The 72,089-nt window shown below is 33.7% G+C and overlaps 3 protein-coding genes and 4 pseudogenes across 3 annotated transcripts; 3 read left to right on the forward strand and 4 right to left on the reverse strand.

Annotated features, from left to right (window-relative positions):
- Positions 1-4,784: 4,784 nt before the first annotated feature.
- LOC120211801 lies at positions 4,785-13,302 on the forward strand (annotated as a pseudogene).
- A 12,806-nt stretch (positions 13,303-26,108) lies between these two features.
- On the forward strand, positions 26,109-31,759 carry LOC120211813 (annotated as a pseudogene).
- Positions 31,760-38,218: 6,459 nt separating this feature from the next.
- Positions 38,219-45,157, forward strand: LOC120211823 (NDR1/HIN1-like protein 12). The gene is made up of 2 exons (XM_039210289.1): positions 38,219-38,912; positions 45,147-45,157. Coding segments are annotated over exons 1-2 (633 nt in total). The 5' UTR covers positions 38,219-38,280; the 3' UTR covers positions 45,148-45,157.
- An 11-nt stretch (positions 45,158-45,168) lies between these two features.
- LOC120210539 lies at positions 45,169-47,175 on the reverse strand (annotated as a pseudogene).
- A 451-nt stretch (positions 47,176-47,626) lies between these two features.
- Positions 47,627-49,831, reverse strand: LOC120211834 (uncharacterized protein At5g41620-like). Its single transcript, XM_039210299.1, has 3 exons — positions 49,350-49,831; positions 49,152-49,274; positions 47,627-48,925 (listed from the first exon to the last, which is right to left on the reverse strand). Exons 1-3 carry the CDS (start codon positions 49,746-49,748, stop codon positions 48,467-48,469), a joined length of 981 nt encoding a protein of 326 aa, XP_039066230.1. The 5' UTR covers positions 49,749-49,831; the 3' UTR covers positions 47,627-48,466.
- Positions 49,832-54,695: 4,864 nt separating this feature from the next.
- LOC120211844 (photosystem I subunit O-like) lies at positions 54,696-55,519 on the reverse strand. The gene is made up of 4 exons (XM_039210310.1): positions 55,359-55,519; positions 55,202-55,274; positions 54,946-55,125; positions 54,696-54,848 (listed from the first exon to the last, which is right to left on the reverse strand). The coding sequence occupies exons 1-4, from the start codon at positions 55,477-55,479 to the stop codon at positions 54,752-54,754; spliced, it is 471 nt and encodes a 156-aa protein (XP_039066241.1). The 5' UTR covers positions 55,480-55,519; the 3' UTR covers positions 54,696-54,751.
- A 3,897-nt stretch (positions 55,520-59,416) lies between these two features.
- Positions 59,417-60,627, reverse strand: LOC120211851 (annotated as a pseudogene).
- Between the last annotated feature and the right edge of the window lie 11,462 nt (positions 60,628-72,089).

Below are 72,089 nucleotides of genomic sequence, written 5' to 3' on the forward strand. Positions count from 1 at the left end.
GTGACCAAATAGAAAGTATTTTAAAAGTTCAGCGAGTTGATTATCCTAATTTGATTGTCACAAGTATATATATATTTCAAAAAATATAGAAGCACGATTAAAAGAGAAACCGAAACTTAGGAAAGGTTATTTTCTAAGCTCTTCCACTTTTGTTGATGCATGTTCTCGAGTCTAGACTTTGATCAGGCCACAAAATCAGGCAACAAGGGCGCCGCAAAACGTTTCCTGTTTTGTACATCAATGTCGCTGGGATGAGAAGCTCACTGTTATTTATTGATCTAATGCCTAATATCTTCAACAGCCTTCACATTATGCAAGATTAGAACCTACACACACTTTCGGCACATTAATAGAATAATAATATAAGGTTTTATTTTATTTTTGGATAAATAAAAGAATATTATTATCCAAAAGGAGCAAATACTGCTACAGAACAATCATCAAAGAAACCAGTAGAGACCTGTATGGAGCATGAACAACCAACTTACAAATATAGGTTATTCAATACCTCAATGATTACAAAGAGAAATATTAACTCTATCTAGTCTATTAATTTTCCTGTCTCTTAGTTGAATACTAACAAACTCCTTGATAGTTTTAAGAATCTCATCAACTTTTCTTGAGCTTCCTTGGAATAACATTTTTTTGTCTTTCCTCCCAAAGTGAATAAATAAATGCAGTTCATGCAAGTTTCAAAATAGTTACTAGCAGGGACTTACCTTTCCAAGCAGCACAAGCTCAGGACAACAAATTATCCCAAGACAATGAAGGTCTCTGCAAGCCGATGAGAAGCATGATGTCCTTCCAAAGAGAACTTACCAGCTGGCATTCTATGAACAAGTGATCTCTTGTTTCCCGGGTCTTGTTACACAAGACACATAATCCATCGTTAACAATTTTCATGTGTTGGAGTCTGTCTTTAGTTGGAAGTCTGTCAAAAATAGCCATCCAAGCAATCATGTTATGTTTGGGGATGTGGAGAGGAAACCATATCAGGTTATGCCAAAGAACTTTGTCTCTCTTTACTCTAATCTCTTCCCAAATTATTCGAATTATTGTTGCTTCCGTTGAAAAAACAACGTTGGCCTCTCTCCTAAGTTTAAGTAATTTTCTGAAGCTCCAGCTGACATTAGTTCCATATTCAATGTGCCATGTAATATAAAGGTTTTATTTTCACACTGTTGAAGTGATTTTTTTTAAGAAGATGAGTAAATCATACTCTTCCCTCTGTTAAAAAAAATGAAAGCAATTCCACGCCAACCATGGTATGTTCCATGAAAGAAAGGAATTGTCTGAGTAAAAAAAATAGGCACTGCCATCAAGGAGCACTTACGCATTCATATGCTTTCTGAATAAGAATCTCTCTTAATCCACTCCCCCCACAAATATCTTTATTATTAATTAAGTTTAATTAATATTTTAATTAACTGTTCATTTACTAAAAGCAAAAGTATAGAATATAAGCTTTACAAGTGCACAACCATGGAGTGATTTTCCCAAGTTTCCCTAGGGGTGTTCATTTTTTTCGAATTAACCGACCGAACCGAATTAGTTCTGTTAATTCGGTCGGCCACCGAACTAGTTCACCGAACTAGTTCGGTCAGTTAACGGTTAATTCGGTTCGAAATCAGTTAATTAATCAAATTAACCCTTAAATATTTTTTAATATTTTTTCACCCCATAATATACTGCCCCCGCTTCCTTTATGTGATCCTCGGTTATCAATTCTTTTCTACCTTGATTTGTGTAAGGTATGGGCACGAGATGGACAGGTGGAGCATGGACAAAAGTGTAGAGTGGAGCATGAGTGAGGCAGTAGCATGGGGCTACGCATTTGCTGGCTTCCTGCTATTTTATGTTTTTTCCCCCTTTCCAGAAACTATATGATGCAGGCGCAAGGAATTTCTGGGTTCACAACATAGGCCTCCTCGGATGCTTGCCCAGAATCATCGCTACATTCGGAAAAGACCCGTCCAACATCGATGAACATGGCTGCATTGTCTCGCACAACAGAGCTCCCACCATTTTCAACCAGAAACTCAGATATCTGCCTACAGTTCTTGGCACAATCGCCCGAAGCCAACATCACATACTTCGACATATACTCGATAAAGCTAAACCTTATTTCAAACTCTTCCCTATACGGTAAGCAAGCCTAATACTTAAAAATCATTCCTCTTCATGTTCATCGTCTCGTTTATTCGAATCGAATCGGATTTCACTTTCAGGATTCCAGAAACCAATAGCAGCATGCTGTGGCTATGGCGGACCGTCATTGAATTTTGACAACCGGGTACCCTGCGGTGTGACTAAGGATCTGAACGGGACCATTGTGACGGCAAATCCATGTAACAATACAGCTGAGTACATAAACTGGGATGGTACTCATTACACTGAAGCGGCGAATAGATTTGTTGCAGATCAAATACTAATAGGAAACTACACTGATTCAAATTAAAATAATTAGATATTATTTAAATTAATTAAATATTTGAATCAAATTAATTAAAATATTAAATGTAAATGTTTGAATCAAATTAATTAGATATTATTTAAATTAATTGTAAATTATTTTTTTAATTAAAAAATATTAAATTCTAAAATTCTAAAAAAAATTCGGTTAATTAGAAAATTAACCGAATTAACCAAAATTTATTCGGTTCGGTTAAAGGTTAAAGAAAAAAAAAGTTTGATTAATTCGGAATTAACCAAAAAAATTTATTAATATTTACTGACTGCACATAAAATAGAAATTATTGATGTATTAAACATTTATACAAAGCATATATTTGTATAATGATTTAACTTTAAAATAAGTTAATATATATATTTTTATATCTTCGGATGTATGTCCTTGTTTTATTAGTTCATGGTGGAATATGATGGTTTCCGTTAATCTCATCCTAATTTTGTTGAAATTAATTAATTAGTGGGTTAAAATGCCAGGGCTTGGAGGTATATGCACGAGGAACACACCTTGAGTGTAGCATGAAAGGGTAATAATAACCACGTGTTATATTTTCAAGAGAATGTGAGGGCCATTGAAGCCAATGGAGCCAAGGGTTTTGGTTTCCCAAGTAAATTTGTAGGATGAATAAAATAATAATTAAATTAAATGCCTACTTCCGTTGAGTGGTTATGGACTTAAGCGCTCAACACAATGCTTGATTATAGCTTAGAATCATGGATAATATTTCGTTTTAATATCTAAATTTTATTTTATTTTTTAAATTATACCTGATGATTAATTTAGGTTTTATTTTGATATATAAAGTTAATAATTTAACAAAATTGTTGACTTGATATTTTTATTTTTTTTAAACGATGACATGTCATTATCTTATGGTGACACGTCAATATTACAATTAAATTTTTAACGTCATGATATCAAAATAAAATATAAACTAAATTTAATTATGCTTTTAAAAAAAAAGTTTAGGTACCAATACAAAACAAAGTAATAATTTAAGTTTTAAACGTATAATTCACCTTAAAATCATTTACCCTCAACAAGATAATCCTCATCATTCTCCGTATTTAGCTCAGTGTGACAACTCCTTGAAGCCCTTTACCCTTTTAAAAAACATAAACCCTCCCATATTAACGACAAAGCGTCTTTGATTTTGATATCCACAATTTACAAGTGTCAGTTCATCGGTTATCTTTCCTCGAAAACAAAACATACGTCTTCACATGTAAAAATTAATGGATGGATCCCGCGTGGACTACATTCAAAACTAAGGAGTCAAGAAAAATTTCATACCAGTGTCCTAGCAGAAAAAAGGATTCCAGGTGTCGTCATGTGAAGCTTTAATGGACGATTTTAATATAGAGGTATATATTATATATGATACTTTTAATAGTCAATGTGTGTTTCATCCTTTAGAAAAAACTAATTATTTTATTAATTATAAAATATTATTATGCATATACTTTTTTTCTTTCGATGTTTAAGGTATTAGATCCTTTGAGAAATGTTGAGGATTTGAATTTCAACATTTATGAATAGAATAAATTAAATTGAGAGAATTATTCTCATATTAGGTCTTTGCAATAATCGATCGATAACTGAATACCAATAGTTATAGTAAAAAATATCTTTATATATATTTTATAAAAGGATGATTATTTCATTAACTGTTAATTAACTTTTATGTATTTTTCATCAATATTCAAATATATAAACGATAAACTAAAACCTTTATTGTTGACTTAAAATCCTTCAAACACCATTACTCCGCATAATAATCACTAAAAAGATTAACCTCTTAAAAAACCTGCCTCCGCATAGGATTTTATTTTTATTTTAATAATAAACGAAAGGCAATGTGATCGCGATGATTTAAAAATTTATAATTTACTTAATTAAATTAAATATTAACTTTTTCATTACTATGTCACACATAATTGTTTTTCTTTATTAAAAATAATTAATTGATAACTTACTGTAATATTATAAATTGATAAAAAAAATTAATGGATGAATAATTATAATGCGATAAATTAACAACATTAATGATTATAACATAATTTTTTAAATATTAATGATCAAAATACAAACTTAATTAAATATAAGTGATTTTATGTATTTTTTATTTATTTTAATAAGTTAAAGTTATTTAAAGTCATTTTGGGCGCCAACGAACCACCTCAATTATTGTGAAAAGATGATTGTCATTATTAAAGATTCTAATTTCAAACACGACATTTTAAAATATTATTATAAAGATTGTATTTTCAGTTATTTTTGTTAGTTGCATTGCCTGTAATATATGCATTCCAAAAAGAAAAAGAAGTGGTAGGGTGAGAACGAAGCACGCTGGTCGAGGCTCTTACAAAGGAAGTTAGCTTTATTTCTTATGAATGTGGGATATTATTATGGAGATTGTATTTTTAGTTATTTTTGTTAGTTGCATTGCCTGTAATATCTGCATATTTTGAGGAGGGGAAAAGAAAATAGCCATGGGTGGTTTGTTGAAAGAAGCTTTGAAGTCAATTTGTGGGGCGACTCGATGGTCTTATGTTTTTTTGGAAGATCGGCTGCCACAATACCAAGTAAGTTTTTCTTCTTGTTTACCTTTGTTTTTTTCCCGATGGGTTGGTTTGATTGTTGAGAGAAAAATGAAGTTAAAAAGAAGAGAAAGTTGTGTTATATTTGGCTTGCAAATTGTCAAATTTGGCAAGTTGGAAAATTCATCTTGGTTGGTGGCCAACTTATTGGAAATTTCATCTTAGTTGGTGGTCAACTTATTGGAAAATTCATCTTTGGTAGGTGGCCAACTTTGCACATGGGAATTTCATATTTGGTCCCAAAAATAGTAGGTTATTTATAAGTTTAGTCCTTAAAACTTGACTATAAATAGGCACAAGTATTTCCATTAGAAATCATCCCAAAACAAGTTCTCTTCCTCTTGTTTTCTTTATTCTCTCACTTTGGGAATTCTAAAGAATTCCATTTGTTGTAATATTTGTTGATAGTGGAGTTATCATCCGGTGTAGTGTCTGAGGAATAGACGATATTCTCGTCGAACTTCGTAAATTTGATGTGTTCTCTCCTTTATTATTTTTTATTCGGTTTTTCCATTGTGTTTCAATATTCAATAGTTTGACGGGTTTATCCGCTGTGCAACCTTTGGTGGGTTTGATCTTGACATTTTAGGTCAATTTTGAAACTACGTTCGTGTGAAAAATAACTCGGTTCCCCAACAATTGGTATCAGAGTTTTGATTGAGGTTATCCTATTGCTGAAAAGATACAGTTCATGCTATTGAATATTATTCATTAGAATTAAAATGTCAAAATACGGATCAGTTGAGACATCAAGCTCTTCATCTGGATCGGTGAGGAGGATGATGTCAAATGCAAATTTATCGGTGGAGTTGTTCGATAGATCCGGTCATTTTGGCATGTGGCAAGGCGAGGTGTTAGACGCTTTATTCCAACAAGGTCTAGACATCGACATTGAGGAAGAAAAACCTGTAGATATTGAGGAGAAATAATGGGGAACAATCAATCGTTTGACGTCAACACGATTCGATCTTGTCTTTCCAGGGAGCAGAAGTATGGCTACAAGAACGAGACTTCTGCAAGTAAGATGTGGAAAGCATTGAAAGAAAAATTTCTAAAGAAAAGCTCTCAGAATCGTCTCCACATGAAGAAAAGACTGTTCAAATTTGATTATGAACCAGACACCAATATGAATGAACACATCATTGCGTTCAACGAGATAGTGGCAGACTTATTGGGCATGGATGAAACCTTCAAAAATGAAGATTTGGCTTTGATGTTTTTGTCATCTCTTCCAGATGAATTTGAGCACCTTGAGACAATGTTACTTCATGGTAAGGATAGTGTTACCCTTAAAGATGTAACTGATGCTTTGTATAGTTATGAGCTCATGAAGAAAACTATTGGAAAAAGTTCAATGTATGTTGTCTAATGCTGGGTTAGGCAAGGTATTTTGGGCTGAGGCTGTGACATATGCTAGTCATCTCATCAATCATCTGCCATCATCAATGATAGGAGGAAAAACACCATTGGATGTATGGTCTGGAAAACCTGCTACTGATTATGATTCCTTACATATATTTGGATCCACTGCTTATTATCATGTGAATGAATCCAAGCTTGATCCGAGAGCAAAGAATGCTCTCTTTATGGGAATCACCCATAGAGTGAAGGGATTCCCTTTGGTGTTAGACACCAAGAAGATAATTTGTAGCAGAGTTGTTACCTTTGATGAATCTGCCCTAGTAAAGAAGGTAACAAATGAATTTATCCAGATAAGTAGTACACCGCAACAGGTGGAGCATACTCCAAAACAGGTGGAGTTTCAGCAGATGATGATCCCAGAAGTTGATGCAGTTGATTCTTCAAATCCAATAGAAGAATCAGAAGATGAAGATGTTCAAACCCAAGAACCATTGGAGACACCAGAACCACTTACAGTTACAATGTCAATGAGAGAAATTCGTAGACCTGCTCGATTTGTTGATATGGTGGCCTATGCTCTTCCAGTTATTGATGATGATATCCCTATCACTTACCAATAAGCAGTACAAAGCTTGGAAAGTGATAAGTGGAAATGAGTCATGGATAAAGAAATGCAATCTCTCTAAAAGAACAACACTTGGAAACTGGCACAATTACCGAAAGGTAAAAAAGCAATTGGATGCAAGTGGGTATTTGCAAAGAAAGATGGATCTCATAGCAAGAAAGATGTTCGCTAAAAGGCAAGGTTGGTAGCTAAAGGTTACGCTCAAAAGGAGAGAATTAACTACAATGAAGTATTTTTCCCCTGTTGTGAAGCATTCCTCCATTAGAATATTGTTGGTCTTGGTAGCACAGTTGAATTTGGAGCTAGCTCAACTTGATGTAAAGACGGCTTTCTTGCATGGTGATTTAGAAGAGGAGATGTATATGACTCAGCCAGAAGGATACAAAGATGGTGGTTGTGAGAAATGGGTTTATAAGTTGAACAAATCGCTATATGGATTGAAGCAATCTCCGAGGCAGTGGTACAAGCGATTTGATAGCTTTAAGAGGAGGAAAAAGTACACTAGAAGCAAATATGATCATTGTGTGTATTTTCAAAAGCTTAAAGATGGATATTTAATTTATCTTCTCTTGTACGTTGATGATATGTTGATCGCTTTGAAGATTCAAGAGGAGATAGACAAATTAAAGGCTCAATTGAATCAAGAGTTTGAGATGAAAGATCTAGGTGAGGCCAATAAAATTCTTGGTATGGAGATAAGCAGAGATAGACAGAGAGGGTAGCTTTGTTTAACTCAGAAGCAGTATCTGAGAAAGGTATTATAATGTTTTGGCATGAATGAAAATACCAAACATGTAAGTATCTCATTAGCTTCTCATTTTAAACTTAGTTCTCAGTTATCTCCTAAAACTAACAAACAACGAGAGTATATGGCAAAAGTTCCATATGCTAATGCAGTTGGGAGCTTGATGTATACAATGGTGTGTACGCGTCCTGACATTTCACAAGCAGTTGGAGTTGTGAGCAAGTACATGTATGATCCTGGAGAAGGACATTGACAAGATGTGAAATGGATTCTACGGTATCTCCAACAAACCGTGGATGTTGGTTTAGTTTTTGAACAGGATGAAACACTTAGTCAGTGTGTGGTTGGATATGTTGATTCTGACTATGCTGGTGATTTGGATAAGCGTCGATCAACTATTGGGTATTTGTTTACTCTTGCTAAAGCCCCAGTAAGTTGGAAGTCTACTTTACAATTTATGGTGGCTTTGTCTACTACAGAGGCAGAATACATAGTAGTTTCAGAGGCTGTAAAGGAGACAATTTGGCTTAACGGGTTGATGTAAGACTTGAGAGTTGTTCAAAGTCACATTAATCTCTATTGTGACAGTTAGAGCGCTATTCACTTAGTGAAAAATCAAGTCTACCATTCAAAGACTAAGCATATCGATGTGGGGTATCACTTTGTGTGGGAGATCTTTTAAGAATAGAAGATTATGCTTCAGAAAATTGCGACAGCAGAAAATCCTGCAGATATGATGACCAAGGTAGTAACAGTAATTAAGTTCAATCACTGTTTGAACTTGATTAACATCCTGAAAGTTTGAGCACCTTCGGGTATATGGTGCTTGTGAGGGCAATTAGAGGCACAACATCAAATTTGGGGAGTTGAAGAAGTTGAGTGGACTTAGTAATTTAAAGCCAAGGTGGAGATTTGTTATATTTGGCTTGTAAATTGTCAAATTTGGCAAGTTGGAAAATTCATCTTGGTTGGTGGCCAACTTATTGAAAATTTCATCTTAGTTGGTGGCCAACTTATTGGAAAATTCATCTTTGGTAGGTGGCCAACTTTGTACATGTGAATTTCATATTTGGTCTCTAAAATATTAGGTTATTTATAAGTTTAGTCATTAAAATTCAACTATAAATAGACCTAAGTATTTCCATTAGAAATCATCCCAAAACAAGTTCTATCTTCCTTTTGTTTTCTTCATTCTCTCACTTTGAGAATTCTAAAGAATTTCATTTGTTGTAATATTTGTTGATAGTGAAGTTATCATCCGGTGTGGTGTCCGAGGAGTAGACGATATTCTCGTTGAATCTCGTAAATTTGGTGTGTTCTCTCTTTTATTGTTTTTTATTTGGTTTTTTTATTGTATTTCAATATTCAATAGTTTGACGGGTTTATCCGCTGTGCAACCTTTGGTGGTTTTGATCTTGATATTTTAGATTAATTTTAAAACTACGTTTGTGTGGGAAATAACCCGGTTTCCCCAACAAACTGTGCATGTTTTTGCTTTGGTCTGTTACTCAAGTGACCTGAAGTTTTACTAAATCTTATTTATGCTTGTATCTTTAATTTGAGCTCTTTAACGTTTAAACCGACTGTATGACATTTTTATTTCTCTCACGATGGGTTAAAAGACAGAACTTTTTAATGATTTTCTCGTCAACCAAACAGATAAAAATCGACATGGACGAAAATCTTGTCTTGGGTAGTATAGTCTTGCTCTTTGGTCTTTTGGTGCTGAACATGTTAAGGTTTGATTGGTTCCTGTCATCTTGTAATACACATATATGTGTATAATCTGACGATGCTTTTCTTTTCTGTTTTTGGAACTTCATGTTTTGGTTTATTTCTATTTTGTCTTAAAGAATCTTAATGAAAAGTATATTTGTATTTAAGTTTGACAAGGAACCCCTTGTGTTTTGGAACTGCCCACTGCTGAAAATCCCATTGATTCAGAATTTTGCTTTCATTTGTTTGATTCTGTGGTCATACAAAGCTTCTATTTCTTTCAGTACTTGTGTAGAATCTTCATTAGTTGCTTTTTTGTCACTGTCTGTTTGGCTGCTGGAGAAAATTTAGAGAGAAAAAGAAACAATGCTAGGAACTTAGAATATTCTGTCCCGATGAGAACATCATTTGGCAATGGAGTGTTTGTATTTAGAGTAAAATGATGTATTTTATGCTTTTCAGGTTACTAATTTGGGAGGAATGTTACTATGAATCTGCACTGTCTGGACTCTAGAACCCGGAATTGCCATTTGTAGCGGCAGAGGGCGGTTGTGGTTCGAGCAATCCCTCTCAGCACGGTTGCCAACCATGGGACAAAGTTAGATTGCTGATTAACAAAATGATGAATAATCGCATCGTTATAGTCGGCCAAGGGTATACTTATCTCCAGTTTGCGGATTAATATTATATTCCTCGAATGTCTAAGACACTTGTGAATGTTTTTTTTCATGTTGGTTGGCCGAGCTGCATTTACTGGAAATCATCAGTGGATTAATGCAAACAATTATGTCATAGATGCCCAACCCCCAGAGGTATATTACAAATTTAGCATCTAAAAATGCAGTACAACATAGAGTTCTGTCTCAATTAATAAGAAATGCGGACTGTCATAGTATGTAACGAGTTCATGATTCTACATGTTCTAAATGTTAAACCTGACAAGCTTAACATAACTTTTAGTTTGGTGTTTTTAGGTTCTGAATGAGGTTCATCTCCAATATTCGGCCGGGATTCAGGTTCGATAACTTCTACTCTTGATCGTTATCTGTTTATTATCTCTTTGCTTCGTTTTTATCAGTTGCAGACCATTGCAGTTATTCCTGTTTTTCCTCGTGGTGTTGTTCAGCTAGGGTCTTCCACAACTGTAAGTAACCTTTGTTTGATTAACCCGAAATATGTAAGCTGGTTTCAAGCTTAAGTTTACATGTTCCTTGTCCAGATTGTGGAGAACATGGGATTTCTGAACGATGTAAAGAGCTTAATTCTGTGTTTGGGATCCATCCCTGGAGCTCTACTCTCCAACAGTTATGGAACAAATGAATGTGTTGAGAATATTGGGATTCCTATTTCTTTAGAAAACTCTGTTTCAATGGACTCAGATGGAATTTATAGGTCTACGAATTCCGTAATTTCAGTTGCTGAAGGCTGCAACCAACAAAGAAATTCATCTCGGGCTTCGGGGGTTATCGATCAATCATCTTCCCTGACAAAACAGATTCAAGAAAACCCAACTTCATGGCTGAACTCTCAAGTTTCTTTTTGTAACTCGCAGTCCGAGTTCAATTGTCTGCCTATAATTGGTCAATTAGATGCCATTCACAGTGGCATAAAATCAACGGCACAACTGCTTGTGCCACATGCTGGTATGCAGAATCATGTTATCAACAGCTCTAGTACATCAATTGGTCAAAGGAATCCAAAACCGATGCCGGACATTGTCCCAAGCTTGCAGGAAGTAGAAGATGCCACATTATCCATCCCAGCAAATCAAATATGTAGTACTTGCATGGTTTCAGAAGTTTATAATGGGGGGCATGATTTTGAGGATTCTAAGTGTAGTCGAGCTGATGTGGTTCTGAAGAAAGAAAGTAAGAATAATGATTTGTTTCAAGCACCTAATATTCCATTGCTCCATGCTGGTGGTGCCTTGTCTTTTAGTGGACAATTCCATAGTGCCGTTCATGATCGCCTGAAGAATGGAAGTAAAAGTTTTAGTACTTGATCATTGAATTCTATTTACGAAGATGCACGTACTGGGTCACCGTCAGGGGATGGCTTGTTTGATGTGTTGGGAGCAGATTTGAAGAGTAAACTACTAGATGGAAAATGGAATAATGTGCTTGCTGAGGGGCCAGTTTCAAAGATGCAAAACCTAGATAAGGATACTTTGGTGTTTAGGGATCTGCAGAATGCATTTGCCGATAATATTTCAGTGAGCGAAGGGATAAATGACCAGGGAATTAGTTCTCAGGTGGTTACAGATCATCTTTTAGATGCTGTGGTTTCTAGTGAACAACCTGCTGCGAAGCTGATATCAGATGATGATATGTCATGTAGGACAACATTGACGAAGTTCAGTAACTCCTCTGTTCCGAGTAGTTATCCCACATTTGGCCAGGATAATATTTCGAGTTGAATTCAAGGGGAGTTACTTGGTGGCAGCGTTCGTAGGTCTTTCTTGAGAGGAGGAACACTTCCATTCGGTTCTTTTCAATCCGGCTGTAGTGAGGATGATGCTGGGATTTCCCCTCAAACTACTACTTCTGTTTATGGGTCCCAAATCAGTTCATTTGGTTGATCCGAGCCATAATTCAAAGCACTATAAGCAGTCTCTCGACTGCATATTCAAAGAGGAATGATGAAATGACCAAACCGAATCGTAAAAGGGTAAAACCTGGAAAGAACCCCAGACCGAGGCCAAAAGACCAGCAGATGATCCAAGATCGAGTGAAGGAGTTGAGGGAAATTGTACCAAATGGAGTGAAAGTAATTCATCTTTAAACTCTTTGATGTACCTACATAATTCTTTGATATGCTTTACTGTATTGAATATTGTCGTTAATATCCGTCAAGCATATGCTTTTCCTGCAAAGCGTAACAAAACATGCAGACAACCTAAAACAGACGGGTGAGTCTAAGGTATGGTTTTTATCTTTGCATGTAACGAAATTATTCTTTTATACAACTCTGTTAGTAGCAGATAGATCAAGTTTCAATTGCTTATGGGAAAACAAATCGAAATATGAGCAAAAACAACATGTTCGAGCAGTTATCCAAAGCAAGAATCTCTCTAATGCTAAGATGTTTCTTGTGTTTTGAGTTTCCAGATAAAGGAAAACTGGAGGAAGGAGCAACATGGGCATTTGAGGTTGGTAAACTACTTGCGATTTGCCCTATTATTGTGGAGGATCTGGATCAACCTCGGCAGATAATTGTGGAGGTAGTCACAGATGCTTTGTGAAGAACGGGGTTTCTTTCTCGAAATAGCCGACTTAATCCGGGGAATGGGATTGACCATCTTGAAGGGAGTTATGGAAACTAAGAATGACAAGATATGGGCACAATTTGCGGTGGACGTAAGATTCAGATCCTTAAACATTCCTAATAGATGTAAAATGGAGGTATGAGTGATGAAATTACAGTAAGATGTTTCTTTAAAATCACTAGTCCCCCGTACAGGCAAACAGGGATGTCATGAGGGTGGAGATATTCTTGTCACTTGTTCATCTTTTGGAGCAAACTATGAAGGGCGTTCGATTACAACAATTTTATGGTTGTTAAGCAACCAGTTCACCAAGCTGCCTCTATACCAGCAACTGGCAGTGGCAGTAGATTTCAGTGAAGCAGCTTGCTGCCTGTTTTTTATATGCTAAGAGCGAGCCCCTAGCTTTGCTTGCCATGACTAACATACAGTTTGCGGAGTTTGGTGGTTCGGATCTAACCCTTTAGGGTGCGTTTGGTTTACGGAATGTAAGATTACCAGTGGGAATAAAAGATTACCAGGGAATAGGATTACTGGGAATGTTACATTACTGTGTTTGGTTAGTTTGACAGGAATGTAAGATTACAGTGTTTGGTTGAAGGAATAAAAGATTACTTGAATGTATATTTTACCAAATTGTCTTTGTTCTATATTTGTTTTTTTAGCAAGTGAAATTCTAAATATTTAAATAAAAATTATTTATATAAAAATTCTATTTTTTGATAATATATTACTTGAGTATTTAAATATATCATGTATTATTTTAATTTTAATTAATATTAAATTTTACATAATTTATGTAAAAAATATATTAAAATGAGTTTTTGTTATGTAACAAATGAGATAATACTTGAGTAAGAATACAAATGTAAATTAAAATTCAAACTATGTATCTTTATTTTGTGGAATTATGATTATCAGTTTTTTTATTATAACGAGAACCACATTACAAAATGTAGCTAGCTAATTCATTAAAATTTTCTTGGATGACTGTGTAATCCATAAAAGTGTTCACATGAATTTATTCGGTTGAACAAGATGACAAATACAATGTAATGGAAGTTCATAATCCTAATCCCACATGAAGATATGAGTTTTTGTTCACTTGATTCTTGGTTTGTTAAAATAAATTTATTTAACTTCCTAAAAGAAGGGAATTACTTTTGTTTTGTTTTGTTTTCGAATAATGAATCAGCTATCAAATAAGTTAAATAATTTCACGCTCACTTCAAACTTATCAATTAATTCAACAATTAGAAATACAAAGAAGCAGTTGCAGTTCATGTTTACTTTTTCTCATACCAATAAACATTTGTCAATGAAAACATGTGTGACCACGTTTATGGCATACAGTTGAATGTATTCAACAGGAGATGGACTATTGCTGCTGGTAGGAACAACAGTTAATCAACTTAAGCTACAAACTTTCTGATTCAATTTTGCTGTCGTTTCTGAACTGTAAAGTTAATTCAACAATCATGAACATAATTTTAAAGAAACATCTGCACATCATGTTTATTTACTAAGACCAAAAAATGGAGCAACCAGAATATCAAATCACTCGGATTAAGAGTTAAATTACAATCCAATTCAAAAACGATGCCTCCACTTCTTATAAAAAAAATCCAATCCAATTCACGTGGGTAGGTGTTACCCAGAGTTTGACATGCCTTTTTATTTTAAACCATAAAACCTACTAATAAGCATGATAAGAAGGGTTATACTTTTTCCTTGAAAATTTTAAAGCACGTACTGATAATTACAATTCTCATGAGTTGCCTCACTTGTCACCTCTAATGTTGTCCAAACACATGAAAACACTAAATGAGCATGCTTAATGAACAAAGCATTAGTAATAAGCTAAGAGAAAGCTTACACTATAAGCATTCCAGCCTGGAACAGATACCGTCCCTTGGGGTAAAATCAAGGGTGCATAACTTGATGGACCTTGCCAACGGGGGCTAGGAATGAAAGATGCTCTTGACCAATTTGTAATTCCTCTTGGATATGACTGCTGACCAGGAGTGGCTGGAGAAGGAATAGTTTGATAAATAGGAGAGCCACTCAACGAAACCATCATATTAGTTGGTTCAAGATGGTGAAATTTACAAGTGCTCCCGAACTTGCATTGTCCAGTTCTTAGATAATAAGCACAGTCGGTCTCATCCTGTATGAAGGAAAAGGAAAGTAAGTTACACTAAGACTATGAATCACCAATTACCACACAAAAAACTAAATGTATCATTGAAGAAATACAGCTTGCCAACAAGGTCCAAACTTACATAACAACCAAACAATTTTTTTAGGCTAAAATGGTCCAAACTTACATAACAATCCATATTTAAAGTTGAAACCAATTTCGTAACTCAAAACTGAAAAGAGGAAAGCCTCTCTTTGAGTAATAGTAAGTGATAAAGATTTTAATTTATCATCCTTGTCTATATATGTGCATTTTTCATATTGGTTATAATCTGGATGCCATTAATTTCCGGGTTTTTTCAATTAATCCAATTAGAAAATTGTATTTTTTTCGTTTAAAATGAAAAAGAGACAAAACTGAAACCAGAAGGACATGGATATTGACATAATCTTGCTTCATTGTAAAATTGTATTTTAAGGAGTAAAAGGAAAAAATAAAATCCAAATCGGGCGAAGAGGGTAGCCCAAAATATTTAAGGAAACTCTCCCAGTTATCGCTGCTTTGTCTCTAGGATGGTGAAACTTCCATGTAGCTCCAAATTTGCAAGTTCTTGTTTTCAGGTAGTACTGCAGAGCAGTTAAGAGGAAAACGTCAGTTGTTGGATCCGAACATATATGAAAAATGAGAACCAGAGAGTCCTATAATTGGACACGATGCAGTAAAACCAAAAGATTAGCTTCTATCGAGATCGCAGTTTAGCTTCCAATGCAGTAAAAGTAGGAGTCAGAGTTATCCAGCCTTTGCAGAATGGAAAAGAAGAAAGCAAATACTAGAAGAAGTCAGTCTCCTAGTCAAGTTGACAGTTCAGACTAAAGTTTGACTGCTAAGTCAAACCACTAGAAGAGAAGTAAATCTTTTCTCAACCCAATTTATTAGCATATTTCTTTCTTCTTAGTTTCTTTATTTGTTTATTTCCTTATACTAGGATCAAGTCAATATTCCATCTGTCTTTATGAATCGCTTTTGACAACAAGAACCTTCGAGGCAAAAGCAGAGACAAAGGAGGAAGAAACCACATACAATCTTTATCATCAACAATCTATGTCGGTTATACTATTATTTTCAATAAATTTTTCTTTAACCTAAAATTAGTCTCACTCTATTCAACATTCAGCAGGATTTGTCCCTAAATCTGAAGTAATCCTTGTTTCATTATGAACAAAATTAAAAGTAGCAGGATTACTCATTTAATTCTAGTGAATTATCTATATAGATGTGAACAAATTATGCACTGCAAAACTAATGGATCCAAAAGTGAAATCCATAAAAATTGTGTACTTTGTGGATAGGAAAATGAATAAAGCAATGTAACATTATGAAGCAAAGTAAGAGAAAGTAAGAGTTTCATGTGATTTATGGATGCTCACGATAGAACTAGTACTCACAGTAAGCTCAAATCAAAAGCATGGAGGTCGAATTAAGGAGAAGTTGTTGAAACTAGACTACCAGGAAAAGAATCAAAAGCAAAGGAAAAATAAAAAGCAAAGGAAAATAATCAAAAGCAAAAGCAAAGTAACATTACTGGGAAATTAAAAGAAACTGAGTGGAGGAGAAATCTTACCAGTAAAAATTCTTAACAAAGGAAATTGGACAGAACGAGGTCACGGGGAGAAGATGAGAAGAAAGGGTATTTTAGCCCAAATGTCCGGAAATAAATAAAAACATATGTAATATGTGGGAATGACATTCCCAGTAAAAAGGTAAAAAAAATTACGCAATGAGATAATACCCTCAAGTAGGAATCTTTCCCATCCAAACGTGGGTATAACAGCCCGGTAAAAGAAAATTTCTACCAGTAAACAAGATTTCCACGATCCAAACGCCCCCTTATATGTTTGGATTTTATTCTATTTTTAATGTTCTATAACTTGCGACAGTACTGAAACCTTTACGTTCTGCAAAATCTTATGTATTAGCTGAATGATCTCTTTGTTTAATAGCAGACTTTGCCAACAAATTCAAACACCGTTTTTACCTATCTTGATTTGTAAGTAAAACAAGCATCTACACGAGGTCAATAATCGGTTATTAATAATGATTATATTTATTAAGTTGTATAATATTTTCTCTAAAAGCATAATGGAATATTCTGTTTATTGATGGATATATCTATTTTTAAACCAAATTAATTTGTGTTTTAAAATATAATGAGGTGGCATTTGATCTGCTAATAAGCCATTCTAAATTTAATAAATGAGGTGGCATTGATAAATGAGTCAGTGTTATGAGGTATAGCATGTGAGACACTACGGCTAGTTGCAAATTGCAGCCTTTTGCAATAACTTGGGGGTGTTATAGTCAAATTGGATCAACCAATCCACGTTTACAATATCTTAACAATAACATGGCTTTCGGGATGGACGGAGTGGATGAGTGGAGGTGGTCGTCCTTTGAAATTGTCAATTTTTTTTATAATTCTTTTATTGATATTTTTATTTTCGTTTCTTAAAATTTTATAAATTCATTCTCTAACATAAAATCATACGCATGTCTCTCATAATTTCCTTTTAAGTTTTGTCCTTCTTAAGCGCTGTCCTCGCTTTTTCTTTCAATGGGATTCATTTGCTTTCATTATTTTGGCTGTTAATTCCATTTTCTTAGACAATTACATCACCATTTTTAAAGAAAATTTTCAAATATACTATTTAAACCTATTTTTTTAAGTTGTTACTGGCACAGCTAAAATTATAATTACACACAATATATTTTTAATAATTGTTATGAAAATTAATTAATGCAATATATAACTAAATTGATAATTATAATTTTTTTAACAAATGATCACCAGCTTTATTAAAAGAGAAATAAAACATAAAAAACACAATCCCCAGTCCTCAAAGCCACTACAAGCCAGTGGAAACGTACAGAGAAATGGAACAAAACTGGTCATACCATTTGAACTTGGGCTTAGTAAATTTAAAAACAGTCTACGTACAAAATAAAATTATAATTTTTCGAATATAAAAACTCAAATTTCTCGGAGTTTCTACTTTTGACTGTTTATACAATAGAGCAATGAACCACTGTCAGGGCCTATCACACTGCTCGTACCATTTGAACTTGAGCTTAGTCTTGGATAATTTATATGTTTGAGATCGTAATCTAAATTTAATTCGATATGATTTTAAAAAGTTTATAGTGTAAATTATTTTGAAAGAAAAATGAAAATATATGCAATTTGAATCATGTTATTTAACCCGTTTTGTGTCCGTGCAATATATATATATATATATATATATATATATATATATATATATATACTTAAGGTTTTCACAATAAAAAAATTGTATATTTTTCATTATGATGAATTTCTTTCTCTTTTGTTTATGAATTTATCTAATATTTTCACTTAAAAATGGTGTATACACGATTTATGATTTTTTTTTATTTTGCTTAATTTCATAACACATTATTATTATAACCCAATTTTATTATGTTCAAGTGGCAAGATCCAATATAAAAAAAATCATAGAAACCTAATAATTGAGACGTTTCCTCCAGAGACAACTCTATAGCCAATGATTAATTCAGGTTTGGTACATTGATTGCTTTGGTGATAAGAAGTAAATTATATTTATATATTGTTTACACTTTAGCTTTTGGGTAATTTCTCTTGCTTTTTGGCAAAGCATTTTTTGCTCCCAATGGCAATGCTCTAGTTGTGGTATCCAAGAGATTACTTCCCCGCTTAGATTTTTTTTTGTTGCCATTTTCTCTTCCGTTATCTTACCAAAAATGATTCCATTTTTAAAATTAAAGTTGATGTTTGTGATATATTCCAATGTGTGATCCGTGGGGCAAAGAAAAAGATTAGACCTAGACTGAAACTGATGCATTGTATTAACCAACTTTTTTTACTTAATTAATCGTTTCGACCTTATCTTCACTGCTCTTTATTTCATAAATAGAATCTTACATGTTTGTAAAAGTATTGCAAATTACAAGAACTTTATTTTAAGATGGACCGTTTAAACTCAGAATGAAATTAGTAAAATATTAAATTTATAAACAAAACATTATGATTTAAAATGACATACTATTAAATTAAATTGTCATGATTAAAGAATAGCTAGTATATAATGCTTACTTTGAGAATATGTCTCGATAGTTAATAACACTCCTTATGGAATTCAAGTTTCTACCGGTGATTTTTTCATTTAAAATTTTAAGATGATATTTTAAATTTTATTGATTTACGATTATTCATTTGTTATTATCTATATCACATGTGATCATTTATGCTATTTTTAAATTTACCAATAAAAAGCACGAAATATGAAACATATAAACTACCAACTTTTACAACTGATCATTGCTCAAATTAAACTCCAATATATTCAAGTGGCAACGTGACATTTAATTTGAATCCAATCATTTATGTGTGTTTATTTTACTGCTAGTAATTAATTGCTGACTTAATAATACAACTATCTAAGGTTGTAGAAATCAAGAGAGCCACTCTATTGGGGCAAAAATATGTCTCTATTAATTATATATGTTTAATATTGGTACATATATAATTGGCTTATTTTTTTCTCCATGAAAATCAATGTTTTAGTATTATATCACTTTATTTTTTACAATATGTTCATTTCATGGCATGACTACAAATAAGAAGAGCGCAACTATAAACAGTTCAATCTCCCTTATATTAGTTTATTAATTAAAAAAATATAACTAAGATACTAACAAACTAAACAATTCGAATTTTAAAAATATTTTATTTTATAAATTAATTACATTTAAAAACTTAGAAAAAAAAAACCGCAATGATCAAAATCCGAATAAGCTAATAAGATTCCATTTATTGGATTTAAAAAGAACATGAAAGGTGGTGGGGCCGGGACCCAAGATGTCTGCGTCGTTTCCCGTATCAGCATGTGCGCATGTTAGCGCAAGGGCAGAGGGGAATAATCCTGATCTGGCGGGAGCAGAGCAGCTGGGCCAATGGCAAAGCGCCATCTACAAGACATACTATAACCCGCGCATTACTACGAGGGATGGGAAAGCTGAAACATTGCTCCATCCTTTTTAAAATCGTATAAAAAACAGAAGAGCTCACAATTATTTATTTTCCTTTTTTTTAATTTAAGAAGAAAATGATTATACGAGTTACTGTTTTCTGATGCTAAGGCATATAATCCGCTAATCATTGCTTTTGATTTCTCAACTCTTTTGGGTTTTTCAAGTTGTTGGGTCAACCTATTTTCCTTTTCCTTTTTCTTATTAATATGTATTTGAACGGTTTTATTTTTAATTATTTAATAAATGTAATTTCAAAAAACAATAACCAAACGATATGGTATTTTAAAATCTTATAACTAAATTTATTAATTTTTTAACAAATAAATTTATTAATTTTAAACTGTTAAAACCGAATACTCTTTTATATTTTTATATGCAAGTAAAAAATAAAGACAGTAAAATAAACTAGGAAGCTATCACTTCAATTGTGGGCCTTTTACGCCAACTCCATTTCCATCAACTTCTACTAAATTATTATTTTTCTTCTAAATTTAAAACTATGTAGTGAATAAATATTATAATAAATGTTGCTTAATATAACATCGGATAGAGTAAAATTACAACTTATAATTTGAGAAAATAAAAATGAAGATAAAGAAGACACAAAATTTACCTAGAAAACCCCTAAATAATATAGGGTAAAAACCACGGGCAACGGTAGAAGAATTTCACTATGAGAAAATAGGAATTAAAACTTCTCTCGATCTACCAAGGAGAAAACAATAACAATTCTCTATTGATAAAAAGGAGAAAAACAACTCTCAAGAAAACTCTCTAAATTCTCTAGTATTGGGAGAAAGCTATAATGATTTGGGATGATTTTGAAGCTAAATGGTTAGGGTATTTATAGTTGAAGCTTAAGGACTAATCTTATAAATATCATAAAGTACAATGACTAAATTGTGATTTTACCATTGTCCAAATTCAACAATTGCTGCACCTTTGCGGTGCCCCTTTGACTAAGTAATTCGGTGCCAATTGTTGCACCGAAATGTTGATTTTCAACAATCTCCCACTTGAAGATTTGATTGGAACAATCATGTCTTCACCCCATTCTTTCTACCTTGTACCTTAATGTTGCTTACGTTTCTGACAGGCCACAAAAGGATCGACGCCATATAAATTTATCAACATTGATTGCCTTTGTTATGAAATCTGTTATGTTGTCTTTGATATGGATCTTCTGCATATCTACCGTCACTTCTTTCACCTTTTCACGAATGAAATGGTACTAAACTCGTATATGCTTTGTCCTTGAATGAAATGTTGGATTCCTTGCTAGATGCAAGGCGCTTTGACTGTCACAAAACATAGAGATACTCTTGACTGTGCCCAAACTCCTCCAATAGCATCTTCAACCAGATTACTTCTTTACTAGCTTGCGTAGCTGCTACATATTCTGCATTTGTTGTGGATGTAGCCACAACTAACTTCAATTTTGAAACCCAGCTTATAGCTCTACCATCAACTTTGAACACATATCATGTAGTAGATTTGTTTTTATCCAAATTCCCAGCATAGTCAGAATCGACATACCCATTGATAAGTAAGTTGATCCTCGTAACATAATGCAACATTTGAGGTCCCTTTGATGTATCTCAGGATCCTCTCTATTGTATTCCAATGCTTTTTGCATGGATTCGCCATATACCGACTAACTATTCCCACTGCTTGTTCAATGTCTGGTCTTGTGCATATCATAGCGCACATTAAACTTCCCACTACCGATGCATACGACACTCGAGACATCTCTATCCTCTCTTCTTCACTGCTAGTACTCATATTGGAGGATAATTTAAAGTTAATAGGAAGAGGGGTAAAAATGGCTTACAATCTTGCATGTTGAATCTTGACAAGATCTTCTTCAAGTAATTCTTTTGTGAAAGTCAAATCTTTCTATTACTTCTATCTCGGTTAATTTGCATTCCCATAATCTTGTTTACTGATCCCAAGTCCTTCATTTCAAATTCCCTAGCCCGTTGTGCCTTCAATTCTTTAATATGATCTTTGTTGGGTCCTGCAACCAACATGTCATCCACAAACAACAACAATATAACAAAAGTTTTATCACCAAATCTCTTAAAATAAGCACAAGGGTCTGCATTAAGTATGTTGTATCCAAGGCACATAATGAAGGAATCAAATATCTTATACCAACACCTCGGCGTATGCTTTAGAACGTACAGAGATTTGTTCAACCTACAAACCAAGTTCTTCTTTTCTTTTTCTTTAAAACCTTCAGACTGAAGCATATAAATCTCTTCTTCAAGATTTCCATGAATAAAAGTTGTTTTAACATTTAGTTGCTCTAGATGTAAGTTTAATGTAGCACACATTGCTAAGACTACTCGAACTGTTGCTAGTCGAACCACAGAAGAAAATATTTCATTGAAATCAATACCTTTTTTTAGCATATCCTTTGACCACCAGTCTTGCACGATACCTCTCAACTTGATCGTCACTATTTCGCTTGATTTTGAAGACCCATTTGTTACCAATTGGCTTCCTTCATTGTGGTAGTGGCACATGGTCTCATGTATTATTTTTATGAATGACCTCAATTTCTTCTTGCATTGTCATCATCCACAGTGAAACATCTGAGTTGTTTATTACCTCTTGGTATGTTGATGGCTCACTGTTCTCTGTTAAAAGGCAGTATGCAATATTTCCTTCTATAACATAATCTGAGTGCCAATTGAGACATATTTTCATACGATCTGATTGACGAGTTGTTGAAGCTTCAGAACTCTCTGGTTCTTGTTCATCATGTGCTGGTTTTGCTTCAGAAGAATCTCCTTGTTCAAACTCTTTTTCCACATGTTTCTGTGTAATCTCTGACTTTTCAGTGCTATCATCTTCTTCTTTTCTTTTTAGTTTATCTTCTACAAAAATAACATCCCTGCTGATGATCACTTTGCGGGTAGTGGGATCCCATAAGCGATACCCCTTTACACCATCAACATACCCCAAGAATTTGCATTTTCTGGATTTTGGATCAAACTTTAAAATTTCTTGGGAGTTGTACATCACGTACACAATACTTCCAAATATATAGAGGTTTGAATAATCAGTTGGTTTACCAGTTTACATCTCCATTGGTGTATTCAGCTCTATTGCAGTTGATAGAGCTCGATTTACCAAATAACATGTGGTATTGACTGCTTCTGCCCAGAATGATTTTTCTAGGCCTGCATCTCTCAACATTGCTCTTGTTCTTTCTAACAAGGTTTTGTTCATCCGCTCTGCCACTCCATTTTGTTGAGGAGTGTTTGCCACTATGAATTGTCTCTTGATGCATTATTTCTTGCGAAAGTCATCAAATTCTTCACTTGTGTATTCTTATCCATTATCTGTTCTAAAACACTTGATCTTATTTCCAGAATCAAGTTACACCCGCGCTTTGAAGTTTTTGAAATTTTAAAACACGTCTGACTTCTTCTTAATAGAGTATACCCAACATCTCCTGAAGTAGTCATCAATAAATAAGACAAAAATATTTTGCTCCGCCTAGGAACGTAACTGGTGCTTGCCATACGTCAGAGTGAACCAATTCTAGAACACTTTTACCTCTAGAATTTGATATGTTGAATTTCAACCGGTGCTGTATACTTGTTATGCAATGCTCACACAAAGTAAGTGATACCTTTGTTAAGTCTGAAAGTAGTTTTTGCTCCGCAAGGACTTTCATTCCATGTTCTAACATGTGTCTAAGTTTCTGATGTCATAACATTGCAGAATCTGAACTACATGAGGAAACATAGACTTCTGCTTCTAGCAAAGTCTCTCCCTTCAGCATGTACAAGCTTGTTGCTATCTTTTCGTCTTTCATCACCACAAGCGCTCCACGGAACACCTTCATGATTCCTTTCCATGTTTCAATCTTGCTTGTATTATTATCCAATAATCCGTAGGATAATAAATTTTTCTTCAAGCCTTTCACGTGCCGCACATCTCGAACAACTTTAATTGTTTCATCATACATCTTCAATTTGATGGTTCAAACGCCAACGATCTCTAAGACATGAACATTGTAACTATACACAGATCCTCCTGAGATAAATTCATAATGATGGAACCATTCTCTTCTTGAGGTCATGTGATATGTTGCTCCTGAATCAATGAGCCACATATCTGTAAATATTTTTCTGCCTTCCACGGTGGTTGACGCTTCACAGCATAGAACATCTCCATCATCTAAAGTATTCACGGTATTGCCTTGTAGATTAGAGTTTTTATTTAGACTCCAACAATCATTTTTCAAGTGACCATTATTTCCACAGTTGTAACACTTTAAATTTTTTTTGCTTCTCGACTTTGATCTACCATGTTTGTGACTGTTGCTTTGGCCACGTTCTGTTGATCTCCCTCTCATCATTGTCAACGCTTCTGCTTGTTACAGATTTATTTGTCTATCTTCCTTGTTCTTGCGTCAATTTTCTTCTTGTAGAACAATAGTTGCAACGTCATCGAAGACTAGACTGATGACATTACTGTTTGTCAAGTTGATGATGAGTTAATCATACGAATCATGTATACTTTGAAGTAGAAGTTCAGCACGTTCTTGTTCTCCTATTGTACATCTTAAGGATGTAAGCTGAGAAAATAAAGTGTTCAGTGTGTTTAAGTGCTCTGTCACTGAAGTATATTCTGGCATTCGGAGAGTATACAATTTCCTCTTAAGGAAAATTTTATTGTGCAACGATGTGACCTCGTACAATTTGGTGAGATGATCTCATATCACCTTAGCTGTCTCCTCCTCCTCGATGCTTGATAATACTTCATCTGCTAATGCTAGATTAAAGTTTTCCATATCATTCCCGTCCATTTCGATCCATTTGTTGTCATCTGTGAAATCCACCGGCCTTTCACTGATAGCTGCTGGACAACCGTCTTTCCTCAGGATGTTTTTCATCTTCAATTTCCACAATGAGAAATTTCTTCTATTGAATTTTTCAATATCAAATTTTGTTGCCATAGCTTCTATTACGGATAGCTCCCACTATTTCACTATCGTGAATAGTTCTCTGGAACCTTCAAATAATGGGTAATATCTTCTTACTTTCTTATGTTGGAGGATTCACCTTTTGGTGGTAACCACAAAGACAATAAGTAGATATTACACACTTAGATATGGCTTTGATACCAATTGTTGCGGAATACAGCTATCAGATAGAGTGAAATTGTAACTGATAATTTGAGAAAACAAAAATGAAGATAAAGAAGACACAAAATTTACGTGGAAAACCCCTAAATAATATAGTGTAAAAACCACGGGCAACGGTAGAAGAATTTCACTATGAGAAAATAGGAATTACAACTTCTCTAACTTCTCTCGATCTACCAATGAGAAAACAATAACAATTCTCTCTTAATAAAAAGGAGAAAAAACAACTCTCAAGAAAGCTCTCTAAATTCTCTAGTATTGGGAGAAAGCTAGAATGATTTGAGATGGTTTTGAAGCTAAATGATTAGGATATTTATAGTTAAAGTTTAATGACTAATCTTATAAATATCATAAAATACAATAACTAAATTATGATTTTACCATTATACAAATAAAAACAATTAATGCAACTTTTTTGATGCCCCCTTTGACTAAGTAATTCGGTACCAATTGCTGTACCGAAATGTTGATTTTCAACAATAAATACATTATGTCACATATAGGTTATGGTCTATTTGTTTTAAAAATAATTTCTATAAAATTATATTTATAGAAAAATATTGGATGAAAGATTATGAATGATAAATTTTTTATTTATTAAAACTGCTATTTAATCCTCTAATACTTAATTTTTCTGTGATTCCCTGAATTAAGCTCCGCCCCATTTATTTTCTCAACATAAATAATAATAATCATTAAAATATCTTTTTAATAATTAGTGAAAATTAGTCAAGTTGTTTCTTTGGTTAATTACAAACCGTGTTGTTTACTTATTTAACCGCCTCTCTCTCTCCCTACAAAAACTCGTAACTGAAAAAGAAAACCAGCTTAAATTTTGTTATCCTTTGTTTCCAGCTATAAAAGTCAAGTGAAATAGCAAGCTTCAGAGAACTCAGAGCAATGAAAAATGGAGCAGACCGTAGACGAATGTTTCTATGGCTTTGACGGATAAAGATTTTCGATTCTTTATCTCGTTTCGGTTCGTTATTTTGAATTGAAGAGAGAGAGAGTAAAGATTTAAAAGCAATGGAGTCTCGAATGGAGCATTACGAGATCATGGAACAGATCGGCCGTGGCGCTTTCGGCGCTGCCATTCTCGTTCACCACAAATCAGAGAAAAAGAAGTGATTTCCAATTCATGATTTTATTGATTTTTTTAGTATTTTTTTTTTGAATTTTTAGTATTTCCTTCTATGATTTCCAGATATGTATTGAAGAAGATCAGATTGGCGAGGCAAACGGAGCGTTGCAGGAGATCGGCACATCAAGAAGTTAGTTTCATTTGTTTAACTAATTTAATCTGTAATTCTAGACAGTTTAAATTTTCTGATTTATAATTTTTCATGAATTTTGTGGAATGTAGATGGCACTCATATCGCGAGTTCAGCATCCTTACATTGTTGAATTTAAGGAAGCTTGGGTTGAGAAAGTAAGATACGATCGTACGATTCTACTTTTTTTTTGGGTTAGATTCTCGAATCTCCACTTTTACTAATAGCTTGTTGAGTACTTGACTGCCTTTTCTATGCAGGGTTGCTATGTATGCATTGTTACCGGATACTGTGAAGGTGGAGACATGTGAGTTTCCAAGCTTGTATGTTGAGCTTTAAGTTCAGAGCCTTTTGTGCTTCAATATCTGCAATTTTTGAAATGTGTCAATATTGTTTCTTTTTTGGTTCTTTACTAACAGGGCTGAATTGATGAAAAAATCAAACGGGATCTATTTCCTCGAGGAGGTAATCTAATTGTCTCTTCTGATTTTACATTTTATAAGATAGTCTCTTCTTGAGTTATGCCTTGCAATTTGACACCCACGTTATGCAGAAACTCTGCAAGTGGTTTGCACAGCTTCTTCTGGCCGTTGAATATCTGCATTCCAATTTTGTTTTGCATCGGGACCTAAAGGTATGTTTTTAAATTTAGACTAGTCTTTATATTAGTATCTTAATGATTTATGGGCTGACTTTGTCACTATCTTGACAGTGTTCCAATATTTTTCTTACCAAAGATCAAGATGTCCGCCTTGGTGAGTTCGTCTTATCCCTTTTCTTCTTGTTTTTCTTACAATTTCTCTCCCACAGATGTCATCCTTGAGCTATATTAGATATCCTACCCGATTGCACATCTTTATTCTAAACTTCATATCTGGTCTGAACTGGCTCAGGGGATTTTGGACTTGCAAAAACTCTAAAGGCAAATGATTTGGCTTCCTCGGTATGTACCATGTAATGAAATACATTTTTTGGGGGTCTTTTGTCTTTAATCTTTTTCAACCATTTCCAAATATGGAAAAGATATTGGGTCCTTTTCTTCTACGTTAAGCCTATGCTACTGAACTCAAAATGGAGCTTTGCTAATATTTGTGTTCCGTTTACTAGTCACAGCAAGCTATATTTAACGGCAGGGGAGATGTATTATTGAAGGCCTTAAATTATTAGTTTAACATAAAAAGGAGCCAAAAGTTGCAAAAGGATGTGACATATCGGTCATAAATGTCCGAAGACTAACAGTATCTATTAGGTTAGATTTGTACTCCTCAGTTTCCAATACTAACTTGGTACATTTGGACAATACCAGTTGGGAGCAGGGAATTGAAATTGGGTAATACCTAATTAGGTGTTCTCAGGCCCTTTTATTGACGACCAACTGTACTTGCACCTTTTTCAGTGAAGACAAAATTTATAAGAATGTGCTAATTATTTGTAGCTTCATTGCAAGTTAATAGTTGTTTTATACATGGCTCAGGTGGTTGGAACTCCCTATTACATGTGTCCTGAACTGCTTGCAGATATTCCTTATGGTTTCAAGTCTGATATCTGGTCTCTGGGTATGTCTTTTCCTAAATACATATTTGACATGAATAATTTTTCCCCTGACACACTGCTTCTTGTTCAACAGGGTGCTGTATGTATGAGATGGCTGCTCATCGCCCTGCTTTTAAAGCTTTTGTAAGAGTTCTCACATTTCTTTTGGTCTAATCTGTTTCTTGTATTCTGGAATGAGCTTACACTAATCCTTCATTAGATCCCATTTTGACAAGTCACGTGTATTTCATTTGATATTATATTTAAACAAGGAAATTTTAAGATTTCTTGGTTTTCCCCCTTTCTTTTATCTTCTTGTGGAAGATTCACCATTACCAAATGTAGCAAACTTTTGTATTTGTTGTTTATCTTAATTAGGAATAAGTAGCAGCAGCAGCCCTTTTCTAGGTTAATAACAGTTCCATGAATTATGTGCTCCTTTCTTTTAAACATTGCTTTCAAAGTGCTTATGTTTGTCTACTTGAATGGTTAATTTAACTTCATCTGAGAGGTTTTCTGCAACCCATAGTTTTAGCTTTCCACTAACTATGTAAATTATACAATTTGATTCGTCTAACTTTTGTCAAACTTCCTGTTATAGGACATGGCGGGGTTGATAAGCAAGATAAATCGTTCCTCTATTGGCCCTTTGCCTTCTTGTTTCTCTCCATCCTTGTAAGTCTTATGTGCCATTTTAGAACTCCCTGTTGTTTGTTTGCATGATGACCGAGTAGTCCACATGATTTTTTATGCTCTCCTTATGCCTTTATATCCTTGTTGGTCTTTTTTCTTTTGCTTTTAATTATTATTTCATCTGCTATGTATGGAGAAAGTTACGATATCTTAATCGAGTTCTTACACATCTTGGAAAGTCTTCTTTTCTTTTAATCGTTTATAAAGCTCAAAGTAGTAACAGTAAACATGATTATTGCTTTATCCTCTGTCAAGTAATCAACTTCTCAGTACATGATAATTTGTTCTACGTTACACATACAGGAAAACACTTATCAAGGGCATGCTAAGAAAGAATCCAGAGCAGCGACCAAGTGTAAGAGTTTCTTTTGGCACAATTCTAAGAATTCTACACGTGCAAGACTTCAAAATAACAATTTGAAATTTCATCTTGATTAGGCATCAGAGCTTTTGAAGCACCCTTATTTGCAGCCATATGTTGATCAGTATCGTCCATGCTTTAGCTACCCTTCAACAAATTGCTCCTTGAATAAGCATATTTCCCCTGGGCGTGAATCTCGTGATAATAGGAAAACTATCGCTGAAAGTCAGAATAGTAACAGCTCATGTAGTGATAAAGATAGTTTGCTCTCAAGTGACAGAAACAATGCCACAATGGTTTCAAATAGCAATATCAAGGCCACTGACACAGATTCAATTTCTAATGATGAAGGAAGCACTGAGCAGCACCTGCCAAGTGAAGAAGAGAATGGCCCCATTGTTTTCACAAGCACAGTTGATGAAAAAGGAATGACGAAACCTTCTTATGCAGAACAGGGATCAAACGCTCAATCAAAGCAACCAAAAATCATCAAAAGTATAATGATGGCTTTGAAAGAAGGGAAAGTAAGAGAAAATGGTTCCCCAATGAGAGGCAGCCGTACAAAATCTGCAGGTGGATTGACTCAAAGAAATAACGTAGAAGCATCGCCCAAAGCTCTCAAACCCCCTTCTCCCACTCCGGGTCCAAAGCCTAATGCAGATACACTAACTGTGGCTTCAGCAAGATCACCGTTAGATTCCACAAAAAGGATACCAAGATCACTACATTTGAAGCACCAGGTAAGACTGCCGCTAAGTGATTCTATTTTAATCTTATTCGTTATCAATGTCATCCCTTATTCTGCAAGATTCTTCTACACAGTTACCTTTAATTGAATCCTCCCCAAAGGCCAAACCTCGACATGAAGGGATTCCTCATCCAGCACCTGGAAAGCATGTCGCTGAAGATGTACTACATTCCAAGCAAATGCAAAGGACTCTTTCCAATGTTGCAAGAAGATCATCTATTACTGGAAGAATGAAACATGCTGAAAGTGATGTTTCAAATGTGGCAAGTAACGTACCAAAGTTAGAATTTCCTGAGGTAAACCAGGAACGTGAGGTTAATCCTCGTCAATCGCCCAATGGTTGCCTTAAAAATGCTTCTAGGGTGGTAAAACCCGAGATCGCTCTAACGCGGGTGCCAAGGGGGTGCAAACAGATGGCAGCAATTCTGCCTCATCTTCAATCTCAATTCAACCATCTGAGATGTGTGATGATGCGACAACATCTTTTATCGATATGACAGAAGAGGTGCATGATCACGAGAAAAGCACCCACACAGTGAGCTTGGAATCACATCTACAATACAGCTCACTTTCTCTGAAATCAGACACGCTTGAGGTTCTTTTGAGGGAAAACCACGGGTATGATCATAAATCAATCATGTGTTCAAGTGAGAAGTCTGGTCCAACCAAGGATCTTCATTTTACTTTGGTTGATGCAACAATGAATCCGAGTGTCCCTATGGACCTTCCAGGCCCGGTTTCTGAAGAAACATCTGTTCATAAAGATGATTCTGCTGTAAGCTGGACATTTAGTAGGGAAGATCCTCCATTAGTCCAGACAAATAGTGTCGATGATGCTCCTTTAAGCGAAATAAATACCAGGGATGATTTCCATATAAGCGACCGTAGTTGTAGGAATGACATCCCGATAAAGAGGTCGAGTAGCAGTGATGATGCCCCCATAAGCAGGTCAAGTAGAAGGGACGATGCCCTTATTAGCAGGACAAGTGGACCAACTAGTGTTGAAGATTGCCCCATTCTCAGACCTAGTATAGAGGATGAAACTCTGGCAAACAGACCGAGTAGCAGAGTTGATATGATGCTCCATTCAAATGTTTGTTCTGCATCCAGCGGTGATGACAAGTTCACTGTTATGGAACTTCTCTCATCAGTTGCAGGAAATATGCCTTGCCATGCCACACCAATCTCATCTAGCCAGGAGAATTCACTGCCAGGCAAAAGAACAAATGAGCCTAGCCCAACAATTGAAAAACCAGCAGCGACCTCTTGTCCTCCCGTTCTTGATGATGTTATACACGTTATAAGGCATAGCAGCTTCCGTGTTGGCAGTGAGCAATCGGTGACGGAAAAAACAGAAATGGGTGTGGATGTTGGGAATTTCATAAATGTTGTGAGGGATGAAATGGACATGAGAATCGTGACTAGTCCAGTGAACCTAACGTCATCAAGTTGCTCTGAAGCTTTAAGTTCAAAATCAAATGTTTCGGATTATGCCGCCGGTGTTGAGGACACAGATGTTAGAAACCCCATTTCCCCATCTCCAGAAGCGGAGACACCAGAAAAAGAAACATTGGATGTCAAGTCTGATAGGCAAAGGGCAGAGGCACTTGAAGGACTTCTAGAATTGTCAGCAGAGTTACTGCAACAGAATAGATTGGAAGAGCTGTCAGTTGTCTTGAAGCCTTTTGGAAAAGACAAGGTGTCCCCTAGGGAGACAGCTATATGGTTAGCCAAGAGTATGAAAGGACTGATGCTTGAGGACTGTCCACGGAATTCATGAATTCTTTTTTTTTTTTCAAATATTCGAGGCTGCCGTTCATGTGGACCGGAACTAAAGTTCAGTATCATACCAACAAACCGCATAGCTGTTGGTAGAGTTCATGAATTATTATTTCTGGGGTGAGCTTAGTTTTCCCCCCCTTGTTTTATTCACATTGCTGTTCTAAGTGTTGGCTTCTTAATTAACCATTCTTACGTCTCCCATATGAACTTTTAAAAGAACAGAGATATTGTTTTTTCAGTTCAGTTCTGTAACTGTAATTCTTTCAGTGCATCTTGTTATTGTACATAGTTGACTTGTTGTCCAGACAAATGATTTATGTGTGGATATGCCATAAACGTACAATTTTAATGATCTTTATTGGATGCAATTTTGACTACTCAGTAAAATGTTATTAAGACAATGGATTTTTTAGCATTCTAATCTAATTATAAGATAATATTTGTGTTTAATATTAACTTTTGATAAATTTACGCACTCATGCAAACTAATCAAAATTTACTTACAATAATATCTATTATGAATCATAGCATCTATATTCTTATCAATTTTCATCACTCACGCAAAAACTGTGAAGAAAATAAAAGTAAAAGCAAATAATGAGAATTTGTATAAAATGAAAAGTAACTAATAGTTGGCTGGATGTGTTTATTAATGCCAAAAAGAGGTGAGTATGAAGAATCGTGATCAGATTTAATGTGGTCGTGCTTTATCTAATCCATAAAATAAACAGAAGGGCTGAAGGAAAAAGAAAAAGAGTTGCTGAAATAATAAGTATGAATTTTATTTTGGATTAACATTAAACATGGCTGGATTAAGAATTTTAGGATTTTAAATATTTATATTATTGGGCTTTCTTCTTCGCGCCCCGCTTGTATCTTTTTTTATTTATTTACCTTTATTCGTAGCTATTAATGGCGATAATATTAATTTTAGTGCTAGCTACTGATCGTCGATATTCTTTATTTTTTTTGCTTATTTTTATATTTTTATCTTTACTTTTCTTTGTTTTTCGATTTATAATAACTCTACTTTTATGACACGATTTTCTATGTCTTTATAATACGTTTTCTTATGTCTTTTGATATGTTTTAGTCGTTTGGACATTGTTTTTTTTAATTTTTTTCAAGGTTGAATTTGACATCGTCACAACTGATCAAGATTATGCTTATTTGTTATTATGTTGATCTTCCCTGCTTTAAATTGTCTGATTGGATTTTGATATGCAATTTGAGTTCGGGGATAATTTTCTCATGTAGATTGACTCCTATTTTACGTTTGTGTATGGCCGTTGTGTGATCTTGAATAGTTAGTTTTTTTTGTAAATGATTATAAAAATATCCTAATTAAATGTTTAGTTTGCGATTATGATTATAAATCTTTATTGTAATTTTGGATATTTTTTTATTTTTAATAAAATTAGGGGTTTCTATTAAAAATATATATTTATATTATAGATATTTATAGTCTATATCCATTCAGTACGTTTATAACCATGTATGTATGGTTGCAATTTAAATCCAAACAATTTTATTGGTTATAGATTATACAGGGAATAGGAAGTCTCACACAGGCAGCTGTATTTCCTAAACCAAAGCCATTTAATGCATCGCTTAATTATTATCACCACAAATCACAAATATCCCAAACTGCAGAAACACCATTAGTCGAAACTCAATGCTAATATATTATATTATATTATAATAATGGGTTGGACATCCCCTTTTTTACATAGCTTTTCCCCCCTCCCTTCCTTGACTTGTATCATCAGTGTCCTACACACACAGTTTTGCCGTTCTCAATGCTACATGAGGGACTTGGCCCTGGATCTGGAATAGGATTGCTAGGCCTTACTGCATAAGTCAACGCTATTAATTTTAACACAACCATATCCAAACATATTTTCATATTGTACACGTACCCATCAGATAGACCATAATAATAATAATTATTATAAATCATAATTGATTCAATTTAATTTAATAGGTAAATTACATTTTTAGTATCTAAACTATTATTTTTTTTTATTTTGGTATCTAAATCTTATTTTTTTTTCAAATCATATCTAATATTTAGTTTATGTTTCAATTCAATACATACTGTTAAAAATTTAATAAAATTATTGATGTGATATTTAAAAAAACAATGATGACATGACATTATTTTATGGTAACATATTAAAATCACTGTTAAATTTTAACGACCATATATCAAATTACAACTCAACTTAAATGTTATATATAATTTTGAAAAAAAATAAAATTTAAATACTAAAATAGAATAAAAATAATAGGTAAAATATTAACGGCAGAGTAGTGATACTAAATGATTTGATCTTACTTGTGACAACTAGTGGTCGAGCCGAGGTAGGAGCGCTGAACGTAGCAAGAGTTGAAAGCAAGATAATGCAAGCTATCAGAAACGCCTTCGTTTTGGACCACATTTTGATCTCAATCCCCCCCCCCCTTCTAGTTCATTCCTTCGTTGTGTAAACCCGGCTTCCATTTTATAGGCACTCCTAAAATTCAAAGTTCCAAGCTATGATGATATTATAATATTAATGTTAATTTCATCACCTAATTAATTTATCCAATAACTAAAATTTATTAAAAATAATACACCAAATCAATTATTTGGGATATGTATAAATAATATGAATTGAGACGTATATAATATATTATATTTACGGATATATCGTCATATAAAGACATCTTTTAAAAATCAATAATATTTTTTTATTATAAAAGCAGAATTTAGTAATTAACAATAATAAGCATCAAGGATGAAGCGAGAGGAGCTTACAGGATAATCATTCCTGAAAAATTCAAGTTCTCATATAATTTAAGTATTTATTATTTTTTATTGATAATTCGTTTTCGTCTATTAAAAATTTATAAATTCGACCCATAACATAAAATGTAATATATATACATGATTTACGATGTGATTTCTGATCAAATTTTAGTAGGAATGGAGAGAAGGTATGGGAGAGAAAAGTTTAACTTTAAAAGATAAAAAATAAATCGAAAATATTTTTTGAGAATTTAAAATAAACTAAAAATAACTTATAGTGGTTAAAATAATTTGATTTATTATATGTTCATTTACGATTTTATATTATATCATGAATTGTTTTCTGATCATAAAAAATAGATCTTAAAATTAAATTTATATAAGATAAAATTCAAAGATTATTGACAAAATCTATTAATTTTAAATAAATTCATGTGACACATTATTCATTAATTATATTCGCTATTTCAACATCTATGACAAAAAAGTCACCATGTAATTCAATGTAGAAAATCAAGAATAATAATCTTATTAAAACAAATGTCTATTTACAAACGGTTTCAAAATTCAAAGTTTGAACCTATCATAAAACATTATAATCTTGACTTTATCACCTTGGTTTCTTTGATAATTAAATATTGAGTTAATTATATCACACATTCTCAAACTATGAGCCTCGTTTTAAGTTAGTCCTTCAATTTTTAAAGGTTCCTATTTTATCCTTAAATTATGGCTATTATTTTAAATTAGTCCTCAAACTTTTGAAGATTTCAATAGCATTCCCAAACTATGACTTTCATTCTAAATTGGTCGCAAAACCTTTTAAACATTTCAATATCATCTCAAACTATATGTATATACTAATCGCATCCCCCTTAACAAAATCGTTAGGACAAGCTATATTATTATACGTTCAATAAACAAATTTAGGTTAAAATATGGTTAAAACTAATTAAATATTTTGATGAAATTTTGGGGATGAAATTAAAATATTCAAAAGTTTGAAGATCAATCTAGAATGAGGGACATAATTTGGTGATGAAATTGAAATATTTAAAAGTTTAAGAATTAATTTAAAATAAATGTCATAATTTGAAAATAAAATTAAAATATTCAAAAATTTAATAACCAATTTAGAGTGAAGATCATAATTTAAACGCGTATAATGCTTAAATCTTAAGGTTTTATAAACACCGTAAGTTATTAATCATAGACTAAAAAATAAAATAAAAAAATAATAAACCAGAAATCGATGAAACAGAGACCATACAGTCTCTTTATAAGGTTATTTAATTATAAAACCATTTCCACGCATTTAATTTACTTTTAGAACAAATACTAACGTACAAAAAGAAGAAGACAAGCCTTATTTCATCCGAAAGAAAACACAATTTTTATATTATACGCTTTCATTTTATAAATAATTTTTTTCACTCATTTATCAGTCTTAAATATGTGAAAAAATACTAAGTAAATAGATACTAATTATGTATATATATGAATGAATCTAGAGGGATGGATGGGAGTGGTCGTCCCTCCTAAGAAATTTAATATATATATATATATAGATATTTTATTTGTATTTTCTATTAAAAATATTTTCGTCTTCTAAAATTTTATAAATTTCCCATACTTAAAGTTTTATAAATTCATTCACATAACATAAAATCCTACCTATGTTGATATAATATACATATCATTAAAAAAAAGAGTTCAAACAAAACTCTAAATTTCATGGCTTCAAGCTATTATTACACTATATTTGTTGAGTTTATAAGCAATCAAGTTAGGAGGAATCACTCTATAGAATTTATGTAAAAAAGTATTAATTTTTATTTATTAACAGTTAAATAATATTTGAAATATGATTATAATATATGAGCTTTTGAAGAATTGGGTCGATGACAAGAACAAATTAAAACTCAATCTTGCTGGGTTTATGGTTTCAATATCACATTATGTAGAAGGAGTTTAGGGGAGTTTAAAGTCTCAACCTTCCTTCCATTTCATGGATCCCTTATTCTCCAATGCCCTTTCTTTTTTAATATCACCTTCCTTTATCTCTAACGTTGAAGCTGCTTTGCTCAAAACAGTCCATAAATATCGATTAAAGAGAAAGGGTAGAGGAAGAGGAAAAGGAAAAGAGAGAATAATAGAAGGCGAAGCTGCTCTTTTGTCATAAAACGTAAAGAGCTAATACCTGAATGCATATTCCTGTATTTTAGTGCTTTACCAAAGCATCGCATCTGCTTTCTACTTTTCACCACTGCAGACAGGGTTGGGCCAAACCAAAAATCCATATTAAGATTGAGGGGTTCATTGCAAAAAGGGATTGCCCTACATGTTTCCCTTTGGCGTCAAGGCTAAACAAAACATTTTTTACCCTTTGCTTTCGACAACCATATATTCTAACCATTTCAGGAATTACAAGGAAAGTGGTGGAGATTGTCAAAGTATTCAGTTCCATATTAATATCGATTAAAGACAAATTGCCACTACACAGGTGATTAAATTAATTAGTTGATGAAACATATTCAATTTATAATATTATCGATTGGATTTTATCAAAACATACAAGAGCTGCCTTTATATTTACATCATAATTTAAATTTGTTGAAAACAGAATTCGTGAAATAATTAGACTTAAACTTTGCTTCACAATTCAACCGTCTTTGGCTTCTCCACAATTATCACTTTTGTTTTCTTCCTTAATTTCACTTTTTAGCTTGGAGAGAGTAGCACTTGACTAATAAAAATTGAGAGGCAAAGAGTAGCGTTGTAAGGTAAATATAATAAGCAAATCCCATTTCGTGCTTTTGCTTTCCAAAAGTTGGTGAGTTTTTGGTGAGGCATAATAATAAAGTGAGGATCACCCAGCACGGCTGCACCCTAAGATAAGGTTGCACCAAACTAACACTCATTATGCACCCACCGTATGCCTACTCACCCAATCATACGCATACATCCAACAGATTTCCACATTAGATTATGTACTTTTATATTTAAGAATAAAATATAAATTCTCAGTAACTTATGTTACAATAATTTTTATAGGTATTAAAATTATTTTAAAAGTTACAAAAATAATTACTAAACTGATCAAATTCATATAAAATGATCACTGTACAATATAAAATAATAATCGATTTTAATAAATTTAACCATCTATTTATAATAGTTTGATAAAGTTTATTGATCTTTTGTATCCATTTAGAAAATTTAATAATTATTTTTTAACTTTGGAAATTTATGTGATCAAAAAGATTATTTCAACACAATTTAATAACTATTTGTGTAATTTATCCAATATTTAATACAAAGATAATATATAAATTTGTATATTATCAATGTTTAAAAAGATGTGATCTCACTTAAAATATAATATCTTTATTAATTTTAAAACTTTTAGTTGAATTATACAATTTAATTTATTTTAAGAGATTATTAAATCATTATAGTTTATATCATAAATAAGTATTTAAATAGGTATTTAAAGTATATTTTATTTTTTTTATCTAAATATTCTCAGTTAAAATAAATACCTAAATTATACTATATTTTGTCTAGGTATTATATTAATTTTTGATTAAATTAGATTTCTAAATTATACATTAGGTACTTAAAAAATGATATACATGAAGTATTTATTTTGATAAAAAATATTTTAAATATTTAAATAAAAATACTTTATTATCAAAATAAAAAAATTGATTTACTCTAAATATATACTTATTTACTTCATATAACCCAACTATTATCTACTGAAGTACCTAAAAGAAATCTCTCTCTCCACATATTTCTTTTCCTATATATCTAACTCCATCACAGTACAATTTTTTGTTATCTCCCCAAAACCTTTATGATCTCTCCTCATTTTCCTAGCTAAAAAGGTCCTGTCATCTCCACTCCTCAAGTAGCGGCAACCCACAACTATGACGGCCCAGGACTGCGGCCACCACGACGATGAGGAGCAGCGAGCCAAGCGCATAACAATAGCCATTGTGGGGTTCTTGGTCGTTTTCGGCATAGTTGTGTTCCTTGTATGGGCAATCCTCCACCCCGATAAGCCCCGCTTCATCCTCCAAGACGTCACCATCTACGCTCTCAATCTCACAGCTCCAAACTTACTCACTTCAAACATGCAAATCACTTTATCTTCCCATAACCCCAATGACAAGATCGGCATTTACTACCAAAAACTCGATGTCTTCGCATCTTACCATAACCAACAGATAACTTTACCCACGCTGCTACCCAGGACCTACCAGGGCCATCGCGACGTCACCGTTTGGTCCCCATTTTTATACGGTAATGCGGTGCCGGTGGCGCCGTTTCTCGAAGAGGGGTTGAGCCAGGACTTGAATACTGGCATGGTGATGCTCAACATCAAGGTTTACGGGCAACTGAAATGGAGAGTCGGGACTTGGATTTCGGGGAGGTATCAAATAAACGCCAATTGTCCGGCAGATATTTCCTTTTCCGATCGAACCAAGGGAATCCAAGTTGGTTCGGCTATGAAGTATCAACTTGTTCAAACCTGCACCGTCGATGTTTCTCTTAACTAGTTTATTTATGTTATTTACTCATTTCGATCGATTCTAATTTTGCAAAGCTAAGATGAGAGAAATCTTTTTTTAGGTAAAGATTTGTGTGCTTTTACTTCACATGTTTCTTAATTCTTAGAAGGAAAAATAAAATATTAAAAAAAAACTCTACTTACGATAACTGAAATAATCTTTCTACAACATTATTGCTATTTTATTGCGTAAAGCGCTAAAAGCATGTTTTCTGGATCATTTTCCATGGAAGTATGACATTAGTTGCCAAAGTAAAATGGAACAGTAAAGTTTGGCTAAATCAAGTTAATGATGATGTTGACTTTGGGGGTATAAGTTCAGTTGAGAAAGTTTGCTTATTCATGGGAGTGGTGGTCTGTCCTAAGTCTTTGAATTTTCTTCAATTAATTATCTATTTTATTAATTGTGTTTATTGTGATATTTTATTTATTCATATCATACGAAAATTTTATGTCATTTACATACCTTAAAAAGTACATGTGAATCCGTATCTGTTTATGGATACCCTACAGCTAAGGAAAAATAACGTATATTTCCAAGAAATACAGACAATAGTGAATTTATATATACTATTTTTTAACTGTAAGTGCGACCACATATATGCTTCTTCTTCTTTTTCCCTGGTGGAATATAATATTCCATATTCCACCAATATTGCTTTTCGTTTTTCCAACTGTAAAATTTTGTCAAGACATACACGGTAGAGTTGGTGAAACTACTAAAAGCTCACGGGCCACCACTGCAGTGATCATGGGCTTTTTATTTATGGTGGGATCTAAGCATCGAGAAAAATTCCTAGAGAGAAATGTTTTGTATAAATAATTCTAATATTCTCTTTAGCCATTAAAAATTATAATTATAAATAACTTAATTTTATATGTCTTATATATAATTTTAAAGAAACATGTATGTATTTGGAGCTTCAAATAATACCACTTTCTCAAAATAAATAATCTAAATTTAACCTTTTTCTTTTTATAGTTTATGGAAAAAGCAATCGTAATTTGAGAAGTATATATGATGGTAGATGTTAGGCTTATAACCTCAAATTTATTGGATATCAATCCTCACTCGCTGCATATGCATACTGTTATGACATATATAGAAAATTTACATCATAAAGTGATGCCTATTTTTAAATAATTCCTCTTATGAAGGAAAAAAAAGGAGAATTGTATTTTTAATAGATATTGATTTAAGAAAAAGAAAAGAAGTATCAGTGGTAGGAGTAAATAAACCTCAACTTCAAAAATCGATTTTTTGAATCAATTCGATAAAACTCAACTCGAGTTGACTTCGAGTTATAATTTCATAAACTTGACTCGACTCGAAAAAATTTCAAATTCCAATTGAGTTGTAAAATATAAGTCGAATAATACTCAAATAACTCAACATTTTTTAATAATTATTGGATTGATTTTCAAGTTTGAGTCGAGTGTCTCGATTCTGTATGATATATGTATATCACATATGAAAAAATATGAAGAAATATATGCATTATATAGTTATAAAAAACCATCTAAATTGAAATCAAATAATATCATAATATTGTAAATATTTATTATTAAATTTAAACAAAAACTTGAAATTTCGACTCGACTCAAATTTTATAAACTCAAGGTAATTCGAAAAAATTTCAATTCGAGTTCGAGTTATATATTTGATAATCTGAATTTAAGTAGAAAAGGATATAATTGTAGCTTTCGTGGAGAGGAAGTGGAGTGTACAATTGAACCAGAAACTGAAAACCACGAAAGATACTTATAGTTAACGGAGCTCCTCATTCGCATTCCTTGAACATTCAATTGAACTGTTGGAGACTGGAGAAGACGTGGACTGTATTGATCAAGCATGTTTCTCGGGGCAATAACCTAATCGCCGACAGAATGACTAAGCTGGTGCAAGTTGGAGAGAGAATGCAAAGTTTAAATTGATCCATAAGAGGAAATAGCATGGATGGGCATGGTCGGGTTGGGTCGGACTTTTGGTCCACTTGACCCAACCCGAGAACAATGACCCATTCACTCGAAATCTGACTCGACTCACATAATATTTACCCTTCACTCGACCCGACTTTTTGAAATAAAATCTGAATCCTACTCGATCCGAAATAATAAAAAGTATTATTTTTATTTAATAAAAACATTGATTTAATTAAAAATAATAATATATAGAGTGATATTATTGTAATTATTTCTAAATATATAAGGTAAAATTATATTTTTCCGGGTCGGGTCGGGTATTTTTCATCATAAATCCAAATCCGACCCGAATACCACTTTAAAAAAAAACTCGACCCGACCCGACCCAAACCGAATTAAAAAAAAAAATAGGACTCGAACCGAATATTACTTGGCTTGCATTTTGTTGAAAGCATTCCTGTCTTCCTGATACTTCGTTGAGTTTGGCGTAAAGGTTCTCATAAAGGCTGGAACTTGATCTTCATCAAATTTCCACGAACTAAATAATATCAAGTCCGTAACAGTCACTGTACAGTTAAGTAATTGATGAGTGTTCAGAATCGTTAATCTTTGCTCGTTTTTTCTTCGGTTTTGAGGATTTATTACTGCTAAATTGATCGTGTTATGTTTGTTTTCGTGTAAGTCCTTATTTTCTAGAATTAGTGACAAAACGAGCGTATTCTGTATTTTTTTTATTATTTCGTCACAGCTGGAGACATGGGCACTACTCTGGGCATGACGCGATCTGACGTGATAGTTTCTATAAGGTCCAGTCAGCGACAGTTTCTAGAAGAATTCCTCCACACGCCTTCTGGAAGATTGATGAGCAGAGTTGCATAAGGAGATTAATTTAAGTTTGAATTTAAATTAAAAAACAATTATCTTTAGGATTATTTTATTTATTTTATTTGTTTATCTTTTAGGTTTTGAGAGATTATAAATATCCACTTGAGGTAAGCCTAAACTAATCATTCAGATTACATTCTTCTTTTCTCTTTAGTTTTTATAAAGTTCTCTTTTTACTTTCAAGTTCTTTCATTTTCTTTTATTTTTCAAGCTTTGTTTTCAAATGCTAAGTATGATTTTTGTCATGCTTAGCTAAATTTTTCATAAGCCGAGAGCTGTCGCGATGACTCAATTCCATCGGGATAATTGAACAGACCCTTAATATCTTCAGAATATCTCTCTCAATCTCTGCGCTTATTTTTCAAAATCAAAACAGTTTTCAAAATCAAAGATTGACTTTGGTCAAGAGGTTGTTGCGATTAAATGTGTGAGAGGAAGATTCGCTTATAGAAAGCAATTCGACTTCCTGGAACACACTTGGCGAGATAGCTTCGCCAAGAGGAATTGAGATCGGAATTGACGTTTATCGAAGCAACAATCCGAGTCGGACGCCATGAACTTAAACGGTAATTGATCTACGACAATTGATGTTTTAGAATCAATTACCGAAGCCGGAATCAAAGATTACCTTGGGTATTCGGTATACAAGATAAAGTCACAGGGATAGCCCTTGTAGACAAAGTAACCGACGTGAATCCTGAAGAGAAACCTTATTCGATGATCATAACGAAATTGAGTCAAAGCGAAGCTTGAGACTACTTTTACCGTATTTATTCATAATCTTCATCTTCTTATTTTTATTTTAATTGCTTCTACTTATTTAATCGCTTTTATTATTTTAATATTTTATTACCAAAATTCCCCATTTTTACTGTTTCACGCCTGTATAAATAATCAAACAGAAATTTATAATTTTCTAAGTCCCTGTGGAATCGACCATTATTTCTCTTTACTACGTATTTCCTTCATTTATTTATTGAGAATAAGGAATTATTTTGACATCCAAAACGACAGTTTAATACAAGTGATCAACGTGATATTGTAGTAAATAAGGGGTCATACTTTATCAAACTCTACTGTATATAATTCTGACTATTTTGCTTTCATTGCATCAGCTAGAGCATCTCATTTAGATTTGCCGGAACCGATAGGGGTTCATATAGACATCATGTGGTGAGAAACAAATATGATGCGATGACCTTGTTTATATTGTAGTGAGCAAAACCTTTGATGAAATAAAGATGTAAACTCGTACATGATGCTCGGTGCATGACAAGGTTGTTTTTGTGAAGCAACATACCGGAACTATGCAAGGCTGAACTTGGCTGTAATGCATTTAATCATGCAGTACACCGAGACCGATTGTCTTGAAGACGAAGGTGTCTAGCTCGAGGGATTCATTGAATTTGCTGGAGGCATTTGAGCTAGGATCGACCTTCCACTGAGATTGAACCTGTAGATTGCTGCTATTCATGTGATAGATGCCGAAAGTTATATTAGGCTTGGAAGAGTAATGGAGGTTGCCAAATACTATGATTGTGATCTTCGGTTTTCCTAACGCATGCGTTACGTATGTGTTTAAATGTATTCGAATATGGGTACGAGATACATAACCCTACAATAACGTGTCTGTATGTCAATATATAAACCCATTAAGGAGTATTACATATGTATTGTAATTTATAATAACTTTGGAATCAGTTATATAAACATCTGAAAATACTGATAAACTTGAAACAATGCTAGAAACATATCCGTGCGTTAAGTATCATAAAAAACATAAAACTAATCTTGTAAGACGTAACATGGACACCTGAAACGCACGTAATATGATATTGATTACGTTTGTTGAGGGATTTTTTTTAATATGATATTAACAACATATACACTTATATTGTAAAAAAACAATACTCTTTTTAACTATTGAGAAAAAAATTAAAATATATCAATAATAAAAAAATATAAATAAAAATAAAAAGATATTTTTATGGAAACGAAATTTTATATTTATGTTTGATAAACTATCAAAAATTTAATTTAATTTATTAAGTTTTGAATGATAAGTACATAAAACATTTCATTAACTTTCTTCGTTGTGTTAGTCATGACCTCAACTAATAGTTTTAAGTAGCGGTTTGTTATTGGAATATCGTTTGTTATATAACGTTAATGGTATTAGTTTCGACAATGACTATAATAGCACTCGTTACTATCACAATCGGGATAAACGTGACTACACCGTAATTCAAATCTCTAGTTAAACCTAGTTGAATAAAATTAAGATTCATGGTCAATAGGATTAGAAAAGCAGTTAATTTCTAACACTAAATCATACTATTCTAAAAGTTAAATCTCTCCCATAAAAGGCATTAAGGTAACTAATCTTTAATCGATGGTGTCGAAATACATGTATTATTTATCTTTAAAAATTAGTTGATCCTATTCCCATATGTAATGGAATAAGGGAAGGTACGATAGTAGGCTGCCCCCAACGTCAGATTGAGAGCAGCTTCCGTGGGAGACCTCCAATTATTTATCTTTAAAACCTTCAATTAAACTAACTATAAATAGAGGAAGACCCTACAAGCAAAGAAAATAGTTTCAGTTGCTTATCTTTGGAGTTGTCCGGGTTAGAAATCAAGCAAGATGGTGCTCTTGCATTTGGGGCACTTGGGATCCACTTCCGATAGCATAACTAAATGAGGCCCGAGGACATCCCCCAGCATCATCGCGTTCCTTCAGAACTATCCGGGAGGTTCGGACATGCACGGCCTCCTAGTGACCGATGCCGAGGAGACGGATGCATTGGACGATAGGATAGCTTGATGTTAGCCGCCCCTGTTGTAGTTGGTGTAGCTCGAGCTTCAGTTCCACCTTTGGACTTTTGGCTTTTCGACTAATCATGTAGATTAATTATATTGAACAATTGGTGTAACCCAATCTGAAAGGTGAAAAATCAAAGATTATATAGCTATAAATTTGACCAGCTTCATGAAGTCAGATTGCAATTAATTATAATTAAGTAGATTTTGCCTGCTTCACAAACCAAAACATTAAATGTTTTCGACTCCATTTGTTAACCGTCTAACAATATTTGAATAATGAAGAAGAAACCCACCTAAAAAAGGTTATGTTAAGGTTCAAATTTCCATGTGAATGTGATGAATTTAGGTAAAATGTCACAAGCATACTATACGCATTAGGACAGTCCAGTCATGGTAGCTATGGCCCAAAGTAGTAAGATGTGTTACCAATCATATTTTCTCTTCCGGTTCGCACTCCAATGAAGAGCCTACAGGAAATGTTTAAAATACAAGAATTCCGTCTAACATTACGATATAATAGATTCATTGGCACAAGTTCTTCAACAAAGTAGCACATACCTGGAGTTTTTAATAGGCTTGAACCTCCAAGAGATGTCACAAAAAAAGCTAAACAATGTAAGAATAGCAAAAGTCGCATAAATGAGCCGGAGATTGGCGGTCGACCGTGAAAACAAAGATAGCAGCCGTTTCGATGAGTCCCTCGACTTCGGACAACTTAATTTCTCTAACGAGATCTCACCAACACCGCATTCCAACTCCGCTGATGCTTTGGCAGTCAGAAAATTGCGTGCTTTAGGCTTCCTCAATTTGATTCTCCGGTTTGCCGTGCCCTGGAAATTGGATACGCGGGGTTCGCTCTCTTGCCTCGGCTGCTGACTTCTCCTCTGATAGCCATTGGAAGTGCTCGCAATCGTAAGTGAGACATTCGATCTAGCTGACAATGGTGTTTAATCAAGCTTGATTATATCATCTTTCAGTATCTCAGCAAAGTAATCTTCTTCGGCATCGGAATCCTGGAATTTTAAGCCAAAACATATCGGAATGTGAGGTTTTTGGACAATAAAAATATGAATTCAGTTCAACAGCATGAATAATATGTGATACTAGGATAGATTCCTATGAACAAACATTCTGAGGTGTGGAAGATTCTGTTGGTCCAACATCGTTAGAATGTTTTTGCTCGGATACAGATGCGGAATCGAATTGCTCAATAGAATGAGAATCATAACTACCAGTACCTTTCTTCAAGTAGGCTTTATCCAGTTCAGAAGTGCCAGTATGGTCAGTAGCACCATCTGAGGTAGCAAAGTTGCTGTCATGCATAAATGGTGGTCTGAGGAGTCCGGTTTGATGCGTTATTCAGACGAAACTCGCTATTCTTCCTAAGGCGGCAAACAACTAGCAAATCCTACAAATTCAGAAAGCAAATGACACATGAGCAGAATAGCAATCGAAATAACCCCATAACTAACAGGATGAATCGACCTAAAACCATTCATCAGAAGGAAGAGAAAAAAACAGCAGGAAAACATATCAGAATCATTTACTCAAATATTGAGCTCAAATAAGTGAACCGCATCTATTGATATGGCTTGACTACAAAGGTGAACCTGGCTGCAATGTATGTCTCCCTAATACGAGCCAGGGAAACCGTAGTCTTCATATTATTTTTTTCTTGTTATTAGATTACTCAACTAGTCTATCTGCACATAGTTTCCTATTTGAGACCATTATATGTTCAATGGTTATGAAGATAAATCACCTGGGACTTTCCGTCTATGCAGTATTCGTGCATGATCCATTCTGTTCTTTCCCCTTTCGGTGCACGTCCCGTGTGAAACACTAGAGTCCTCTTCGTGCCAATCACATTAGAACCCGACTTGACATTGCGCTCTTTCCCGGTGGCTTTCCAGTTACCCTGTTCAGTTGCACGTCTACTTTGTGAACCATTCGGATACTTTCTCCCAGCGCAGAAGAACCACTCATTATCCGACTTTACGACAGATTTGTGTGGGAAACCAGTAACATCCACCCAAGAAAAAAAGCATTTGTGAATCAATAACATAACTCTACTGGAACATAAACGTCAAAAGGATAATCTAGGTGCTAATCGCAAAATTGCACAACACAATCATGTTAGTATCTTAGACATCCAAATAAGTAATCCAATGAAGGCATTTTACCTAAAATCATGTAATTAAGATACCAATTCTCCAGGAAAAAAATAGAAAAGATCCTACACTTAACAGCTGCTAGGCTTCTCATATATGGATGTAAAATATTGAAAAATAAAGAAGCAAACCCGGTTAGTCCCAAGGCTCATATCTGCAAATTTCAACCTCGGGAATGACCTCAACACACTTCTCATATCCGTCAAGCTTCTTTTTCAAGTAATAAGAAATCAGCTCAACATCATTTGGAGAAAATCTAAACCCGGGAAACATTGAAGAAGCTTCAATGGACATCTGGGTTTCTCTTGAAACTCCTTCACCTGCCATCACCACAAGACCAATACAAAACTTACCCTTCTCCTTTTCTTTTCTCTGTTCTTCGTGTTTGATGTTATGTTGAAAACGTTAATAAAGTTTTTTTTCCTCCTCTAAGCCTAGTAACTCCTTTATTACGGTATGGATCTTTTTTGCTTTATGGTTTTGGTTAACTTCGGCTTGGCGGAAATGGAAAAAAGGAGGGTAACTCCTGTTTGGCGGAAATGGAAAATAATAATTTCATGATAATATGACAATGTAGAGTTGTTATACAACCCATGCGAGTGGTATGATTTGTTGTCAAATGTATGGTCTGAGACAATTTGATTGGGATTAACTCACATGGATGATGTTGATTTACTACGTATGCATATATAACACCAAATAACATGTTGGAAATTATTGGACTTTTGATAGACTGAATCTTTACTCTTAGCGCAAATTTCGTATCCATAAATTAGAACAGATTCATACAGACTAAGAGTTTGTTCACTGTCTGGTTTTTTTAAAGTTTTGGAATTGATGAACATTAGCCAACAAAACAAATGACGAAAATTTAACAAAAAGGTTGTTTTATCTTTTCCTTAGCTCATTGAACTTCGCCCTTCACATCTGGTGCTAACTACCTTAGGCTGCTGCTTCAAATCGTCCCCCTTCATCGCCGGTGAGCCATTGCTCCATTTCCGGGTCGGACTCGAAAAGCTTCCGATGAGTGCTCTTTTGGTACTAGATAATATGTGATCTCTAAGACTCTTCACTGACCTGTATCTTCTGATTTCATCTTCATGATCCCAATCTGTGGAGTCCGAACTTCCTCTTTCTAAGCAAATGCTTCCCCATGGGAGCTCCTCGGACCGAGATTTCATCCCCTTGTTTTCTTTTCCGATCAGAATCCTCTTAGATTCACCGTCGACGATTTCCACAAGCATAGCTCCACATATAGCTCTTCATTGTTGTCCATGTTTAATTCAATGGAGTGAAGATCACTATCGGCTGAATCATCTACTTCACACTCTTCTCCATTCATAATGACTTCACCTTTATTGACATCTTCTTGGCTGCTTGACACATTCCGAAATCTATATTCTTCAAATAAGCTTCGAGCTCTTTGATCTTCTGCAGGTTTGGAGAACCATCTGCATTTTCTTCATTGATATTGGTTCCTATGTATGCCTCAAGTTCATTTCTCAACTTTTCCACTACTGCAGTCTTCTCCTCAAACTGATGTTTAGCTTCCGAAAGCTTCATTTGAACTCGTTCCTCCCGTAAGACATCGGCAAACTGAAGCATTTCCCTTTCCTTCTCCACTTCTTCCCTCACTTTAGCCGTCTCTCTTTTCAGTTCTTCTGCCATGGCCCGATCTTCTCCGATTCCTTTAGCAAACTCATCGCAGACTTTCTCCAATATTTCCTTTGTCCTCTTCTCAAAGCTCCTTTGTCACCTTCATCAGAGATGCCTTTGTATCGGCCAATTCTTTCCCGAGCTTCTTGTTCAATCTCTCTGTTTGCCTCCGAAGTTTCTTCTCCACCTCAAGCTCATCCGCTACACATGCTATTGCATCTCGGATTCTCTCGCGCTCCTTTCTCTTCCAAGCAGCCTTTTCTTCTGCAAAATGCCTCATGAGGTGCTCCATTTCATCACAATAAGATCGTGGTTCGCGGATCAAATGATCAACATCGGTTCGAGCTCGATCAAGTTCAACGCGCAGGGCAGATATAAGGGACATGATCGACAAATGTCGCTCTTCGAGACCACATACATGATTCAAAACTTTTAAGAGTTCTTTTGAAGTGGTAAGGCCATTCCGGATGTCCTTTAAACGAGCTTCGGACCCAGTTATGCATCTAGCAGCATGATTTTTACCTTTAGAATGAGTTTCAGTCTGCATCATGAAGATTCAACTCCAAGTTTATTGCAGTGAATTCTCAATTAAAAAAATGAATAAAGTTCATTGATCATAATTACAAAACAACTCAGATGGAAAACGTTTGATCTGGAATCAATTATAAACATGCAGATTTGAAGCACAAACAAACTGTTGGTAAGCAATTAAAAACTTTGGAAAATTTAGTAAAAGAAGAAATTAATTTTCATAATTGTTCCATCACCTCCATTAGACTGGCATTGCCAACGAAGTCCAAACTCCCCAACTTATATTCAGTTAATTCAAGCTTTTGAGAAACAACCGAAGATCTTCTCTTATGAGATTTGATTCTGGATCGATCCATTTTCTGTACAATTCAAAAACTTTAAGTAAGTTTTTTTTAATCCAAATCTTCAAAAAAAGAAAAGCATATGAATCCCACCTCTGAAATAGGGCTATAAGACGGATCAGACAAAGTGGGCGGCAAGGTGTTAGACATTTTCACAACTCTGGGAGCTTTTCTCCTCCTATCTTTCTTCTCCAACTCTTCCTTAGCTAGCGGGGAAGAGATTTTATTGATCTCCCAGAACGTGGCGGCAAGTTTTCTAGCAGAAACGGAAGCTTCTTTGGTTTTGGAACCACTCTTGAGTGAACCTGTGGAGGGAAATTCAGCACTTGGGATTGCTAAAGAAGGTGACTTTGTTGAAGCCGCCAAAATCGCACGCTTGAATCTGTATTTTTGGATCAAAGATGAAGATGAAGATGATGAACAACAACGTTTTCTAATCTTGCATACCCTTTTACCTTTTCCTTCCCCATTTTGTTGTGGTTGCCATGACATTGTAAGTTTTATATATAAATTTTTATTTTTTCTTACAATAATTTCGCCTCAAAGTCTGAAGCTTGATGACCCAACGTCAAGACTTTGAAGTATTTTGAAGCAAAATTATCAAGATTTGAGTTGAAGATCTCCTTCCTAAAGATAAATGGAAAGTTTTTTTTTTTTTAAATGAGAGGTAGAGGGAGGAAGAGAAGATGAAAGAAACAAGTGAGCATGTTTTCTTTGTTGGCAAGTCCCTAACTTATTGCCTTGAATTCATCAAAGAATAGCAAAGGAAGTGGACAATCAAAGATTCTTCTTCTTAAGGATTATTTTTACAGAATAAAAGAAAGATCAGAAGAAGAAACAATAAACAAAACGAAATGGGCAATGTTGCTGAAAGATTTGAGTGAGAGAAAGAAAGTGAAAGATGTTGATTCAGAAAACTAAAGAGAGAAACAAATAAAAGAAATAAAGTGAGGACGTGGCTTAAGACGTGATGTGCCCCCTAATCTCAGCCGGAATGTTCTTTATCAGTGTTATTATCCTTAATTAATTTCCAACAAAAGTTTGATTCTGTATTTATTATACTCATTCGTTCTTAGTTCGCCATCTCGGTTATAATTACTAAAAGTTAATAATATTAATACACTGCATTATATAATTTTACATCATATTGTTGAAATAACAAATAGTGATAATTAATAGGGTAAAGTATAGTAATGGTCACTGAACATTTCTGAAGCTTGCATTTAGGTCCCCAACTTTTAAAACTTGCAATACAGTCCCCCAACATTTATTCCGTTTGCAATATGGTCCCCCAACTTAAATCACTGTTAGAAAATTAGGTTAAATTATATAAACGGTCATTGAACTTTTCAGGCACTTGAATTTAGGTCCCCAACTTTTAAAACTTGCAAAACAGTCCCCCAATAATTTTATTTTCTTATTAAATATAGATGTATAGAAATATAATGATTCAATTTATATTTAAATGTATGAATCATTTATATTTTGATATATTTATTTTCTTGTATAAACTAGTATTTAAAATATGTTATATTTTAATCAAAATATTTCAATATACGAATAAAATATATTTATATAAATGTATATTATATTTAGATGTATATAAAATATATTCATATATTAATGTATGAATCATTTATATTTTTTGAATATTTATTTTTAATAAGAAATTAAAATTATAATTATATTAGAAATACTCAACTTAAGATTATATATATAATCATGAATTATAAATATGAAAAATAATTATTAAATTTAGTTTAAAAATATATAAAGCTTAAATTTATTTTTTAAAATATTGTATCAACTAATATTTAAAAAATATATTAAATCTATCAAACAATTTATCAAATATAATATTTTTTATTGTAAAAAAATATAATATTTTCCCATCATTTATTGCTTTCAAATTTTTTACCGAAGTTCAAATCTCATTATTTCCATTTTCCATTATATTCTTTTTTTTCTGGCATTGGTCATACTATTAGTATATGTATTATTGTATATCTCTTAACACAAACGATGGTGTTAGCTTAGTGGCTCCACCCTGTATCTTTCATTTGCGGACTCAGGTTTGAGTTTGCCCAAGACCCAAATTTTACTTCTTTGTAACTTAATTTTCTTCTAATTAGGTGGTGACATGTGTCACCAATAACACATATCATGATCATGTGTTAACACATGTCAGATCCTGGTTAAATGATTAATTTATTAAATTTTATTTAATTTAAGACCAAATTGATAGCATATATAAATAATTAGGTGGTGACATGTGTCATCAATGACACGTGTCATGATCATGTGCAAACACATGTCAGATCCTAATTAAATGATTAATTTATTAAATTCTATTTAATTTAGGACCAAATTGATTATATAAATAATAAAGATTGAATGTATAATAATGTCAATTCCTTTTAACTGCCACATCATCATTTTTATCAATTGGTAACGACTAGTGGCTTAGTTGAAACAATTAAATAATTATGTTGTACGATTGATAAATTTAAAAGATCGATGACAAAAGTAAAAAGGGCTAGATAGTTAAGTTGTCAACCTAGTAGTTTACACTTTTATTTATACGTCAAAATAACATTTTATAAATTTAAAATTCAAATTATTTTCAACCTCTTCTATATCCTAACTACTTTTTTTAATTAAATTTTTTTTCAACATATAAGAATTATACTATTATATTTATATAAAAAATACGTATTACATGAAATAAGATGAAATTAAATAATAATAAATCTAACATAATTGAATTTAATTGAATTATTTTGGAATTTAGGGTTTAGAATGAAATTGAATTATTTTGGAAATTGGGGTTTAGAATGAAATTGAGGTCTGTTTTGCAAGTTTTAAAAGTTGGGGGACCTAAATTCAAGTGTCTGAAAAGTTCAATAACCTTTTATATAATTTACCCTAATTTCTAACGGTAGTTTAAGTTGGGGGACCATATTGCAAATTGAATAAATGTTAGGGGACTGTATTGCAAGTTTTAAAAGTTGGGGGACCTAAATGCAAGCTTCAGAAATGTTCAATGACCATTACTATACTTTACCCTAATTAATATTATAAAACTTTAAAATTAATTTATTTAAAGTAATACTATCATACGCTTTAGATGAAAAATAAATAAATTTAAATTTTAAAATGACGTTGTTACGAGAAAGAATGACAAGAGTATATGTCAATTTTATATAAAATAATTAAATATATTTTAAATTGAAAATGTGATTTAAAATTAAATCATTCAAAGAGGTTAATCGTACATTTGAATCACCCATAAGTATAATAATAACTTTACACCTAATATCAAATATTAACAACGACAAATCCACAATGAATGTCATTGGTTTTTGCACGTAAATATTTCTCTACCGTAATTAATCGGTTTCTATGAAATATACCGTGCATTAAATTTGTACGTAAATTAATGGGTTGCAAATACAGAATTGGACAGTGAAACAATCGGAGGGACCGAAGATAAAAAAAATGAAATAATTGGGTTCACGACAAAAATACTAAATAAACAAAGGGGTAATTTGCAAATCATGGAAATAGAGAAAAGTGGGAGAGTAATAATTTTGGACCCATACTCTCTAAATTTATCAGTCGATAATAAATAAATGGAGAAATTAGGAAATTTATTGGGAGGAGAGGTAGGGACCCTGGGAACGGCTCAAATTGTTTAAATTCAGTATTATCTGAAAATTTTACATGCTCCGAATACACTGTTTTTTTTTTCTTTATAAATATCATCTCAATTAATAATGGTTAACATTGTGGGTGGAATTTAATTACAAATTTCACTACGAAACCAACCCCACCGATTGAAGACAAATGTTAAATATCACAACCTTTGGACCTAAACTAAATTATTTATAAAAAAAAATAGTAATAAATAAAACAATGTGAATGTATATTTTAAATTATTGAGCAACTTTATTTATTTTTTATAAATTTGGATGAATATAAGTAATATTTATCTAAATATTTTTAACTCTTTGATAATAAATATTAATTCTTTTAAAAAAAATAGTGAATGTTCATAATTTTAATATATATGATATTCGAATTAGAGACCGTAATATGTCTTCAATATGTATGTAAAGTTGCACTATATTAAGTAAGAATTATTAGAAGGGAAGGGTGGATGGCGTAAAGGGAAAGGTGTCTGAGTTTTGTGGTACAAGAAGAGAAGGAAGGTGGGATGTCCAAAATGTGTTGTCCGCCTCTTCATTTGACGCAACCATCACTGTTTTCGAGGTCTGCTTGTCGATGATACGTTACACAACTAGTTTTCAGGATCCCATTCAACGGCTACTTTTTAACTTCTAAGTTTATCAACCGGCATTTTCAAATTTATAATTTAGTAGATTTTATGATATTGACTTTATATTATTTTTATCTTAAAAATCTTAATTTCATTTTGTTATTAACAGTTAATATGACAACTTTTAAAAAAATATAAAATAGTTCTTATGTTTGTAATTTTCATTACATTTTTATTTAGTAGACAAATTATGGTTTAACAAAAGATGGGTCTCTTAGCTAAGAGATATTATGTATTTTCAAAGGAAAAAAAATGTGGATTATTCTATCATTGTGCAAGTAAAATTAGCTGACCCTATTCCCATATGTAATAGGGTGAGGGGAGATAAGGTAGTAGGTTGCCCCCAATGTCAGGTTGAGAGCAACTTCCGTGGAAGACCTCCGGCAGTCAGAATTATGAATTGTCCACCGTGGGACTCGATCCCACAATCGCAAGGTTAAGAACCTTGCACTCTATCAACTGAATTGGACGGGCACTTCCATTACATTGCAAGTAGAATTATGAAAAAAATATCTACAAGTATTAAAAGAATCTCTAATGGATTCTTAAGATGGGTCAGTGTCTGGGTTCATATGTCATACACTATTTCAGAGGTTTTTTGGGTTGACAGCTATATAACATTTTATCTCTTATGAAACGACCCAACGGGTGTGAACAAGGAAACAATTTCATTAGATGGACCCGATTTCTCTCCTGCGGAATCCAGGTGCTTGTGTGTGTGTTCTATCTTACACGCTGAAATATTTATATGCAACTAATTACAAGTATAGTTCAACTAAATATTATTTTTTATTAACTCATTAAGGACCTCGAGGGGCTAAAGTCTTAAAAAGAGAATATTGTTTTTTTTATAAGGTCTCGAATTCGAACAGTTACGTCTGTAGAGTGTGTGTATCTTGTTAATGATTTAAAATATACATATATGAACAATACTATTTATAATAATAAAAAATATTATTTTTGATAAAATATAATCAATTTTTTAAATATATAGGAGGCTGTAAGTAAAATAAAATTCAACCATAAAAAACCTTAAAAATAGTCTAATAAATCCAGATTACAGTTGAGATGATCCAAGGAAGGTAAAGAGAATAATTGTATTAAACAGAGAGAAAAAACACAAAGTATTATTTAAAAATAAAATTACATATAAGGACTAGAATTTAAAGTAATCCTCAGTCCTTCCTTTGAATCCAATTTGGCCAAAAGTAAGAGTGATGAAGAGTCCAAGGTGCCATAATACCAACCACAACCTGCTCATTTGATCAAAACACAAAACTAAATTGAATTAATTCAAAAATATAGTTAAAAATGTTAAAGGGTAAACAACCCAGCAGTTGCAGTGGTTACCAGAACTGGGAAGTAAGAGCAGGAGGTGTAGGGAAGTGAGCGAGCTCAGTTCCAATGCTATCAAAGAAAAGGCCAGTCAAGCTCTTCCCATCGATTGCCGGTATGCTGGATGGAGCTAGCCACCCAATCAGCCCAAATCCTATCACGTTCAAGTCCCTACGTAGCCAGTCCCTCTCGAAGCTTCCCCATGTTTTAAAATCAATGTAATTAATTACTCTTCACCACTAATATATTTAATTAATTCATCCAAACTTACCAAGTAAACCTGCCCCCTGAAGCACCAGATAATCTCAAAGGGTTTCTAGCCCTCACCCCGGATTTCAAAAACCCTGAAATGAATCATAATGTTACTCAAGAAATGCCTAATTGCAAACAATGTGCGTTTTATCCCCTAAAGGACGATGGGTGCGTACCTGAAGAGAAGGAGGTTTTCTTTGATGGGGATGACAGCGAGGTGGCGGAGCCGCAGAGGCCGACGACGGTTGATGGGGTTGCGAATGCGGCTGCCATTTTTGGCGTATGGATGATGGGCATTGACAGATTTGGTAGCTAAGGTTGTGTGCTTGAAATGAGAGACGCGGATTTTTCTTTATGGACTACCGAAGATAGCATGGATGAGTGCTTGCTCAATGGTTTTGAGACACGTCGAAATTCAGTGGATAAAGTGGGCCTTATCTTTGCTTTGTTGGCTGATGATGCTACCAGTAAATGGATTGCGCTTTGATATTCCTATCGATTTTCTATTTGCAGATATTGTATTCATTAGATTTGAAATTTTTGTTAGGATTTTGACTTCTATGCTATTGAATTAAAAATTTTAAATATATATTTGATATTTGAATTATTATTATTTAATTGATACATAAAAATTACTCTCAAGTTGATACATGCATTAAATATCTTTTTCTAAGTTAACACATTAAAAAAATTATTTTTAAATTAATATTAAAATTTTAATTTCATCTATTATTTTAATAGTTTTAATACATTTTCATAAATATATTTTAAAAACATACAAGACGTAGCAATGACACGTGATACAAATTTTACGTTACCACATCATAAACAATTCATATCTTTAATAAAAAATATATATATATGATAAAATTAGCTCTTAACATTTACTAAATGATCATTTTGACTTCTATTTTTTTTTTTGGAGAATTTTGGACCGCAACATTTAATTTTAAGGTGAAAGGCCCCAAGATTTGACCAAATAATCACTTTGATTCTTATTTTTGTTTTTCTATAGCATTTTGACCCTTTATGTTTCATTTTAGTGTAAAAAAATACTATTTTAGAAAATTAATTGTTTGTTAACTAATAATTTTCATCCATATAGGGGCCTTTTTCGTCAAAATGAAACATTGGAGGTTAAAATGTTCCAAAATGGAAATAGGGACCAAATAGACTATTTAATCAAACGTTAAGAATAATTTTTTATATTATACTTTAATAAAAGTACCAAAACAATAAATGAAATTAAAGTTCATATATCAATTTAGAAGGAAAAACATTTTAGATATTAATTTAAAAGAATGTATTTAATTCATATATTAAATATATATTTAAACCATTTAAAAATTATAATTGTCGGAATAGTCTTTCGGGTGAGCCCCGAAATTGAGTTTCGATTTGGATTAAATGGTTAGAGTCACCACCAATCACTTTAAAACAAATTTAGGTGGGTTGAAACCATCTTATCTGATCTACATTGTACCAGAAACGTGTCGGGTTCGGGAGTCGATTACGGTCAAGGAAGGATTAGCACCATTGAACCACCCTTACGGTACCAATTAATTTTTCGGTTGTCTTTATTTGCGAAAATTTAAATTTAAATTGAAATTCAAAAATTCAATCCGAATTAATTACCTTTGATTGATTGAAAGTATCCCTAAAAGTCAAAAGTGTTAGGTTGTAAAATGAAAATAAACATGAAAAAAGAATAAAAAAATTAATATAATAATATTAATAAAAAAATAAATATATATATATAACAATGTAAAAAGAAATAAAAAATTAAAATTAGGAGAAAATGAAAAATATATATAAAGTAAATAAATAAAAAATGAAATGAAATGAATAAGTCAAAAGTTGTTACATCTCTCATGTTTTGCGTGTAGATAAACTTGATTTGCAATGAAAATGCTCTCCCATGTTACATCGAGGTTGTTGAGTGCAGGGCCTGCAAAAATAATAAAATAAAAATATAATAATAATAATAATAAATAAATAAATAAATATAAATAAAATATTTTTGTAGACCCGTACAAAAACGAGTGTCTACAATAACTATTCGTTCAATCATTTTAAAAATAATATTTAATAAATTTCAAATATCTATATCTCTTTTTTTTATCAATTTACAAATTCTTTGTAAAGAGTATAATTATCTTTCTTTTGTTAAATTCATTGTTTGTGGAGTTAAGATTGGATGACTCTATGTTTAAGCTAATCAAACTATTTAGATGATCACTAGTGATCAATTTGGATGACTCCTTTTGCAGATATATATTCATTAGATTGGAGGACTCTATGTTTTATCAATTGGTCACTCATGATTTTTAATTATTATTATTTTATTAACAATTATATACTTTTAAAACACTAGAAATCAGTGTTAAAAAATTAAATCATGTTAACAATAACAAATATTTATTCTACGTCATATATATAATAAAATAATTCCATTTAATGCTTTTCGTAATAAATAAGTGTTTTTAATATATATATAACATAATTTGAATTAAAAAATATGTGCCGATAAAAAGATCACATAAATATTTTGTAAGATGATTTTTATATAATCTCTTATATTAAAGCAATATAATCTAAAAAATTCAAACTTTTAAAATAATATTATTTAGATAAATAGTCCTAAATTATAAAATAAATTACCTGTAACACAAGAATGCTTGAAGGACGTGTAGAGTTGGGAAACGGCAGCAGCGATGGGCACAGTAGTGGGCAAAAAACAATTAATTCGGCCGACTTATAACTAAATACATGCATTAGGCCGCGTCTTGCAATTAGTACTGACATTTTCCTAATTGGTTCACATGTTTGGACCGTTTATGAGATGAGAAATTATCTTATATATTCCTTGTAAGTGGAGGTTCATCAATTGATCTGTAAGCAGAGGTAGTAATCGGGTGGATTCGTGTAGTTTTAGATTGAATTATTTTAAGTTTAGATTTTATTTAGTTTATATTTTAATGTCTTCGATTTTTATATATTTTTCTAATAAAATTCATTAGTAGAAAAAGACAGAATTAGAGATAAAAAATTTATTATCGCACAAAGTCACAATTAATTACAGTGAACAATAATCCCCACTAAATACTAGCCATGCATGTAAAAACTTCACAAATTATCCTACCTTAACATCGTAGTCGAAACACTTCTCCTTAATTTTTCTTCGTTGACTTGAATTTTATAAACCAACTCTTACATATTAATTCTAAATCTTCATTTCATTGTCTTAGTGGATGTAAATAAATTTCAAGTCTCCACTAAACCAACGAATGACTCACATTTCATCATTGGACAAATTTTATGAAATAGCTTTAAGAGTTTTTTTTTTTTTTTGAACAAAGCTTTAAGGGTTAATCACTGAGTTCTTGGCTTGGATTAATTAACTATTATCCTATTATCTAATTACTAACAGGACCCTCCCGCTGACTTCAATTATTTACATTAAATTCAACATTAGAATTTAGACACCTTACTTCACCAATTTATAAAATATTGAATAATTATTGATTATTTTATTTTTAATATTAAATTAGGATTTATGTTTCGAACCCTGACGTTTGCGAATACGGTAAACTGGGTTGGGAGGGTCGGCATTGTCTCTGCAATACCCGATCTGAATTAGTCGGTCAATAAATCGAATACAAGTGATTAATTAAAAAATCATGTTTAAGTCAATATCATGTTGAATTTTTTTAAAATTTAAAAAAAAATTATAAATTTTTTTAAATTTGAATTAAATTTATTCGAATATAATCTTAATCTTTTTCGACTCAAATTTTGAATTTCGATTCATTTTATTACATCTAATTAAGATAATATTTGTAAGTATTATATACATTATAAAATATCTATAATTATAACAAACATATATATAATTTGAGTGATTAAATATTTAGTGTAATGACAAGAAAATTACTTTAATCGTGATTGGTGTAAGATTTCGAGTTTGCCAGCAAGTAATATGTTCTCATTAAAAGGTATATATATACACACACACAACGAACATCACGGTTAAACTAATTTTACAGTGTAAAATTCAAACCAATAAATAACATTTACACGTAATTAAAACCTAAACCCTTATAATTTTCAGGCTTCAACCTTGCCATTCATTTGGAGTATTATTGATTTTACAATAATTAAACCCTTAAAATATTTTTACACAAATTACAATTAGCATAATAGTGTCAAGCGTGTAAGGATTGATTGGAGTATATATAAAAAAATAAATTATTGATCCACACCCATATATTATTCAATTATTTATACAATAATTACAGGTTAAATGAGTTTATTCAAATTTTAGTTTAGTTGTAATCTGACCCATAAATATTAAAAAAAAAGGTTATATGGACAAAATTAAGAAGCAAAACGCTCCACAGACGGCGAAAATGGAAAGAATGCAAAATGAGTCCAAAATTCTGTCGTTTCTCCCATTCGTTTCTTGCCTCCGCCTCTTCCTTTCTTCAAACTCTTGATACTCTACTTTCCCTCCCTTTCCCTTCCGACTCTTCCAACTTCTTCTGCTTTCCATTCCCCTTTGCAAAATTACCAAACTCTCCGCCCCACTCAATCCTTTCCCATCCATATCCTCCATCCTCATACTCACTTCCCTCACGTGCATCTCCTCTCCTTCATTTTCAATTTCCCCGCAAGTCACCACCACCCCACACTCCACCAGTTCTTTAGACGATCCCCACCCTTCATCTCCCTCCATCACCGTCCCAAACCGCGCCTGCACATTTCCCGTCAACCAGTGCCGTTGCACCCAAACCGCTCTCTCACTCGACATACTAACCGCTTTTTTCCGCCTCGCGTCGATAACTATCCAACTCAAACTCAAGTTTTCCTCCAAATGTTTTAGCCACGTCACATCGTTACAACTACCGTGTTTTATGGGCGACACGGGAGCCGGGTCGTTCGGGCCAAGCAATTCGGCCCGAAAGGGTGAAGACAAGAACCAGTTGCTTGTCGTTTCCATTTCCAAAACTTTCGAACAAATGGGAATTCCTTGATAGTAAATATCAACGGCTGAGATTAATTCCGTCGCGATTGGTAAAGAGCTGACGTTGAGCTTTAACGGTTGGAGATCGGGGAACGGAAATGCGTCGGAGAAGAAGGAGCGGTGACCGGAAGGGAACGTGGAGATTACTTGTTGGATACGTGGTTGATTGACAGAAGGCCACGTGGAATAACAATGTCACGCCAGAGGTTTTCTTCTGTAGATAGGGAACGCAAATGAGAAGAAACGCAGGCGGTGGAGGCTAGGTTGGGACCGTCGAGTCGTCTGAGGATGAGAGCTCGGATTATATCGGAATGAAGGCCGGCGATTGTTTCATTGCCGGTGCTAGCAACGGAAGAGGAAGACGGAGGGGAAGCCATTGACATGGTTTCGTAACAAGTCTTAGGACAAAGCTTTTGCGAGGGACATCTCTTTCGGTAGTCTCTTGAGAAAATGTTTCGTGTTTTAAAAGCCACAAGATGGGCAAATGGCCAAACTTTGTCCTACATACTAACTATAGACTCTAATTTGTTTATTATTTTATTTACATTTTAAAATATACACAGTTCTAAACAATACCTACACAATAAAAGTTTATCATTTTATTTGTATGATTAAATTTTAAATTTTATTTTACATGATTTAGTTTTAGTTTGATGTTGCTACTTTTATAACGTATAAAGGCATGTAAGTTTACATATATTACCTTTAATTTAAATATTATATTACTTATTATATTATTTTAAAATAGTTAAATTGTAATTAAATAACAAAATAACTAATCACGTTATCCAACTTTCAATCCATTAATCAAGACAACTTCAAATCTCCAACCCTTATGTCATTAACAATAATATTGACATGACATTTAATCAATAACAATTTCATACGTCTATAAATATTACAAGCATGAATTGCATGTTATTATAGGGGTGTATATTAGATTTAATTGATCAATTCCATCAATTATTGTTATTAAAATTGACTTAGCTGATTAAAACAAAAAGCCTTAAACTAATTAATTTTATTTTTTAAATAGTCTAAATCAAATCAATAAAATTTTGGGAAATTTAATAAATTTTTTATTTAATTGTATTATTTCAAATGATTTTTGGTTGAATTAGATGAGTTATACAGATTTGGGTTGATTATAATTCGAACAAAACAAAAAATCGAAGAACTAAATACAAGTTTGAGAGAAAAATAAAATAATCACTAACTAATATTGATCGAATAGAGGAACAGAAACATGAACATGAAACCATATATAAACATCGACAACTCCTAACTAATGCCTAATGAAAGCATAAAACTTATTTGCACTAAGAACTTGTCCTAAACATGAAAGAAAAGAATACACACCAAAACATGAACAAAAATAACAAAATCACACCTAAACATACATAGCCTTGAAAACTTGAATGCACCAAAATATAACTCTCCATAACAGCGTAAATAAACATCATTGCACAATATAAGAGTATGAAATAGAGAAACACGCACAAAAAACATTATATTTTTTAGTAAATAAAAATTAGGATGATATATAAGTAATGTATGATGAAAACGAATATCGCTTTTAATATTAAGAATCTTAAAGCAAATAATTATTACAGTATCTTGATAATTATTTCCCTCTACTCTTGAACTACGTTAAACCTATTCCGCTTTTTGTTTGTTGAAACAGCATTCATGGGAAACTGTTTGCAAGACCACACTCTTGAACTTGCAAATTTGTTTCCATTTCCTTTCCTCAAACTTTTCCTACTTGCCCGATGAAACAAATCAAAACCACTCGCTTCTTACAGTTTGAATCCAACCTTTTTTTTGAAATATGACCAACATTAATAATAAAAAAATGAAGGGCTAAACTACATTTAATATCACTCAAATTTTAAGTTGATTACAAAGAGGTCATAGATTGAATTTATATTGCTGCGATGGAGGTTGCTTTCAAATCCAATTTATTAGAATTAAATTAAAGAGAAAATCGCCTCAGTGACCAAAAATGCCTTATAATATACGATTTTAACTAACTTTTTTTGGATTTGCCAAAATGACCAACAAAATCGCAACGCGAAATAAAAATCGCAATGCGATCCCCAGAATCGCAAATCAGTTTCCAAAATCGCAACGCGATTCTTGAAAATCGCAATGCGATAGTACAAATTCGCATTGCGATTTTCCAGAATCGCAACGCGAATATGAAAATCGCAACGCGAACACATAAATCGCAACGCGTATCCGTAAACCGCAACGTGTATCCGTAAATCGCAACGCGTATCCGTAAATCGCAATGCGTATCCGTAAATCGCAACGCGTATCCGTAAATCGCAATGCGTATCCGTAAATCGCAACGCGTATCCGTAAATCGCAACGACAATACGTAAAATCGCAACGCGTATCCGTAAATCGCAACGCGATTTTTAAAGCGCCATTATAATCGCTACGCGTATTTTATTTTCAAATTACAAAAACGAATATTAAGACAAAATCCCGTAATCGCAACTCATAACCTAAAACCTAAAATCACAACTCAGTCCCATCTCCATCTCTCACTCTCTACGGCGAAATCCGTCCCCATCTCCGAAGATTTCCGTCCCCATCTCCGGCGAAATCCCTCACAACCATTCACGGTCATAAATCCCTCACAATATTCAGAAATGGAAAATCAACCTCCGAGGGTTAGTTTTTTTAATTATTTTTATTTTGAAATTTTTGCATTATTATAGGTTTTTCATATTGAAACTGATGATAAGTTTACTGGATAGATTAACCATTTCACGTAGATTTCATTTCGCGTTGCGATTCTCTCGTTGCGATTTTCATTTCGCGTTGCTATTCTCTCGTTGAGATTTTCAAGTTAGTATTTGTCTTTGTCTTTGTTCTGTCTTTTGGTTGAAGTAATGCAATCCATTCAAGTTTCAATTTGCAGAAGAGTCGCAACGAGAGAAATGAAAATCGCAACGCGAAAATGACTATCTGCAACGAGAGAAATGAAAATCGCAACGAGAGAATCGCAACGCGAAACCAAAATCGCATTGCGATTTTCATTTCGCGTTGCGATTCTCTCGTTGCGATTTTCATTTCGCGTTGCGATTCTCTCGTTGCGATTTTCATTTATCTCGTTGCGATAGTCATTCTCTCGTTGCGATTTTCATTTCAACCAAAAGACAAAACAGTGTTGCAAATTTTAGTTTCAAGAATAAACTACTACTTTTTGTTTATTGTTTTTGGTATATCTTCACAGTATAGTTTTTGGTATATCTAACTTGGTATGTTTATTGTTTTTGTAGAAATTTTTTTCGGCTTCATTGATATTAAGGAATAAAGTTAGCCTAGCCACTACAATTGCTTCGAAGCTTTCACTTGCACAAAGACAATTGTTTGAGGAAACCTGCTTCGGGCCATGGCTGAGAGTACAACATCTGGGTGGAGATGCTAATTTGACCCATTTGTGGCTTCAGACCATGACATCAAATCTACCCGACAGTATACAACGTGGTGAGGAAGAGATATGGTTTCATTTTCCACCAGCGTATACTTGTTTTGGGCGGAAGGAGTTCTGCTTAATCACTGGTCTACGATTCGGACACGATGATGTAGGCCGGTACACTCGTCATATCGCCCGCCCATCATGGTTATCCCGGGTTTTTCCGGATGAGTCAATGAAGAAGCCGAACCTACACGTCGACGACCTGAAGAAATTGTTTAATAAGAAAGATGGTTTCACTCGGATGGATGACGTCGATGTTGTCCGAGTATGCCTTCTACTACTTTTGTATGCCGGCTTTTTAGGCAGAGAGGCCAGACAACCTATTCCTCGGGAGCTAATAATATTGGTAGAGGACCTGAATGCATGGAATCTGTTTCCGTGGGGTTCGTATATATGGAAAACTACTTGGACTAAGTTGTCTACTGCCTTTGATGACCGCAAAAGTTTGCGTGGCGATGGGTCGAAATACACTTTGTCAGGCTTTGTTTGGGCCTTTAAGGTAAGAATTTCTATATAATGTTTCTAAAATTATAATTAATTATTTAACAATTACTAATTTTGTTATTATATTGTTTGTAGATTTGGATATTCGAGGCTTTCCCCAGCATGCGTACATATGCAATAAAAACGTCAAATGATATTCCCAGGGCTATTTCCTGGAAGAGGAAAAATCTGTTGGATTGGGAAGACTTAATACCATATGCGACAATAAATAATGTAAGTTAACACAAATACTTTCATATAATATATAAAAAAGTTATTAATAGTAGACGTTTAACTTTGTTTGAGTTTTATATTGTTAGGAGGCCAACATTCCATTACAAAGACTGACACCCACGGAGGAAGAGCTTGCCACTGATTGGTGGCAAACTAGTCAGAGTTTTTTTGATGGCACGGATGATGAGCAGCATCCACTTCCTCCAATTCGAGAGCCATCACCTCACCTAGAGCAATCACCCGATCGACCCGACTATACACCTCTAGAACGAGAGCCATCACCTATCCCGTCACATCATCGAGCCTCTTCTCCACCATCACCTCATGATAGGCGACCGGCAAAGATGCCACGACTCCTATCTCCCTGTTCTCCACCTCCACCTCCACGGGATGAGTCAAGGGAGTTACGTGATGAGGTCAATGCCTTGCGTGAGGAGATCGGTACTCTACGCGATAACGATGGTGCATGGCGTGTGGAGGTGTCAACTTTACGTGGTGAGGTTGCCGCTCTACGTGAGATGATAGTATCGTTGCAGAATGAGGTTCATACTCTACGCAACGAGGTAAGTTTAAGATTTTTCATATTTAACTTGATGATAAATTTACTCGTAATTTCACTTAGATTAGCCATTTCACTTAGATTGCTTAGTAAATTTATTCGGTTGCTGCCAATTCTGCTAAACTGTGTATTCTTTAACACTGTGAAATAGTATTTGTCTTTGTTTTGTCTTTTGGTTGAAAGTAAATTTGTTCGGTTGCTGCCAATTCTGCTAAACTAATACCCTGAAGTCAGTATTTGTCTTTGTTTTGTCTATTGGTTGAAGTAATGCAATCCATTCAAGTTTCAATTTGCAGAAGAAGAAATAGTTTACTTTCGCAACACGAAACTTAAAATCGCAACGCAACGACAAAATCGCAACGCGAAACCAAAATCGCATTGCGATTTTCATTTCTCGTTGCGATTTTCATTTCGCATTGCGATTCTGTCGTTGCGATTTTCATTTCGCGTTGCGATTTTGGTTTCTCGTTGCGATTCTCATTTCGCGTTGCGATTTTAAGTTTCGTGTTGCGAAAGTAAACTATTTCTTCTTCTGCAAATTGAAACTTGAATGGATTACATTACTTCAACCAATAGACAAAACAAAGACAAATACTAACTTCAGGGTATTAGTTTGAAACATATTTTTCTTTGTTATCTGATGCATTTTGTGAACTATGATAGAATAATGACTTGGGTGAATACAATGCAAGTTTGAAACATATTTGTCTTTGTTTTCACTGTTTAAATATCATGTCTGTTTATTTACTAATTTTTGTATTTAATTATTTAGCGGCCCGATAGAGTGGATGCTTTACGTCGGGTTATGCTTGCACGACGGAGTTCACGCATCAGACAGCGTACACGTGCTATTAAGTCTTCGTACACCCCAATAGTGCGAAGACACCGCAAGAAGAAGCCCGACTCGCCTGTCATCCCTCAAGAGTCCACTCCTATCATTGAAGAGGCCCCCCTATCATTCCTCGAGAGTCCCCTCCCACCGTTCAAGAGGCCACTATCATCATTGAAGAGGTCCCTCCCACCATTCAAGAGCCCGATTCACATGGCGTCATATGTAGGCTTCTTGAGAAACCCTCTGACGTGCCGGACATAATGGATGAGAGTTGGCTCTCGTATAAGTTACCGGCCAGTACCATTCCGGTATCGGAAGTGGAGAGGAGACAACTACCAGACACAATTCTGGATAACACCCTTTGGGCTAAGACCGCAGTTGATTTTTATCTACATGAGCGGAGCCAGGGGTGTTTCACTGACATATGCAAGCTCACCGATGATATCTATTTGTTGCTTGATCGGTCTTGGTGGGGCGTATTATTAGGGGTCGAAGACAATGGCTATTTCGATGGGGGGGTAAGTCTTATATTTTTCTTATATTTCAATTTGATTAATTTTTTTTTAAATTTATGTAAGTCACTAATATATGTCTTTTTTTGTAAAACAGCATATCGATGCGTGGGTGACACGTCTTATAATAATAAGAAAACTTAAGAAAAATAAAAATATACGATATACAATTATGCCGACGTCTTTTAACGCCGTTCACTTGAAGAATCAACGAGATAAATCATTTGATTTGGGCAATGGACAAGCTAAACTTTATCCTGCATGGTGGGAGGTCGATAAGGTTAGTATTTATTTTAGATTGAGTTTAAAGGTTTTATGAAATAAGTGCGCAAATGAATGAATTATTACTTATGATTGCATGTGTTTATCCCTGTTTTGGAACGTAAACATTGGATTCTCATCGAGCTTCAGCTCCCATCCCTTAAGACAATAGTGTATGACAGCATGATAAATTACATATCATTGGCTGATTTAAGAGATATTATTAAGGGATGGAGCTCTCATTTGGCTAAATTCTTGGATGCGATCAATTATTGGACTCGTTCTGGAAACAAGAAGCCAAAGAAGCTCAATATTACAGTTATTAGAGACGAGACCGCGCCACAACAAACGGAAGGAGCCAGAGGAGATTGTGGTCCTCTCGTATGCTTGGCGTTGGAGCGTTTGAAGACGGGAAGCACCAAGTATCTACCTCCCACCGATAGAGATAGAGCTGCAGTAGGCTTGTGGTTTCGGCATTATATGGCTAAATCGATATATACGAGACGCTGCCTACCTGCATCCGCGTTATAAAAATGTCCATAAACAATTGGTAAGTTTATAGACTTTTGGTTTGAAAATGTTTGGTTAAGTACCTAGAATTCAATAATTTGTTGTTTGTAGGTTTTAGATGTGTAGAAAGTGTTGTTTGAGCAAATGTTTGGTTTCTGCAGGTTAATCTCAGAAGTGAACTGCGTGAAAATGATGTATGGCTGCAAAAGTTGATTCAATAGTTTAATTGATTGTTTTTTGATTGTTTAATTGATTTGTAAAAGTTGATTCAATAGTAGATGATTGGAAATAAGAATTATTGCTTATTTTTTGATTGTTTAATTGATTTGTAAAAGATGATTTGTAAAAGTTGATTTGTTTAATTGATGCGAACATAATTCTTATTTGTGCTTGTTTAATTGATTGAAATGTAATGGTTGATTTTGTTGATTTCAATCTGCATTATGTTGAAGGCAAAAATGACTATCGCAATGCGGAAATGAAAATCGCAATGCGAAATGAAAATCGCAACGAGAGAATCGCAATGCGAAATGAAAATCGCAATGCGATTTTCATTTCGCATTGCGATTTTTATTTCCGCATTGCGATTCTCTCGTTGCGATTTTCATTTCGCATTGCGATTTTCATTTCCGCATTGCGATTCTCTCGTTGCGATTTTCATTTCGCATTGCGATTTTCATTTCCGCATTGCGATTTTCATGTTGGGATTTTCATTTCGCATTGCGATTCTCTCGTTGCGATTGTAATTTCCGTGTTGCGATAGTCAAATGCATGCCTAATAAGTGATAACAACTGAATAACAAGAGTTGGTTAAGTCAAAATGGTTGGCCTGAGTCATTAATTCAACTGAAAATGTTAAAAGTTCACACATAAAATCCACATAAACAACGTTTGCATTTAAAAATCACCTAAGTTAACAATCCCAAAAGGTGAAGCCAGTTGTGATTGGGATTTTAAAGATGATTGCCTTTTGCTTGACACCATATGAGCTTTGGATTTTGATGAGGATCCATATTTTGGTAGAGGAAAAGATGATTGTGATGGCACTGGTGATCCACATGTCAACCTTGTATGACCACTTTCCTTGCACCGACTACATGTCGATCTCTTCTTCTCTTCACCCTTAGACGGTATACGATCGTGACTTTTTGGTCGGCCAGGTAGCCTTCTGTCCATGGCTGGTGGTAAAACTGTTTGTAAGTCATCTGGTATGTCCCACTCAGAAGGATGTGGAATAGGGTAGACAATCTCGGTATAAGTCTGTCGATAAACTTCTATAGTGTAGCAATCCATAGCGTATGCGCTTGAATCATCTTGGTTTAAATGAAGAACAACTTTTATAACATGGCCACACGGATAACCAGATGTTTGCCATTTCATACAACTACACGTCTTTGCATTTAGATCGACCATCCCATTTAAGTTATTATCCAGTACTTGAAACAAAGTGTTTGAACATGGTTCAACTCTCCATGACGTTGACTTCACAACACGTTTCGTTATCTTTTTTTCAGTCCATGGTGTAACACGATGTTCCAATGTTCCTGTAAATTTAAATAAACAATACTTAGTAAAATATATAAATATGATAAGTTACGTATTCAAAGAAATAATACCTGCATAGTTTCTTTTCTTGTAGTACCACTGTTGAATAGAGGCTCGAAAAAACTCCATTAACATAGTAATGGGTAATTTCCGGGAATGACGACTTAGAGCGTTGATTGATTCTGCACTATTAGACGTCATGAAACCATATCTTGCTCCAAGTTGATGTACTCTTGACCATCTTTCAAACCCGACATCTTCTAGTGTTTGAGCACACTGAGGCAAAACACGTCTTAAACAGTTTATATGCTTATTGAAATCCACTTCCCGATAAGCTTTTACAGCCTTCCAGTATGTCCATTTGTGCTTTTTTATACCAGCAGACCTTGATTTTAGATTTCTATACAAATGAACACCACAAAGTCCATGAAAAGCATCTGGGAAACACCTTCTAACAGCGTTGTCAATTGAGTTTGCCCTATCGGATATGATTGTTAGATTGCTAATAGGACCTATGCAATCCCTAAGATGCCCCATAAACCATGTCCATGAATCAGAGGTTTCAGATTTGCCAACCCCGTAAGCTATTGGCAATATCCCATTGTTAGCATCCATGGCTACTGCTAATAAGTTTACTCCAAGGTATCGACCTTTCAAATGTGCTCCGTCAACTATAATAACTGGGCGCATGCAAGTAATAAACGAACGAATCTACAAAATAATATACACAAGAAATATAATCATTTAAATGTGAAATGCATGTAACTAACAAAAATGAGTCAACAAAATTATATTGATTTACTAACCGTAGCACCAATGGCGATAAACAACAACTCAAAGTGTCCATCTCTATCTGTTTTGATATGAGTTACCGACCCATGATTTTTCAGCTTTAAATTGTGACAATAAGCCGGCAGTTGGGCAAACGATGCTTCTGGCGACCCCCTCAACAATTCCAAGGCATAACATTTGGCTCTCCAAGCTTGAGAATATGATATACTAATCTTGAACCGAGCATTCATGTCAGTCATAATTTCATGTCCCCGATATACCCTGCCATTCAAAAACATTAACTCAGCCAGAAAACCACCCAATACCTTTTTGTTTGCCTGTCTATGGTGAGGAAAAACTTGGGTTCTTGAACATGTATGTTTATCAATAAAAGTCCTAACTTGAAACATTTCACAATCTTTTATTCTCTTTGCAATCATACGCCACGTACAGTTTTTGTCAATCATACACCTTGTTTCGAAACGATCTTTGCTTGATTTGTTAACTTTTAGTTGATAGCCATCTTCCACACATTTCGTATACAAAGCTATCTTCAAGTCTTCCTTTGTATCAAAACAATCATCTTTCTTGATACGAATAACTTTTGTGTAACAATCAACTGCTTTCTTTACCAACTCTTCTTCCGGTATCTGAAGTAATTCTGGCATATTCCAGTTATACGCCCGTGGCATTTTCTTTTCTTCGGGGACTTTTTCTTCTTCTTTTTCTTCTTCAGGATTATATGAATTACAGAATGGATGTTCAACATGTTCATTCACAGTCGTAACTTCCTCCTCATTATCATCAATAATATCTTCTTCGGCAACGGCTGTTTCATCATCAAAATTCGGGTATTGACCAATATCAAAATCATTACACGCAGGGTCTGTTTCTTCTTCTGAAACATCATCAAAATCCGTGTATTGACCAATATCAAAGTCCGGATATTGACCAAGACCAAATTTCGAATACTGACTAGTACTCACAATTTTTTCTGTTGGCTCATCATCGTCTAACTGGTCAATAGGAAAACCGGAATTTGGTGCTGAAAGTTGATTGGGATTTGGATTAGAGAAAGGTTGTGGGTTTTGAGAAAAACTTAGTTGATTACTACCCGCTACTGACCCAACAATACTACTTCTAGTTTCAACAACATACAATGTAACATCATCTTGTGAAACACTAATGTAAGCAATGAATCGTTCAACATCTTCATTGTCGGTTAACAAATAAATTTTACCATTTCTCTGATAAGATAGCCTAAATCCACTTAGGGGCTCTAAATTCAATTTCTTTGAAACACGTAGCATTAGAGTTTCATAAGTTAACTTTTGTAAAGACAATTTTAGTTGAAGATTCATGGGTAAAGGCATATATTGTAAAACACCATGAACATTATCCCATGACCCTCCAAAACACAAATCTATCCAAACATGATCAACATTAGATGATTTCATGGTTGTAAATTAATTTACTAAACAGACGAGCTGCGAAACTAAAACCTGTTGCCGGATTGGGAAGGATGTCGTTGGATATAGGAACGGATGTCGCCGGAGAGAGTGATAGATGGAGATGGAATGAGTTGCGATTAAGGGATTTAGTTTATGATTTGCTGCTGTTGCGTAGTTATATACCCAAAATTTCAGTGTTGTGATTTACAGATTCTCGTTGCGATTTACGGATTATCGTTGCGATTTACAGATTCTCGTTGCGATTTACGGATTATCGTTGCGATTTACGGATACGCGTTGCGATTTACGGATACGCATTGCGATTTACGGATACGCGTTGCGATTTATGTGTTCGCGTTGCGATTTTCATATTCGCGTTGCGATTCTGGAAAATCGCAATGCGAATTTGTACTATCGCATTGCGATTTTCAAGAATCGCGTTGCGATTTTGGAAACTGATTTGCGATTCTGGGGATCGCGTTGCGATTTTTATTTCGCGTTGCGATTTTGTTGGTCATTTTGGCAAATCCAAAAAAAGTTGGTTAAAATCGTATATTATAAGGCATTTTTGGTCACTGAGGCGATTTTCTCTAAATTAAATTCTTAAATTGATATACAAATCCGACTTTAGCTCAGTTGGTAGAGCGGAGGACTGTAGTTGAGAATTGTTGAGATCCCCTTGGGTCATTGGTTTGAATCCGACGGGTCATTTAGGTGTTTAGTTTTTCCCCCTAGTCAATCCAAATATCTAATGTTATAAACGTTATCATTTTAAGTGTCTCAATCGTTAAAATAATTTGTTAAGTGACATGTGTCGCATTCTAATTTTAATATTTTTTAAAAACTTAAAACATTATTGTATTAAAAATCTAATTTTTCTAAAATTACAAAAAAAAACTCGCAAATCCCTTGTCGGCCACATCCACCAATGTCGTCCTTGTCACCTCCCTTGCCGTCCACAATCATCAATGTCGTCTTTTCCGTCTCAAGACGTCGTTATCCTTGTCGTCGATATGACCGTCAGGATCATATGATGTCACAATTTGAAGTTTTTCTCTTTGTTGGGGTTGGGTGATTCGTCAACCATTTCTGGTTTGTTGACTCCTATTTTAGGGTTATTCATCAGGTGGAGGTTTGGCAGCCGCAAAGGGTATAAGTCAGTGTGGGCTTAGGGATTAAAATTAGGGTTTTCAAAGTTTTGGAGTTCTTTTAAAGATTTTAAAAAAAATTAGG

Source organism: Hibiscus syriacus, unplaced genomic scaffold (genome assembly GCF_006381635.1).
Source record: "Hibiscus syriacus cultivar Baekdansim isolate YM2019G1 unplaced genomic scaffold, ASM638163v2 tig00000715_pilon, whole genome shotgun sequence".
NCBI lineage: Eukaryota > Viridiplantae > Streptophyta > Magnoliopsida > Malvales > Malvaceae > Hibiscus > Hibiscus syriacus.

Bases quoted from the DNA above. Each gene is read 5' to 3' on its own strand.
- LOC120211834 (XM_039210299.1), bottom strand. From the start codon at position 49,748: ATGTCATGGCAACCACAACAAAATGGGGAAGGAAAAGGTAAAAGGGTA. The intron at 49,275-49,349 runs GTGGGATTCATA...TGAATTGTACAG, and splicing joins CTTATAGCCCTATTTCAGAG to AAAATGGATCGATCCAGAAT. The intron at 48,926-49,151 runs GTGATGGAACAA...TTCATGATGCAG, and splicing joins GCAATGCCAGTCTAATGGAG to ACTGAAACTCATTCTAAAGG.
- LOC120211844 (XM_039210310.1), bottom strand. From the start codon at position 55,479: ATGCCCATCATCCATACGCCAAAAATGGCAGCCGCATTCGCAACCCCA. The intron at 55,275-55,358 runs GTACGCACCCAT...GATTCATTTCAG, and splicing joins GAAAACCTCCTTCTCTTCAG to GGTTTTTGAAATCCGGGGTG. The intron at 54,849-54,945 runs GTAACCACTGCA...TCAAATGAGCAG, and splicing joins GCTCTTACTTCCCAGTTCTG to GTTGTGGTTGGTATTATGGC.
- LOC120211823 (XM_039210289.1), top strand. From the start codon at position 38,281: ATGACGGCCCAGGACTGCGGCCACCACGACGATGAGGAGCAGCGAGCC.